Raw genomic sequence first — 70,136 nt, 5'->3', positions numbered from 1 at the left:
TTTTTCCTATTATATTCGAACAGTTTTTATCTACGAAATTGTCTCCAATATCAAAAACTTTAACCAAATATTTGCTTACTTTAGCCGATATTCTTCTCTTTTTGAATATGTATTGAATTTTTTATAATTCTCTACATAGTAATTATATATAATGGAAACCGAAGCTAAAAGGAATGGGACATGTTAGAATATTTTTTTCTTAAAATAAAAAAGCTAGTTTTGGAAAATAAACTCATTTACAATATGTGATTATTATATGATTGTATAACAAAAATATTAAGTATCTATATATCAGAATATTTTAATTTGATTATATTACCTAATATTTCATCAAACTAGAATACATAATTTCAAAAGAAATTTTAAACCTCCTCTTCTATCACATAAATATTTTTTATCCATAATAATATTATAACAGTTTCTTTTATAAAAGTGGTGAGTAAGTGCACGTAGAGACATTAGTGTCTATTATCGATTTTTTCCCGTACTCCATTTTTTGCAGTACTCATATTCAAAGTGGTGTGATTTTGCAAAAATATCGAGAAAAATCGGGCCGGACTTTCGGGCCCGGACGGGCTACACCGACCTCTAATAGATATACTCTATTAAGTGAATAAAATTTTAAAAAGAAGACAAACAAGAGGACAAATAAAAAGGAAAAAAATGGAATATGATTTTAAAAAAAACAAGTGACAAGAAATAGAAAAAGAATGGTTAAAAAATGATAAAAAAAATAGAAAAAGAATGATTAAAAAATGATAAAATAAATAGAGAAAATAGAGAAAATAGAGAAAATTGATTAAAAAATTAAAAAATTAAAAATAACAAATATTTTTAGAAAGTTGAAATAAATGACAAAGAAAATGAAGGAAACATAACAAAAGTAAAGATGATAAAAAATAAAATTATTCAAGAAAGGACAAAAAATTAGATACTAAATCTATAATAAGTATTCTACCGATGCTGTTTAGTTTATCAAACTATGATATAACTTTCTGTCTTTTTTTCTTTCTTTTAATAGACTATTATTGTATATATTCATCTCATTTTACAATTTTAAATTAAATATTAAGTTTTATATGTTCACAGGGCTGATCTAATCTTATGCCCCCTTTCTCTCATCTTATAATAAAAAAAAAATTTCTTATATTTTGAAAGCTTCGGATGGACTTTTAACTGGTATATGGATCGGGGCTAATGACAGGGCAAAGGAAGGAACTTTTGTGTGGAACGCTGATAATACTGCTTTGACCTATACCAATTGGGCTCAAAATCAACCTAACAATGAGGCTGAACAAGACTGCGTGGCTATGATAGCTCAAAATTATTTTAGATGGGACGACCTGAACTGCGATAGACCTATGAGATTCGTGTGCGAAAAACCCATCATGATTGAGACTACTCTTTTGTATTAACTATATTACTTTTTTATGCGTGAGATATTATTCACTTGCCTGAATTTGTTATAATGCACTAATTAAAATATGTTTTTATTGTAGTTTTAATAACTTTATAAGCAGTAAAATATAAATCGCATAAAATATTTATTTAAAGAGAACCATATCAAATAAAATAAATATATCACAGTTGCAAAAAAGGCAATTACAGCGAATCACATAAACAGAATAACTACAAGCTTATATAAATGTGGGAAATGATACCCTGACTGATAACCATCAAAAAACATCAATTATTAATTATATAAGTTCATTAAAAATTTATCATAGTTTCCCTGTTAGATATGTTTATCAGTTTGCCAGCCATTAGGTTATTATATATTTTCACTATCTGGCATTGAAAATTTTTATCAAAAGACATGTAAATATAAAAAATGGATGTGAAGAATACCATCTCCAACATGTTAGAAATGTCTAGTAACCGGTCTATTTTTGGATTACCTTTCATTGTTACCACCATAATATTAGGAACTTCGCAAACACAATATAGGATAAAATATATGAGAGCCGATAAATTGCGTGCTAAAATTTTGGAATTTGTTTTATTTACCATGAGTGTGTTTACATTTAGATGTAATTGATTAGATCCTTTTTCTCCATTCTCTATTTCCTCTGGTTTAATAGTGTTTCTGCGCCTAAATATGCTATTTCTTAAACTTGCCCTGTCAATCAGGAAGAGTTTATTATTATTATCAAAGGCACGCGTGTGTGATTTGTTAGCAATTACTTCCGACTTGCTACTGTTTTCTGTTGGGTTGGCGTTCCTGTTGAATGTTATGTTAATCAGTTGAGAATTACCCAGGTTACTGCCTCTTATTTCTCGGGCCCTTAAAAATTTGAATATGTAGAAGGTAATCCCAAATCCGTAATACAATATAAAGAAACCAGGAAGAACCGATATTAAAAGAATCCTCATCCAATCATATTTTTCTACCCAAGAATTACTGAACACCCTTTTTGAGTAATACAATTTTATCCATTTTCTCAAATTATAGGATCTATTGTAATATAAATGATTGTCCACTTTCTTATTATAATTTGTTTGATTCATTGTTCCATAACAAAACAGTACATTGTACCAATAATAGCTCGAAAAACATAATACATTAGAAAAGATTGTAAAAAAGTAAGGCAAGTTCTTTAGCAATTTATAATGCGAATTCGGGCTTTGGCTTGACACAGTTTCAATATGGGTAAAAGGACTATGAAGACTCATGAATCTATCCCAAAGCAAGAGACAAAGAATCAAAATAGATGCTCCAAAAAAACCATTTATAAATATCAAGCTATAATAAGAATTAAATGTAATCCAGCTTATCCTGGTAGTGTATTGATTTGAGGCAATAAATTTTCTTAAATCTCCACCCACTCTGCAAAAATAAAAAATACACGTTATAAGATTTAACCAGGCTATCCATTGCAAATAATAATAATACAGATGATTTGTTGTTCGGCTTCTTTTCCTTATAAGAGAAAGTACCCAAAGCCCTGCCATATTCCCAATTATCCCGGATACTAAAAGTAACGGATTCACAATCATATTTATAACAGATGATGTCCTCCCTACAAATCCTTTATTGTCTCGTGTTTCACATAACGGAAGTGATATATTATTGAAGTAGCTGGATATATTATTGAAGTAGCTGGATATATTATAGCTGGACATATTAGAGTTGGACATATTGAAGAGATGGATATATTGAGAGGATTTGGACATATTTTTTTCTTGAACTTTCTGTTTTGTAATATTTTAAAATTAAATTTACTTTGATAATATTATAAGTTATGATTTCAATGAAATTTATTTCAAAACATCTAAATCAGAGATAATGTTAAAATATCTTTTTTCAATAAATAAAACTAAAAAAGATATAAAATATTTATTTGATATAAAATAGGAAACCGGGGAAAAATCAAAAATCAATTTTATTTATTTAAGTATAGTCTAATGAGAAAAATGTTTTATTATGTTATTAATAATAATATAATAATTACACAATTAAAATTAATTATTAGAAAAGGTTTTAATTTAATTTTGTTTATCATTTTTAAAAAGTATTTGGATATGTCATAGAGTTTAGAAAATTATAGGGGGCATTACCAAACCACGGAATAGAGAAAAGCGCGTAACATGCAAAAAATATGCAAATTTTAGAAAGTACGCAAAATTGACAGAAAATGAAAAGAAATTGATATTTGAGTATTTTGCCGAGATGGGAACCCGGCAAAAATTATAGCCGGGTCCAGTTCGGATTTGGTTAAGGTAAAAAAATTAAATGGGTTCGGTTTGGGTTCAGTTTAGGGGATATTTTTGAACCTAGATTTGATTCTGGGTTAAGCTCGGGTTTAGTAATTTTTGAATTGATAAAAAAAATTCTATATTTAAATCACAATTAAAAAACTTTAATTTAGTATAAAAGATAAGATTTTATTTTATTTATAGGCAAAATATATTTAAAATATAAGGCATCGTCATGCATCAATTTTTAAAATTTTATTTAGACGTATTAGTATAATATTCCAAGAGTTGTCACTCATCCATATGCGGTGAAAGAATGAATTTCAAATGTGAAAGATCTTTCAAGGCTAACCATTAAATATATTCATATGAAAATATGATAAATTAACTTAGGTTGCAGAAATAGCAAATATGATTATGGATAAAATATATAATCAGAGCGCTGCATCTTAGCAGACTCCCAAAAATGAAAAATATTTTCCTTCTTATCTAATCTTTTAAAATGGCCAAATTCATTAATTATCGTCCAATACTTTTCTCTGCCATCGTTGGCACTTTTTTAAGTATTTTCTCCTGCCTTTCTTTAAGTTGCAATTTTTCTAAATCATCTTGTTCAAAATCTTCATCCGAACTTTTACTCAGATAAAATGGACGTGGATATGGGTTTAATCCTACTCTATAAATTAACAAGATTGTATTATTTAAGGATTTGTACAGTTTATATTTAAATAAATTGAAAATATTAAAAAATCTCAATTATTAATATTTTATTTGCAATTTTACAAAAATCTTAAATGATATTAAACAATATTCACTGAATTTGGTTGAACTCGGGTTCGAAAAAATTCCCGGGTCGGTTCGGGGTTTTGGAAATTTTATAAACGGGTTTCAGGTTGTGGGGCAGAAATTTTTTTCAAAAACCCTGGTTTTCTTTACCAAGTTAGGTTCGAATCCCTGGTTTTGACTTAATTTTATTTAACTTTTTATTAATTTCTTTAAAATTTAAATCAAATTCTTTTTCTATTTTTTATTTTACTCACTTTTTGAAAACTCTTATTCGATTTTCTTCCCTTTTACCACTTTTTTTACTTTTTCGATTTTCTTTCATGTAAAATATATTTTTAGATTTTTCCATTTTTCATAATTTTTGAGAATTCGATTTTTTTCTCTTTTACCTCATTTTTTAGCTTTTCAATTTTCTTTCAAATCATCTAGATATTTGAATACCTTTTTTTCTTATCTTAAATTTTTTAATTCATTTTTTTAGGTTTTCTTTATTTTACTCATATTTTTAGAAATTTTATTCGATTTCTTTTCCTTTTAACTAATTTTTTGAATTTTTTTAATTTTCAAGATGGATAAAAAATAAAATAAAGCTTGCCAAAGGAGTAAAAATAAAAAAAATAGAAAAGCTCAAATTGATATTTAAAAAAAAACTAATAAAAAGTCCTTAAATTGATATATTAGAATGAATTAAATAATATAAAATCAAGTTGCCTACTTTTCTTAAATTTTTCGTATTTTTTGGGTCATTTTAGGAACTTTTCTTTTATTTTACGATCTTATTTGCGTTATTTTCCATCATTTTGCGGACTTTTCTCTAATTTTCTTTGTCATTTTGCATAGTTGATTAGTGCCAAAATCAAGGTTTATACTTCATTGTCTTGAGATTTTAGTAAATTACAAAATAAGCCATTTATAGCGCGTTTTATAATTTTGAAAGATCTGATTTTACCGGGATCGTATTCCAGTATGTACAAAGTATAGTAAAGTTACTTTGTAAATTTCAGACAATTACAATAAATTTTTATTTTATCATTTATATAATAAATCTATATATAAAATAAGAATAAAGTAAAGATTCATGGCAAAATTGTGTGAAATTCACAGGGTAGGTAAACTCTATGGATGCTGGAATGCGATCCCGATAAAATAATATCTTTCTAAATTAAAATAAAACTCGCGTTATAAATGATTTGATATTTATATTTTAAAGTTATGTTATGTCTAACATCTACAGATATTTACAACATGGTTAGGTATTTGACCGGTCAAATACAATTCGGTCAAATTTGTTTTTCAATTTTTTTAAAAAACGATTTCAATTTACAAAATAAGATATACTATATAAACTATATCAAAATAAAATATTTAAAAAAAAATAAAAATTTTATTATAAAATATGTTTAACAAAACGTATCAATCTTCATGAGAATCATTCGAAACAATCAAACTCTTCTAATTAAACTGTATAATCATTTTTTTATATATTTTTATTATAAGTTTGTTATAATTTATTTTTCCTCAATAAAGGCTGTTTGGTAACCCAAACATTCTTTAACTATTCTCTAAAGTCAAAGTAAGATTGGGTACAAGTTGCTTATTAAAAAGTCGTAATTGATGTAAGGTTATTGGGTTTGTAGAAGCCCCAGAATTCTTATGAGGTCCCTAATTTTTCTAAAGTAAAATTTTAAAAAAATCTTGCAAGTTTTCGAATTTAATTTTGTGCACGACCGCTTACAGTTTATCTAGTACTTAGAGACAGAGGGGCAATTTGTCTCCAATTTTTAGAAGGGTAAACAATATTTATTTAAAGATTAATCTGATTAAATAAATTCTCAATTATTTATAGATTTTTATATCGATTTTTATAACAATTTTTAATAATTAATTAAATTTTAAATATTCAATTCATTGATAACATTTTAGTACAGTTTGAATTTATAATTTTTATATTACTGTTAGTATAATACTAGTTGATTATCACTAACAAATGTTTATTCGGTATTTCTTGTCTATATCATAAAGACTGAAAGAGATTTAATTAGAATTTTGCTGGGAGGTTAAAATGGTAGCTCATTAGAAGATTTTTATTTATTATTATCATAGGGTTGTTATACCATGGCCACGATTTGAAGGGTAGGGGTAGCTAGAGGGAAGGGGGTCTGTCTTCAGTAAATTTTTGTCATGTAAATGCTGCTAGTACTGATTAGAAATTGTTGGATAATAAGTATATTTTCCGTTGCAAGTACATTGCTTATATATGCTCTATCTCTTCAAAATTCTACCTTCAACCTAATCGAGGCGGGGGGATGGCAACGTCTTTTGGCGGCTAATGAAGGTTTAAAAAGTTTCCGGTCTGGGTCTAGAATAGGATCACAGTCTCCTCTACAGGGTATAAAAACCACCTAAAGAGGTTGATGTCAGGAATGGTATCCTATTGTAAAAAGCCTTGCTCCAAGATCCCTAATGATTACAACTAAGCATGGGTCTCCTCGTCCTCCTTCGAGAAAAAAAGAATGGGAAACCTGGTGGAACCACGATTCGCGGAAACGAAACATATAACGGCCATAAACGACCTGATAGTAAATAGAGAAACCTGCTGGATTAAGAGTTACAGGAATGAAGGGATGATAGCGGGGAGAGTGGGAGTAATAATGGATGTACTGCATAGAAGGCATATAGATGTTGGTTGCATACGAGAAACCAGATGGAAAGGTTATGCCGCAAGAATTAGCAGGACAAATGAAAAGTATAAATTATTCTTGCAAGTAAGTAATGATGATATTGCTGGTGTTGGGGTATTTGTTGCTGAGAAATGGGTGGACAAAGTAATCGAAGTTAGGAGACTAGATAACCAGATAATGATTATCAATATAATCTTTGGTAGAAGGTTATGCAATATTATCACGGCATATGTCCCTTAGGTTGAAAGAATTTAAGAAGAGAAAGATACATTTTGGGACAGTCTGTAGGTGACATTGAGACTAGCAAATGAAGAGGGGATTATCCTGGCCTGTGATCTGAATGAACATGTGGGAGCGAATAGTGAGGGTTATGAGGAAGTACGTGGAGGTTATTGTTATAGCACGAGAAATCCAGAAGGGGAGAGAATTTTGGATTTTGGTGATGCTATGGATATGATTGTTTGTAATACCATGTTTAAGAAGGAATCAAAAAAGCTGGTTACTTACAAGTTGGTTAGCGCTAAAATTGCTGTGGACTATTTGTTAGCAGGGTGAAGAGCATATTAAAAAATGTGAAAGGAGGTAGAAATAGAGGTCTCATTTTTAAAGGCGCCACGATCACTAAATAAAAGTTTGCGCCAAGGCTGAAGGTTCAAAAATTGAGGAGAGTGCTGGACAGCAATTTAATATGACATTGACAATAAGAGAGGAGCAGGTGGCAGAAGCATTTGGGGTAAATAACAAGTGGGAAACCATGGGACAACTGATAAAGTATGTGGAAGGACAAAAGGGTCATCTAGACATAAGGAGACGGGGTGGTGGAATCTAGAGATAACAAAAGCTGACCTGAAACCGAAATATTTCAAAAAATAGTATAATAGTAAAGAAAATTGTGATAACGATATTTACAATGTGGCGAAGAGAAATTCCAAGAAGTTAATAGGGAAAGTGCAAGAATAACATAAGCAGGAGTTTGATAAAGACGTGGAATGCGCGGAAGGAATGGGAAATGTGGTCTGGATGGCAAAAAAACTGTGGTAGGTGTTATATGTCTGAAAAATATGGAAGAAAAATGGTGATTGATAGTAATGGTATTAACTTTTGAACGAAGAGAAAATGGGATAATGAAGTTAGTTGTGCAAAAGTAAAAGGTCCAGGGTGCAAATTGACAAGGACAAAATTAAGATAATATTGAAAAAGATAAAAAAGGAAAAACAGCGAGTATTCCAGTATACAAAGAGAAAGGTTGCGGATAGAGGTATTAAACTCCTAGAACATGCTATTAAGTTATTTGAGAGTGTTAGAGAAGCGGATATGGGAGCAAAAGAAAATTGATGGAATTCAGTTTGATTTTACACCAGGGAAAGGCACGACAGATGCAATTTTTGTGGTGAGACAAATACAGGAGAAGTATCTTGCAAAGGAAAAAAACTGCGTTATGCGTTTATTGATTTGGAGAAGGCGTTTGCAGCTGAAGGTTACTAGATGGGCTTGAGAAAATTAGGTGTGGAAGAATTGTTGGTTATATCATTGATAGCAATATATGCGGGAGCACAACTGCAAGTGCTGGACTATTTGTCTGATTATCTTTGCACTCATATTTTCTCACCATTCATCTAAGAGAAACTTGAAAATTAAACAGTCCTTTGCGAGGTTTGAACCCGTCACTTCCATTTACCAGGCATAGCAAAAATCAACCCCCTGAAATATATTTTCAGATGATATTGTACTACTTGCTGAAACGGATGAAATGAAAAAAAAACTAACGAGTTGGATAGATATCGAAGAAAAGCATGGAATGTCAACGAAAAGGAAACCCGAATATAAGGTAATAGGTGGAGATGGAACTGTTTACATTGACTGGCATAAATGAATGGCATGTATCGGCAATTGAAAGCTATAAATATTTGGGCTCCACTTTACAAAGCAATGGTGGGAAATCAAAATAAATCAAGGTTATTTGAGGTGATTTGAGGTGGAGAAATTTATCCAGAAGTGATAGGATAATTCCACAGAAATGAAAGGAAAAAATACAGTTCCATAGTACAGTCAACTATCCAATACATAAGCAAAGAATTGGAAGATGGAAGTTTACAGAAAATGGTTATGATAGCTGGGGAATCCTGATGGAAAAACCGAAATATAAATATACTATGAAGGTAGTACCAATTTAAACAAAAATCATGGTGAACCAAAGGGCGGACTGGCGAAGTTGCGGCCTTGTGGGCAAATGTTTACTAGCTGCCTCATTTTTATGGGTCTCCAATGCCTCCAATTAATCGCATCCTATATTTGCCCTTAGCATATTATTTAGTTTTAAATTTGCTAGATTTTCTTTCACTTCAAAATTTACATAGATGTTTGGAAAAAATAGATTAGTGTAAGCAGTTGTGTGCAGAGTTAAGCAAAAATTTACATAACGTTGTGTTATACAACATATCTCCAATTTAAAAAAATAACGAAGAACTTTTGTAACCGTTATATTTGTTTGTGAACTTAAAATAACGTTTATTTCTCGTTACTTTTTAAACATTTTTTCACTATTTTTTAAACAAAAATAATTTTTTTAATATAAAAATGTATTAAATGTTAAAATGCAATGTCTGATTGTATTGGCTAACAACAAGGGAATCCAATAGAACTGTAATAGGATTTCTTTATTTTAAAATCGTTTCATAGCGGTATTTTGTTATATATCGTTTATATTTTTTTATACAATGGCAGCCATTAAAAAAGTTTCAGCCTAGAAAGAAAATGATGGTATTTTGGTAAAAACGAATTTTGATGATAAATTGCGAAAACACATTATTTAAAGTTTCATTTAAAAAAAACATTATACATTATATTAATTTACAAGAACCAATGAAAATGATTTTTTTTATTTCCATAGTTGTATTCAGAGACCTGTAGCGGAACCATTTGCATATCCTAGTTCCAGGTCGGATTTTCTAAAAAAAATATTTAGGCACGGCCCAGCCCTGATTTTTTTCCAAAAATCTTTTTTGGCCCTACCCGGCCCAGGTTTAGTATTTTCAGGCCCGGCCCGGCTCGTAATTTTTAAAAATATATTGTATTTATTTTTAATTTTTATAGCCAATAATGAGGATTTAAAATATTTGGTTTTCAAATATACGTCCGACCCGATGTATTTAAAAAAAAATTTAGGCCTGGCCCAATCCGGGTGTATTAAAAAAATTTTAGGTCTGGTTCGGCCCGGGTATATATACAGAAATTAAAATAGGCCCTAGGTCGGGCCAGGCTTAGGGCCAGACATGCCTGGTTGTAGTCTACTAAATAAATTGAATGAATCCTATTTCTCGATTCATCATGTTGATTAAAGAACCAAAGTTGAGACGAAAATGATGTTTTATTTGAAAGATTATTCCTTTATTAAATGTTATAAAAAGATCATTTTTAATTTTTATTAAATTAGACAATAAAACATTAATAAATTCGTTTAGGTTTCTTATTATACTGCTTTTTATTTTAGACTCTGTATAAAAATGAATCAATAAAATTCTTTATCTCATTTTTCTATTTTCACTTATTCGTATTTTTAATCATGTAACGAATGGCTTATTTGTAACTTTTACATGTTCTAAATAAAGGAACCATAACTGTTAGCTTTTTTTTAAACTGATGACTATAACTGAAGTTGCGAAGCTTCAGTTAAGGTTAGACTGGTAGGGGGTTAGTTTTGCTGGGATCTCGTAAGTGGCATTTAAGTTATTAGAAATAAATTACTCGTAAACTACTTTAAATTTTATTGATCTTAAACAAATATAAAAAGTTTTATACGTCAAAAATATTTAACATTAAAATTTATTCTTCAAAATTATTTTCCAAAAGAAAGTATATCATAATTTAATTAAAGAAAAGTATATCTTTATTCGAAAATTATATTTTAAACTAAAATAAAAAGTATATCCTTAAAGTATAAAAATTTGTCCCTTTTATAGGAAAAATAAAACGCGTAATTATAAATTACAATAAAATTGGCGCAAAGTGAAAAAATAAACGTTTTTGCAAAAAGGAGTTGTGTTAGTTTTATCTTACATAATTAGAGATAAAACCTACCCACTATACTTTCCGGAACTCTAATTATACCTCTGGATGCAGGGCGATCTCCCGGACCTTGTTATCTAACTTATATTACCTGAACACCTTACTAAGGACTCCAAATGTAAGAAGAACTCCTAAGTACAAAAATCATGTTTTACTTTAAATAACTCAAAACAAAAGAAAAACTTTATTTAATTTTTATGTATTTAAGACAAAACAAAAGAAGGGTAAAAAAAGAAAAACTTTATTTAATTTTTATGTATTGAAGACAAAACAAAAGAAGAGTAAAAAAGGAAACAATTTTTAATTGAAGTTTATTCAAGGCTAAAGGATAGCAAACTAATTTAAAATAAAATGCCATATTTTAACAGTAACTTAGCCTTTATATTTCATAACGGTAGTCGTTGACTTTTATTAAGTAACATGCCCAACTCTGGTTATGTGCATATCATAGCATCAAATAATCTCATAGATACATATTAAGAACTAATAACACATGGATGGTTTCAGTCGAATACAACGTTCCATTGTAATGTGAATTCTCCAGATATAATTATGGAAATTTTACTTAATTTAAATTATCATATCGTTTATTTAAATTTAAATTATCATATCGCTTATTTAAATTTAAAAGTATCGCTTGATGGCGATGCTCTATGATTAAATTTTACCTATATTTCTTTTTCTTATTTCCATTCTTATAACAATAATTAAACATTAATTTTTACAATAATCAATGAATGATTATTTTACAATTTATTTTTCAATGTAAAGTGTTGTGATGATTTAATGAAACATATTGACGATTGAATTAAAACCCATCCATATAAAAGTATTTTGTTTGCAAAAATAATTAAAATATAGACAAAACATTATTAAAAATTATTTTATTCCTCCTTGTGTTATTTTAATTAGTGAAGGTCAACGATCCGGTCCTATCGGTCTTAGACCGGGACCGGACTGATTGTCGGACCGATCTTTTTGTTGAGGACCGTGGTCCAGACCGGTCTTTTATTAATATTTAAGTTTACTTTACTATTATTCAATTAATATAATTTTTTTGTATATTTTATTTTATGATATTTTTCAAGAGGAGTTATTTTAGATTTTGTTAATTTTTTTTTACAATATGAAAACCATAAGTTTGTCCAAGAAACATTTTACTTATAGTCCTAATAAAAAACATAGAATATGTGTTCACTGTAATACCAAATTTAACATATCGTCAGCAACAAGTAATAAAATAATTGTTTATAATTTTTTAAGCAATAAATTAATCAAAATAAGCAGTATTATTATTAAAATATTTTGGTTATTATTTATATATCTATTTTTTCTTAAGAAACTGTCTTAATAATTAATTGTCAAAATAATTTAACCTTATTCTTAATAAAATAATTAGGTACCTTAAGCAGACATTTGATAAAACATAAAATTTATACTTCTAATAATGAAAATATCTCAAAAACACAATCTACTCTTAATTAAAATATGCCCTCCACAAGTACAAAATCACTTTCTTCAATACCATTGGATAAATTCCAAACAGATCATGAACCAACTCATTATAAAATGGGTAATAATAGACTCTCTGCCAATGAAGACTTTTGAAAGTTCAGGTCTTCATAATTTAATCAGATATTTAAACTCAACTGCTACAATTTGGTCAAAAAACAAAGTTAAAAATTTTTATACAGCTAATTTTGAGAAACTAAGAAATTCTCTAAAAGATAATTTAAATAAAAATAATTATTTAATAAGCTTTACCACAGATATGTGGAGCAATATATAAAATTTCATTTATAGCCATTACTGCACATTATAATATTTTACTTGATATAAATCATATCCCATTTCCTCATACTTCTGAAGAAATATCCTTAGCTATAAAAGAAGCAATTGATGTATATCAATTGGAGGAGAATATACTGGCCTGTACTATAATGCCAATATATTTTACTTGATATAAATCATATCCCATTTCCTCATACTTCTGAAGAAATATCCTTAGCTATAAAAGAAGCAATTGATGTATATCAATTGGAGGAGAATATACTGGCCTGTACTATAATGCCAATAACATCCTAAAAAGCATGGATATTTTGCAGAATATTTATAAGGAACATTTAAAGGCTTTAGATGCTGTGCCCATATTCTAAACCTAATATCTCAGGAAGGTTTATCATATATTACAACTATCCTAGAAAAGTGTAGAGACATAGCCTTTTCTATAAATAAATTACCCAAAATAAATCAAGCATATGTACAAATATGTGAAAATAAGGGTAATTTAAAATCCCTACTGATATCCCTATTAGATGGAATAGCTCCTATTTAATGATGAATACAATTTATGAGGTATTTACATTTTTATCCAATTATTTTTAAAAAATATTTAATTTTTAGAACATGGATGCTATAGAAGAAGTACTTTTACAAACAATTTAAAGGGGTTTTCTTTACTGAGTGTGAAAAAGAAGACCTTAAAGAGGCTGTAGATCTAAGGCCCTTCTATAAAACCACACTTGATTTATCAGGATCCAAATATCCTACAGTTGGGATTTCCATGTTATATATGGAGAATATAAATAATGAAATTTTAAATAATATAAAAAAGGATAATAACAATACAAGAAAAGAAATTCTTAATAACATGCTGGTTAAAATGCAGAAATATCTCAAAGAATTATTTTGCTATGAATCATATGTCTCAACATTATTGGATCCGAGATTAAAACAAGTTTACATGCCTAATACTCTTAATAGAATTGAGTATATGACCAAATTTTCAAAATATTTAAGGAAAATAGAAAATAAAAAAAATACAGGAATAACGGATTCTCAGGTATATTTTTAATATTTATTTATTAAATCCTAATTTTCAAACATTTGTGGCAGGAGGAAATCAATGAATTTAGTTTTTTAGAAAGAATTTTCTCCCAAAAAAGAAATTCAGAAGGGGATTATATATCGGCAGAAATCATTGAAGAAAATATATCAGAACTTCACACCTATTTGAATGAACCTCTTGTTTCATTAAAGGATGACATATTAGTATGGTGGAAAGCCAATAGTGAAAGGTATTTTATATTTTTTAAATAGTCAATATAGTTTATTATATAGATTTCCAGTCCTCTCATTAGCAGCTAGAAGTTTTTTAGCAATTCAAGCAACATCTGTCCCCTGTGAACAAATATTTTCGAAAGCAGGAGATCTTGTCACTAAAAAAAGGAATAGGCTTTCAAACAAAACAATACAAGCTTTGTTGTGTACGGGCTCTTGGTTAAAGAATGGAATAGATCTACCGCCTCCATTAAGTCCCTCTTCTAATTCCTTCCAAGGAAGTTCTACAAACAAAGACATTAGCATTTATTTAAATTAAATATTTGTATTAATTATTCATAATTAATTTTATTTTGTTTATATAATACTCTTATATTTAATAAAATGATAAAAGAAATTAAATTAAGTTAAAAAAATGTTTTTTAAACAAATAAAAAGACCGGTCCCAGTGGTCCGGTCCGGTCCGAGGGTATCAGTCCAGTCCGGACCAAAGACCGGACCGTGACCTTCACTAATTTTAATTATTATTGCAAATAAAATATTTTTTATATGGATGGGTTTTAATTTAATCGTCAACATGTTTCATTAAATCATCACAAACTGTAATAATAATAATCATAATAGCTCTTTCAGAGTTAATACATCTGTTAAATTATTTATATTATGAGAATAGAACACGCCCACCCTTGTCCGGTCAAGAGTCTTTATATTAAAAAAAATGGTACAACATAATGTATATGTGTTGCATAGTTTACAATAATATGTAAATTTTTCATTTAGATTCTAATGTTCATAATGCCAAGGTTTGTTGGTTACTGTAATCCCTTAATATTCAGGCAATAGTTGATTCCCAGGCTCTGATTGAACATCCTTGTTTAAATATATAAGTAATCATAAGATCCTACAGTTTGAGGCAGTAGCTTGTTTTCAAACGGGTATGTTGAACATCATTGTCCAAATAAATCAACAGTGACCCATAGGGTGATTAATTAATTTTAGACCGAATTTTTCATGTCTTCTGATAAGAAATTCCGATTATATTATCGTAAATCATATTGGATAACTTTACTCCGGGAATAAGAAATAAGAAATTCGACTTTCTGTCCATAGGAGGAGGCCATTTGATCCGTCTAACAAATAAGAATAAAGAAATGCGACCTTTTTTGTCGATAGGAGGACGCCGTTTTATTCGTCTTATTTATGCATACGATCGAATCTACCATGATAAATTATATTTTTTGAAATTATATAGCATATTTTTGAAAACAAAATTATATAATCGAATCATTTCCATAATTTAATTTATTCCAAATTTTATTTTTTCTATTATAATCTTTATTTTTTTTTGGATAATATAGCAATATCGCGTCATCCCTCTGAAAAACAATTTCGAATAATTTGACGAATATTTTCCATGATTACTTTAATAATAATACCCAAATAATATATTGGCACTTGAAAGCCTCCTCCCAATAAAACAAATATCGAATAGATTTTCTATGAAATTTATTTCCTTCCAAAAAAATTATATTTAATAATATTCTAAATTTTTGAATATTTATTATTTTATTTTGATAATATATTAATTCCCAATTTTCGAATATTTATTATTTTATTTTACCTTTATAATATAGTAATTCCCGATAATATATTTGCCTAATAGCAGCCTCTTCTCCGTCCTTTAGATCGTGAAGGAAGTATACTGCACCTTGAACAGTGATCATTTCGTAGCATTAATAATATAATGATAATAAAATTGAGAATTTTTACATCATCCCAAAATAATCTATGATTAAATTTTAATTATATTTTTTTCTCCTTATTTATATTCTTATAACATAAAATAAAGTAAACATAAATTTTACAATAATCAATGATTCTTTTTTTAATTTTCAATGTAATAATAATAAAAATCGCCCTTTCGAAATTAATACATCTGTTAGGAGAAATTATTTACATTATGAGAATACAACAGATGGATTTATTATTATATTATTAATCAACATTTTTTAAAATTTATACTGGAAATTATTACGCTACTATTTATATCATAATATGTAGGTGGAATAATTAGTGTATTTTTAAAATTTATACTGGAAATTATTACATTATAAGAGAATTAAGTGTTAAATTAAGTGTTAGGTACTGTATTTTAAAATTTATACTGGAAATTATTACATTATAAGAGAATTAAGTGTTAGGTACTTGGCTTAGAATTGATATAATTCAAACTTGGCTTATTGATGAATTAAAATTCATAAAAATCAAGATATAAATTAATTCCTTGTGTTAATTAAATAGATATATAACTAGCTAAACAGTAGATAAATTATACTAGGTAGAGTTTGAACAATAAATTAGTACAAACAATTTTTTATTTATTTCTTATATATAAATAAAATATTAATATATTTTACAAATTTATACTGGGAATTTCACATTATATTATATTATATGATGTTACGTGTTAGATACTTGGCTTATTGAAGATTTTAAAATTCAAACCTAGCATATTGAAGGATAAAAATTCTAACAAAAAAGATATAAGTTAAACTCTTATGCTAATTAAATAGATATATAATAGTAGATAATTTATACTAATTTAGTAATATTTTATTTATTTCTTACATATAAATAAAGTAATAAATTGCATTCTATTTTGTTATCTGGTAAATAACCGATAAGAACAAGATTTATTAAATAATAATAAACATAATAAGAGAGTAAACTAGATATTATAAAGTGAGAAACAAATTAAACATATAATAAGAGAGTAATCTAGATATTATAAGCGAGAAATAAATTAAACATAAATTGAAGTAATATATAACTTTATTGCTTTTTCATTGTATACTGGTAATAAATTCATACTAAATAATTTTTGGGTAATAACTGTTTAAGGTAATCACTATGTTAACTCTTTAGATAATACGATGATCATATTAAACACTTTGATAATCTCTATTTTAAACTTAATAAATAACATTTGTTTTCTTTTAACAAAAAACACTTTGATAATCTTTATTTAAACTTTTTAAATAACATTGTTTTTTTACAAAAATTCATACTAAGTAATTTTTTAGGTAATCACTATTTAAGGTAATCACTATGTTAACTCTTTGGATAATACGATGATAAGGTAATCACTATGTTATCTCTTTGAATAATAAGATGATTTATTAAACGCTTTGATAATCTCAAACTTTTTAAATAACATTTGTTTTTTTCTTTTCTTTTAACAAAATAAATCAAATGTTAGTTTTATTTTATGTATATTTTATATTTTAACAAAATAAATCGGAAATAATTTTATTCTTATTCTATTTATTTTATATATATTATTATTTTCTTTAATTTTATCTTCGATTAATTTAAATACTATTAATTTATATATTATTAAGTAACGTCAAACTTTTAAATTACAATTATTCCTAGATTTTTATATTTTATTCTTTATTTATTTTTTTATTTTATTTATTTTATATATATTATTATTTTCTTTAATTTTACCTTCTGTTAATTTATATACTATTATAACTTTTAAATTTAATATTCCTAGTATTTCGTTAAAATTCTCGAAACTTTTCTCAAAAGATTAATTACTTTTATCAATTCTTATATATACAACAGATTTACAAGTTTTTTTCTCTCGTATGATTTATGATTTTCTTCTATTATTACTCTCTTTTAGTGCTGTTGAAACTTGTCTCAAATTTGATATTATATCGTGAAATATTAATATCTAAAACTGACATTAATAGAAGAAATAGGGAAAAATCTTGGAAATATTACATTGTTGTAGCTGTCGGAAATTATTTGATAATTTAAATTTTTTTTTCTCTATAGTGAAATTTTGATAAAAAATCTATTATATTTACAAGTTTTTTCTCTCGTATGATTTATGATTTTAATTCTATTATTACTCACTTTTAGTGCTGTTGAAACCTGTCTCAAATTTGATATTATATCGTTGTAATACTAATATCTAAAACTGATATTAATAGACGAAATAGGGAAAATTCTTGGAAATATTATATCGTTGTAGCTGTCGGAAATTGTTATGATAATTCAAATTCCATTTTTTTATAGAGAAATCTTGATAAAAAATCTATATAATTGTAGTAATAAGCTATCAAAAAAAATTGCCTATTTTTTTTGTCGAAATCGAGTTTTATAAATCGTTAAATAAATTGTCAGAAAAACTTTATTTTATATAGTGTAATTTTGATAACATATATTGTCCGATATCTTGTTTTATAAATCGTTAAATAAATTTTTAATCTAGTAATATAAATCATTGCTCTAATTTTTTAATTACTAACATTACAATGAACAATTTTTCTGGTTCTCTAAGAATTATATCCCTAAATGCTAGATCCCTAAATAATAATAAATTTGCCCAACTAAGAATAATATTAGACACCCTAGCGGTCGACATTGCTTGTATACAAGAAACACATTGGATTTATACTTGTAAAATTAATTGCAAAGGTTACCTACTCTTTAATTCGGGCGAAACTGAAAAAAACTGGTGTGGAGTATGTATATTGATCAAAAAGAATCTATCGGGCTACATCTCAAAATTCGACGGCGTAAATAGTAGGGTATGTAGCATAAAAGTAAATACGAGATGTAAAACCTTAAATATTGTAAATATCTATATACCAGTGAACTATACTGAAAAACAACTATTCTTCATTTTTCTTGACGAATATCTAAATAAATTTCCGAAGCGCGAAAACTTACTAATTGCTGGGGATTTTAATGTGAAAGTAGGAAAAATCGATATAAAGAATCATATTTCCCTTGGTTCAGGAACACTAAATATTAAATCCGATATTGGAGGAAAACTACTATTAAAACTCTGTCATAAGTTAGATCTTCGTATAGCTAATACTTTCTTCGAACATTCGGATAAAAGAGAGATATACACATATTTTAGCCCAACATACAATACTTGGTCTCAAATAGACTATTTTATTTGTAATAGGTCGACTATGAGCTGGATAAAAAATATTAAAGTTCATTATCAGGTTTTATTTAACTCTGACCATAAAATTATAGATTGCTCTATGGTAATAGACCCGAAGATATGGCATATGAGGAAGAAAAGAAACGGAAAGTCACTTTCGAAACGTCCCAAATTAGATATCGAGGCTTTAAATGATCACAATATCAAAACTGAATATATAGAACAAATCAGAAATAATTCTCATAAATTTATCAATCATACTAACAACTTATCCTCGGACACACTATGGGAAAATACCCGTGACATTTTCAACAATGCGGCATCAAATTCCTTACCAGCCAAGATGAATTATCCGGACTGGATCTCAATAGAATCAAAAAATCTTATTTCAAATCTAGTGGGGAGTGGTCATTATAGGAGAAACAGAGCCATGTATATCCTAAACGATATTAGTCATAAACTCAGAAGAGATAAGAGGAAATTCCTTGAGGATTGTGCCACTGAGATAAGTAATTCGTTCAGTGCAAATGATTCATATAAAGCTTTTAAATTATTGAAATCCTTCACTTCCTTCAAAAAAGAGCAATTTTTTAAACTTAGTCACAACGCAAAAGAAATCACAGATCCAGAGATACAAATGGAAATATGGGTTTCACATTACTCTAAAATATTTAATAGCAACGAACCCTCCCCTACATCAAATAATTGCAACGAACCCTCCTCTACATCAAATAACCAAATAGTAATATCTCCCATTGATCAATGTCCATCTACCTCAAGTTTCTGGCCTCCAAATCCGCTAAACCGTGGACTTCCCCAATTCCTTCCCGCTCAAAATTCTTATATCTCAAATCTTTTATCTAATTCTACATACAACTCAAATTTAGAATCTCCCATTGTCCAAAATGCATCTTCCTCAAACTCCTGGCCTCCTCAGCAGAACCCTACTAAATGGCCTTCGGATCTATGCCCTCAAAACTCCTCTTCTTATGATCTCTTGCCATCTAAATTATTACATTTACCAAACCAAAGTGAGTCTTCCATTCATCATGGTCCATCCACTTCGTACCTCTGGTCCCCACAATTATTTCTCCCTCAAGATAATACCCATAATACTACATCTTTATCTACACATTCTTCCCCCTCTACCTTATTCCAAAATACAGATAGAATCATAGATCCTGTTAAGAGTGAAATAATAAATATAATAAAGAAACTAAAAAATCACAAGGCGTGTGGTCAAGATAATATTCGTAGTGAATATTTAAAAACGGACCCTATATTATCCGCCGATATACTATTCCCTATCATATCGAGAGTATGGAAGGAAGGGATATGCCCTAGTGATTGGCTATCAGCTATACTAATTAATTTTCCAAAAACTAAGTACCCTAAAACTCTAGAGGATTGGAGAGGAATCTCACTAAATTCTATAGTTTATAAGATTTTCACTAACTTAATCCTAAATCGACTCAAACCTTTTATAGAACGAGATTATGTGGATTCAATAGTTTCATTTAGAAAGGGACATAATGCTCTTGAAGCTATTCTCAACCTAAAGATACAAATGGAGAAATCTATAATACGAAAAAGGCAATTAATAATTATTGCTCTTGATTTTAAGAAAGCTTTTGATACGATTAATCATGATAGGTTATGGATAGCATTAGAAGAAGTTAATACTCCAACTTCATTGGTGAAAATATTAAAAAATATCTATAACGATTACTCGATACAAATTATCCATGCGGGTCATAAATCAACAAAAATACCAGTTAAGATAGGTTTGAAACAGGGATGTGTCCTTTCTCCTCTTCTTTTTAATTTTATTACAAACTATATCATAAAAAGAGTGACTAAACAATGTTTAGCTCAGATTCCCATCGTGAAATTTAATATTCTTGCTTTTGCCGATGATATTTGTATTATAGGAGATTCTATATCACACCTCCAATTGCTAGTGGACATGATGACCCAAGTTGCTGACCTTTTTGGTTTAAAAATAAATATTGATAAAACAAAGTTGATGACATCAATATTCTCCCCTACAAACATAAATCTAACGATACAAGGGGAAAAAATAGCAGAAGTTCAACAATTAAAATATCTAGGAGTGATACTAGATAGAAAAGGAAATACAAAGCTAGACCTAATAGTTAAAATAAATAAAGGCAGACAGAAATATAGATCCTTTATGAAAATATGGAGTTCGAATCAATTATCAATTCCGTTAAAGATTCGATTATTTAAAACTTTAATATTCCCCTCCCTAATCTATGGTATAAAAACTTGGAAAGATACCAAACAAGAAAGTAAAAAGATGCAAGCGTTCATTAACAAATGTCTTCGATATATTACTAAAACTTTCTACCCGTATAATACTTCAAATCATAATCTTTGGTCCAGATGTGACATTCTCCCTATATATAGACTATGTGAATATAGGAAAATCGAAATATTAGGGCACATTCTCAGACAAGCCCCAAACAACCTAGTATATCAAGCCCTTTTTATTACCCCTTTAGAAGAATTATCTCTCAAACCTTTCCTATCCTACAAAAATAGTTGGTTTGGTAGAATAATTCGATCATTATCGGACATAGATCTATCTTGGGAATTCATAAAACGTGCTTCGTTAGATAGGAAAACTTACAAAATCGTTTTAAGACTTATTTACGAACACTTGACGAATAACTGCTGAGAATGTAACAAGTAAAGATGATGATTAAATTAAATTAAATTTGGTTTATTATTTAAATATATAATTCCATATATTACTTTGATATAACAATGAAAGTTGAGTAAGTAAAGTTATGTTATTACTAAAAAATACAATTTCTTATATTGCTTTGATATATATCTAAGAGTTGAAGTAATTGAATAGGGCTATAGTAAATGAAGGCAGATTAAATTAGTGCACATTGTAAGATAATTTCTAATAGATTACATTACATTATGAGATTTAAGGTCAAATAGATTAAATAGATAGATATTTTAAACTAAATAATTATAAAAATTAAATATAATTATATTTTCTAACTAAATAATTGGGAACAAATTGTAAGTAAACTAAATAAATTTAATAATCATAATAATAATAAAAATTAAGACTAACTATAAAAAAATAATGTTAGATAATTAACTAATGACTAATAATTTGTATTGGATGATACAGTACTACTATTTTTTTCCTTTTAAATATGCTCATAATCTTATTCACAATGCTATTATTATTATTATTGGATTGGGTGAGTTCCACTCCTCTTAATAATTATATCTGGGTTACAAGGTTTGTTGGTATCCTTGAGGAAAAAAATCGGCATAATTATTATGGAGGATAGGGCCTCTATAGTAATTCACGTTCGCTCATTTTGGGCAGGTCCATGACCAACGTGCTAGATAAGATAAGAGATTAGGCTCCTCACAATCTCAAATTATATCATCAGACATCAGTATTTACATTGTCTGACTATTAAATCTTTGTAAATACGGGGAAATGAAGACAATTCATGCCGTAATTTGTTACCGAATACATTTTTCTAATTGTGAAGCTTTCTTCAAGGTTTTTCAGAAATACTTTAGGTATTTTTTTCATCACAATTCTTCGGATACAAATATTGCACATTCGGTGTAAGCTCTTTATTCATTAAAAATCCTTCGGTCAACTATTTATAATTTGATCAATTGTAAGACACCTGCTTTAAAAATATAGATATTAATCGGATTTTCGGGCGTTCATCGCTATATATCTTCCTTGTTAGTCTAGTTTTTTATTTCATTATCCAGATGTTATATGGCAGCTTTAAATCAGAAATATTTTCATTTAAATTTGTAGCCATTTTTATGGCTTTATTTTGAATGAAGGTTTCGATCCTTTTCCAAGCTAATAAACTTTCTAAATTTCTAGTTTAAAGATGTGAGAGCCGATCCATTATTTCAAAAAAGCCAAGCAGATTTAACGTTTTAAATTAAATTCTCAGTCAACGATTACCTATCTATAAGGTTGGTTTTTGCCTTATAGAGATCGGGATTAGCTACTACTGTGTACTATATATTTGCAAATGTTGCTCCCTATCTCCCTTTTTTAATATTAAATTCCTAATTTTATTTAGAACAAACTTATTAACGGTTGTCTTTGATGTAAAATTTTACCCTTTCTTTTTGATTTATGGGAATTTTCAGCTTTTCTTTTCAATGTTGACTCCTGAAAATAGCATTTTATCATTATCAAGGAAATTCCCATGATTTAGATTTCATTTTCAAGATTGGTGTTTCATTGTTGCCTAATTCTTTGGTAAAATAGTTTTAACTTAAAAACTTTATCATCTCAAATATTTGTTTTATTTACATGGATATTATTGCGAATCTCTCCATTCTTTTAATTCATTATTTTAAAGCTAATTCAACTATTTCTATTAATAAAATATAAAATAATGTATAAAAATGTAAATTAATCAAAATTTGACTTTCAAACGACGCCTTTTTTGAGAAAATAAAAAAATCTATATAATAGCATCTAAATGATGATCGTCAAGAAATGTATTAATCTATTCTAAATGCTAAAAAAGGAAATTTGATAATTTTTAATATATAAAATATGAATAAGAGAAAAATCATAAATCATATGATTAAAAAATAATATATATATTACATTTTTTTTCTGATCTGCCTCTTTTTTTCATTTTTTTTACTGATCGCCATTTTCTTACGGTTTCGTGGGCAAAATGCCCATTTGGCCTTATGGCCAGTCCGCCCTTGGAACAGACTAGGTAGTTCGGACAACAATATAAAAACTATTTAGGAGACAAGGTTAAGAGTATAAAAGTGATGGGTAAACGAAAGAAAGGAAAACCAAAACTCCAATGGGTCATAAAGTTAAAGCCAATATCGGAAAACATAAATTCGATAAAATGGATTTTACGAATATAAAATGGAATGAGATAAGGAGCTTATATCCGAATAGGTGGAAAAATTTTTAAATGAAGGTAAAAATAATATTAATTTTTGTTCTATTAGGCCTATTAGGCACAATTATATATTATTTTAACGCAGTAAAAATATCAATGTAGTATAATTATGTTAATTTCATTTAAGAATTTTATAAGAAAAATAGCAAGGGGATCAATACTTCCCTTGCTTTTATGGCCGCTTTATCATTGATTTCGGCCTTTTATTAGATATCTGCAAAAGTAAACCCGGCCCGAAGCCTAATATCTTTTAAGAAAATTCGGGCCGGGTTGGGCCTTAAATTTTTTTTTAAATATATCTAAATTTATCAATTTTTTGTTGAATTTTTCATGTAAAATAAAAATATGTGATTTTATGCCATATAACATATATCGTTTATTTTGAGTAATTAAGAATTAATTTATATATTTAAATAAATCGGGCCGGGCCGGGCAAAACTTTATAAAAAAATTTCGGGCCGGGCCTGAAAAATTAGGCCAGATGCAGATCACTACTCCCTAACACATAATATTTAATAGCTTATATTCCATTTTTTTTATTTACGCATATACTTTAGGATTTTTAAAAAAAACATTTTGTATTTTCATCATTGTTTTTTTTTATTTTATTTTAAATAATGGGAAATTTAAATATTTATTGAAATATAGATTATAACAATTTTCGAGTTATATTGCAACTAATTTTTTAATACAAATAACGATTTTAAAATCGTACCTTATATGTTCACCTTGGTATTAAAATTAGAATCGATCCGTGTGTCGTGATTATATTAATGTTCATAGTGACTCGGGCCCTACTCCCTCGTTCGAAAGTATTTATTTCAACGATACCTGAGCTAACTAGCGTCCAAAATGGGAAACCACGTTAGACTTTACTATCGTCTTGTTTGGATCAAACCGTAGGACGCAACACTAGACTAAACACAAAGGTTCATATATAGGAAATCATGAGTATGATTATCTTTAGTTTGCTTACCTTCTAATATTGATATTTAAACTAATGGAGTAATATAAATCATCATTACAAATGAGCATACTGACAATTAATATTCATTTTATTAATATGCAATCATTTACGAATTTCGATAATTGCTATAAATATAATTTTAGAAAGTTTTGCGTTATCTTATATAAATAAAATCTTGAATATAATAAATTAATTTAGGGGCGATCATTCTCCTTATTTTTATATAAAGAAAGTTAAATATATTAATAATTTATATTTATAATAGTATATAAATGTTAAATAAGATATATTATGGTTAAAAGATTACAATATATTATATTCAAGTATTTTTATATATTATTGAACCGAACAAAAAAAAGAAAAATTTTGAAAACAAAGAGCTTTGATGAAAATACAGTGAAAATGTGAGATCATTAATAACGTAAATTTATTTTTGCGAGTTAAATACGAATTTATTAAAATAAATAGTTTGAGGGTTTGAAAAAAAAACATTATCGCTTGCTTCTCATTTTTATGATTCTAAATTTCTATTTTTTGACAGCTAAGTAACATTAATTTTTTTACAGTTATAAATAAATATAAAAGATGTTAAAAAATTAATATAAAAATATATTGGATATAAATATAAAAATGTTTTACATGGAATAGAGTTGGGGTGTCGAGTAAAAAGAGCAAAATTCAAATAATTTAAAATAGAAGATTATTTAAGGTCTTAAGAAGAAAATAAATATAATAAAATATTGTAGTAATATTCTCGCACTTTGAATTTTTAAAAAATGGGAAATATATTATATTATAATAAACTCATTTGTTTAGTTTCTTAATGCATTGTGTGAATGGGGACATAATTAAATAATTATAAATATTTAAGTTGATTAATTTGACGATATAACCCCTGATGGTTTGAGACAAAAGTGTAGAAATCAAAATATAATATAAATATATATTTAAGTTAAAAATTTTAATAAAATTGTTAAAAACATGAATAATTTTTTAATTTTATTTATATGCTAAATTTAATGTATGGTTTGTTAATAACAATAAAATGTGAATGTTATAATTTAGAATGATCACTTTCTTGACGATATACACGCCTTGAGTATGGCTTTTATGATTAATTATTTTGAAAGTTTATTGAGTTCAAAGGCAACACACTACAAATTTTTAATTTAGTTTTTAGTATTGAGGTAGATAACCACTTTCCTCTTGAACTGAAGATTCTTCATTAGAACATGATTCGTCACTCTCTGATAAATGGTCAAAATCATCTAATATAAAAAAATGTTAATTATAACAATTATAATATATTTTATTATAAAAATGCATTCAGTAACGTCGTTAGGAAATTCAAGCCTCCTGAACAATTTGGCAAACCCTCCAAATTGATTTTTTAAAATTCTAGATGGGATTTCCTTTTTTTAAATTTTCTTAACCGTGATTATACCTTAAAATTGAAAAGGCTGAGGCTCCTAAATACAATAAAATTAATATTGCATAAAAATATATAAATTATTTATAAAAAAAATACTACCCTCTCTCCCAAATAAAAATACAAGATAAAGTTGAAACCCGAATTATTTTCAGAACTGAATCCAGAACTTGTAGAAGAAAAGGCTTCTTCCTTGAAACCACCATCCTTTTCCCTTGAAATTTCTTTCATCACAACATCCTTACATACATCATCCATTTCTATACGATTTTTAACAATTGATGGGGATTTATCGGAGTTCGAAAATTCTATCGATCTCATAGACATCAAAGAACTTATGTTGGAATTGCAAGACAGTGAACTCGACTCGCTATCGGTACGATATTTTTTGTTAGGAACTCTGCTGGTTAATAGACTGACCATATTGGTTTTGGTGAATCCGATCGTGTTATTGCTTTTAGCATTGATGTTGACAATGGATAAAGAGGTCTTATCGTTATCTATATTTCTGCCAATATTGATACTCTGAAAGGGTCGGGGCAAGTTATAAGCGAAAAATTCGGTTTTATCATTTGGCTTAGATTCGGCTGAAATTATAAGGGAAGATGGAAGAGATGTAGCCTGGTTATTAGTACTATTAGAAGTCCTTTCGAGAATGAGATTTGCTAAATTTTGTCGTAATCGCCGTTGTTCAGAAAAGAGTTTTTCTTTGCGCCTGGACAAGGATTTGGCGTTTTCTTCTAGATTCTGTAAATTTAATTTTTTTTAAAAAATATAATTATATCTGTCGGAAGGGGATTCAGAATCTCTAAGCTTTAAATCATTTACTAAGGGCTATTTTTACATTTGAAAAATTTATTTTGACGGAAGTGGAATATATGTAAGTTACCACATGGTCAATTTCAGACCATTTTGCTATTAATTCTTGAATTTTTCTTAATTTATATTATTTTTTAAATAAATTCAGAAATATATAAAGGTCAATGACTAAATCGCTGATATTACAGGCAAGCTGGAATACAATTCCAGTAAAATCAGATTTTTCAAATTAAAATTCGCCCTAAGTAAATTATTTAAAGCTGAGATTTATAAATATTTAAAAATATTAAAGCATTAAATGATAAACTAGAGTTAAATTTAAAGCTGTCCTTTACTTTTATATGAAGTTTGGCTTTATTAAGAAGGCCTAAAGTTGTGTGACGATAGGTATTTGCATCTAAGGGTACCAACTCTTTCAACCCATTCAAACAGTTCCTTAGGTAAGCTCTTCTATATTTATTTTAAATTATAAAATAGTTTTAAATAGTGTTTAAATGATGTAAATATATTTAAGAAAATGGGTTGAGTCTTATTTAGTAATTACCTGCATTTTTCTAACTCGTTGTGAGATGACCTGTTAAATTTTGTTTATAATAAAATGAATATAAATTAGTTTTATTTAAAAGTATAAATGAGGTTCAACTTATTAAAAATGAATAAAAAAATATTGAGGTTATATTTTTAGTAATTATGAACTTCTTTACATATTATGATCAATTTTAAAGAATAATCAGAATGCTCAATAAACAAATAATATGGATATTTATATAACAATTCAGATTTTACGGTAAATTGGACATTTTGCATATGATAAATTTTAAATTATTTATAAGACATATGCCGCACTAATTTTTTAATTATATTTGTAGGATTAAGTCATAAAAATGGTAGTTTTTTAATTTTTAACAAATCCAACTATCAATTTAACATTCATGGTTTTAAAAGATTTAAGAAATTATTTTAAAAATATGGACATACATGCCATTTATGCACGCGTTTTAAAATAATTGATAGGATGTCGAATTTTAATATTGATGGTGAACTTAAATGACCGGGATACATTTTTATATTAGATGTGGTAATATTTATATATAAGTATGAGGAGTATGTATTAAATTATATAAAACCAAAGAGCAGGTGTAAATAAATTGAATGATTAAACTGATAATAATCTTTCTTTGTCTGTTAAAAATTTGAGTTCAATAATAGTTATTGACGAAATATGATTGCTAAAATTTTATAAATGGAAATTTTTTACTATATTAAACTGAGTAGGGAAGATCGGGGTTTAGAGCGCGAACCTTAAAGGCGGTCATAAAATTAAAAATAATTGTTAATATTTTTAAAAAAATCTGCCAATTTTGTAACTCTTAGTTCTATACTAGAATTCAATTTTTTTTAACATGACGTCTTACCTAATAGTAAAAACATTTATCTTCAAAGGTTAAGATGAAGGATTCTACAAGAAAATCGGAAAATTATAAGACCTGGAAGAAAATAAATATTTGATATATGTTTATAAAATAATTAGATAAAAAAAATTTAAAGTTTAGCCGAGATATAAGTCTGAATAAATTTTGTCCTAGTCCTACCCGCCTTTTAATGAGCATTTAAAATAATGCCTGGAGTAGTTTAGGTCAGATCAAACAGATCGGTGCAGGGCTCTAGTTAAACATATATTGTGATTTTAAAAAATTTTTATGTTGTCTGACATAAAACTATGTAGTATATTTTTCCTGTAAAAAAACAAGCCTAAATTATTCAAATTTTTGCTTCTCAGCTACAAGTTTCGATTCTGAATAATATTATGGTAAAAAAAATACAAAATATGAACTATGTACATAAACAAGTTTTAGTTGCATTATAAATTTCAACAGTCATGTTGTTTGTAATATAGTTTTTATTTGTATTAGTATTATATTAAATAAGGAAAATAAAATTTCGATTAATTGTATTAAAAAATGATTAAGGAAGATATAATTATAAAAAAATTGTAATACATTTCATTCAAAAAAAACATCATCAAAGTTGATAATAGCGAGTACTGCTCAGTTTTTTATGCACCCCGTGTTTTTATATCAGATAGCCGCATTTACATTTTCATCGTAGTCGTTAATTAAAAGGTTCAATTGGTGTAAACAATAAAGAACGTTTATCTAGAAGGTGTATAATATGTATTTTATTTAATTAGGTATAATTATCATTTTGATTTTTGAAGTGATAACATATGATTTTTATAATTATATATGATTTTATGAATTGTCATAAAATGAAGAATCTATTATTACCTTATAGGAAAAGGGATAACAAGATGAATATGATCGAAACATACTAGTTATGTCCCTGAATATTACATTTATGCAAATGAATAGAAATTGAATTCCTGATTACAGTAATCGAATGCTAAAAATAATTGTGGAAATTTTGTAGTGGGTATGCCTTTCACATGATGAAATGTTCTGATCGAATAAAATAGATTCATTCCTTTTATCCGAAAAACAATGTCTCAACAAAATTTAGAAATATGAAACAGAGAATTGCTGATAAATCTAAAGGTATTGACATGAAAACCCTAATTACGCTCAAAAATGACTTGATAAATCAAGTAATCCCTATTAAGATTTATGGTGGAAAGGGAAGAAGATGCAGAAGTTACTCCACTGATAATTAGATTTATTTTCAAAGCTTTTCAAATTTATACTCTTTTCATGCTTTAAAATTTTTCATAAATTCTATTGTTGCAATTCAATTCGCGTAATAATTTGATTCTGAAGATTTTAGTGCATCTTTAATTTCCACTTTGGCATGTCAAGATTTTATATTGAGTAGATTTTTCGGCTAAAAATTTGACTTAAGTCGTGGTTAAGCCGACTCAGCTGAGTCGTTTAACACTAGTTACCACAGCTGATTTATAAGTTTTGGTTTTTTATTATAATTAATATTACTCAAATACAAAACTCACTTTTCTTAACGTGTCCATTCTACTGGTCTCTAATCGCGGAACTTTGAGAGGTGTTTAGTCATTAATCGACTATTGATGCCTACAAAGGGAAATTTTAGCGTGTTTCGCAAATCATTGATCGAATAGTGTTTGAGATATGCAGGGCCGGTCCAAAACCTGGTCCTTAAATAGTATGATTTTGGATATAAGAGTAAATCCGAACCAGATATTTTAATATAAATTAATCAGTAGACAAATTGAATGATGATTTAATTTATTAGCTCATAGTATTTTTCCCTTTAGAATCATCTATTAAATACCAATAATTATTTACAATGACCAAATATTAAAAACCCGGATCAGGGCTATTGATAAAAATTTTAAAAATCTAAACCGTTTCAGTGTAGCGTGAAATAAAGATATTTAAATATTATCTCAGGTAAATTAAATCCTCGGAAAATAATTACGCCCCTCCCCTATAGATAACCAGCCCATCAGTAAAATCAACCAGTAGCCTTAGTTCAGCGAAGCAGTTAAATTGTCCTTTCAATTTTATTGATGTTTATTAATCCAAGTTAAGGTTGGTTTTCAAGGTTAATGGAAAGGACTATCGATGCGCACGATTTTTATGTAAGATTCTACAAAATGTAACCTGAGTTTCCCCGGTGGAGCCCATTTTATCTGAATCTAACCGCTTGGACGCTAAAAGGGGTAAAAAAATAATTTGAACAGAATATATTTTTGGGCCGAGTCAGGCAATTTGTGAATTTTAAAATATTTGTTAAACTTCATAAAAAAATATTGGTCGAAGCCCGGCTAATTCGGCCGGCCAAACTGTAAAATATTTACAGGCCAGAATTTCATTATCAACGAACATAATCTAAATTGATTTTAAATAATATAAATATAATCATAGGAGTGCAGTATTGGAAGTGTTCCCGGCAAAATGTTTGGACAAAATTTTATCCATTGATATATTTCGAACTATTAATAATTTCAACTCAAAAAAAACCCGAAAGTCTTTATAAGTAATTGAATAGTTAAGGGTTAAAGATATTTCTGCACGTCTTCATATTTTTATTGAGATAAATAAATACAACAAATAGTACTAAGAGTCACATAATATAATAACTAAAAATAATTGATAATTCAATTAAATAAAATGTATATAAAATTTGTATGTTGGTGAATATATCCTCTTTTCTCCAAAAACAAGCATAAAGGATATTTAATAAAATCAATCAGGTCGTATAAAGTATATTTAATCGTCATTTGCCCCTTTGATTATTCAAGACATTTTTAAAAAAGCATGTTGTAAATGAAATTTATGGATAATGATTTTCAATTCTAATAAAGCCAAAAAAATATTTAACGAACCTTCTTTAAAAATTTTGAGCATTTCTTTTACTGCTCAATTAACTCCCTTATGTTAACATTTTGAAGGATTAAGACAAATTCTTTTTGATTGTTGAGAGCTGACACTGCTATAAAAATAATTTAATTGATATGGTATGTTTAATAATGGAAATGGATTATTACTTTATTATTTAAAATAAATAAATAAAATTTTGAAGGTTATATAATAGATTTCAAAATTTATTTTTTTTAAAAAAAAATTGAAAATTTATACAAAAAATAGGACACACGCCAGTGAAATTATAACTTATAAATAAATAACTGCGTGTCGAAAAAACATTTAAATGGGGAAAAAATAGATTAAATATTAAAATAAAATTGGTTTGGTTGAATATTATTATTTATTTTATGTTTTTAGTAGGCTTAGGATAATTATATTGTATGTTAGCATACTATCAGTGTTTTTTTCAACTTTAGATCATTTTTCGAGTCCGTTTTTTAAATTTTAAATAGTTTTGTTGGAAATATATTCCAACAAGTGTTGAAAACTTACTCTGCAATTTTTCGAAAATTAATAATTTTTGAACTTAATATAATTTATTAGTTTCTCCATAGATTTTTTATATAAATTTTAAATAGTAAAATTACAGGCAAAATTGTGATTAGAGGCCTACAAATGGTAAAATTTCTAGACCCGGCCAGGTGGGAATTTAATTTTCAACTAAGGTAACCCGGCCCGGTTTCAAACTTCTTTTAAATAAAGGCCTAAATCAAGATATATGTTGAACACCAAAATAAACAACTATTATAATCTTGGGGAGTGGTTGAATTAAAAACAAATACTTTATGGATTATCACTTCATATCAAAATTCATAAAATATATATAGAAAAAATCAGACTTTATCCCCAGCCCATAATGGGCATTGCGGATCTTTAGGATATGTATTCCAGATATGATAGAAAAAAATGATAAAAAAATATACTGACTGAAAAAACACATTGACGCTAACGTTAAGGGATTAAAAAATATTGGTATCGGGCAACCTGTGCAATATTTTTTGCAGCGAACCGGAGAATTTGTGCAAAATATGACCCTAAATTTTAATAAAATAATAAAATTTTTCTAGAGAACCTTGACAATTTTCATTATTGGGAATGCCAAAAATTCCTTATTCCGAGATCCATCACATTACAAATCAAATATTGTTATTTATTTTTTTCATTGCATGTCGAGAAATTAGAGTACTGCAAGGTGGCTCAGGATAGTCCCAACATCGTCAATAAGCCGGATATATGTATATTATATTTCTTTCCTATTCTTATTCATTTTACAAATTTTATAATTATAATAAAATTATCAGAGCTATTATTGCTGAATTCTTTCTCATATTAATGCATAACATTAAAATAGAAAATAAAGATACATTTCCTAATACCTCGTGTTCGGGCCAAAAAATAATAGAAGGTCGATAACTGAAAAATATAATTATTTATATAGAATAATATAGGAGGGCTGATCAATGCCAAATATCTTAGAGAAAGGCATTGAGCCTCAATTGTATATCATATATAAATTTTCCCAAGCATCTGAACAAGGACCCATCTTAACCGGTATTATTTAAAAAACCCACGTCGGCCCTGAACATTAAAAAAATTATTACTTAAACCTCTAAAAGGTTTGTAAATGAAGGGGTATGAACTTTACGATATCCTAATTGTTTTAAAGATTATTAATAATTTTGATTGTGTCAAATACGTATATTAAAAAAGAAAAGTTATTTATAATTTTAAAGATAAACAGTTAGTTTGAATATAAAGTTTGTAGGGAAAATTGAAATGTTTAAATTGTAAAGGTAGTCGAAAGATTTAAATTAAAGCAAATTAAATGATAATTATATGAAATAATTATTGATTATACTTCGAATTTTACAGTTGGTGCCGAATATGTTCTATGGACCTTAAACTTCAATCTTACTAACTCAGGAAAGAAATTCTAAAAAAGGGGGAGAGATTTGTGAAATGATTATAGACCTTAAGACAAAGAATAAGATAAATCAAGATAAAGAAGCAATTGCATCAATATCCAAGCACATGGTCGTAGAAGAAACGGAAGAGCAAATTTTAGTAGATTAGAAGTAACACATGGTTGAAAGAGTATAGAATTAGTCGCTTTAGTTACAAGAGATAGTTATAGCTAAAAGGAATTCGTCACAAGAGATTGCTATCAGTACTAGAGATCGTTATAGCAAAAAAATCTGTTACAAGAGATCGTTATCTTTACAAGAAGTCTTTAAGATACAAGTAGTTATAGTAAGATCTTTATTAAAAGAAATGTTATCTTTACAAGATAGTGTTATTGTTATATGGCACCGTTAGTATCGTTACAAGAGGTCAGTATCGTTGAGAGCGTTATAGTTATAAGAAATCTTTATCGTAGACATTATAAAACAAAAAAGTATTTAGGAGTTGCCTTTGCAAAAGATTGGGATAACTCAATGTCTTAGAATCAGCCATCACGTATAGCCAGCTATCCTGTGTTGGCAGTTCAGAATGGATTTAGGCGATTTAAGGGAATGGGTGTCAAATATGTGTATTGAAAAAGAAAAGTAATTTATTATTTTAAAGAAACAGTTAATAATATAAAATTTGTAAGAATAATTGAAATGTTTGTAAAGGTAGTTGAAAAGGTTTAAAAGTATAAATAGTGAGATCGAAAATGTAATAATTCAAGAAAAGGGGAAAGTTTTATAATTTTTATTTTATATTTTGATTTATATTTTTACATTTCAGTTTTATTTATGTTATTTTAGAATGATTTTGATCAACTATATTATTTTAATAAATTAATTTGCCATCTTCAATCCATGTTCACAATAATCACACGACTTGTTCTAAACAGATTGATCAGTATCCGTAGCATTTTTTATATATTGATATTTGGCGGAGCCAGATACCCAAGTTAGCACGTAGAAGTGATCTCAACTATAAAATTTATTCTTCCGTTTTAGTCCTTTATAGCTTAAGTTTGATTGAAGAGAATCTTGAAAATATTTTGATTGTGCGAGGGCTTAATAGTATTTCAGTGAATAAATACTGTAAAATAAAGAAGCTAATGAAATAAATTAATTTGGATTTGTAATATTGAAGGAAAAAAAAAGACCCTCTGGTATCAATGAAAATCAATTTATTACTACTTTAATCGACAATTTGTAAAATAGGTTATGAATACTAATTCCAATAATTCTAGTCATTAAAAATACTATTAGATTATACAATTTCTCTTTTCAGCTATCTTAATCTGATATGAAATATTTAAAACATATTAACTGGCTGGCAGACCCTCACATTTGTTATGGGGAAAGGCCAATATTAAAAGACTTTCTTCCAACTATGTGAATCTCGCAATAAATGGGGAAACTATTTTAATAATGAAAGTAATAAATGCAGTATCCTGATTAATTTGTCTGCAAGTCTTATGATAAAGCATATTTCCAGTTTAATGATGATAAATGAAGGGGTCACCTTTCAATCAGTGGAATTCTACTCCATATATAAAAAGTAACTGACAAGTAACAGGCCTACAAACGATAACCAATCCCGCAAATTTTAGAACTGCTACACTGACTGTTTATTATATAACAAATATATTGGTGGCCATTTCACAATTTTAACATATAAAAAAATTCTGTTGTTACTAATTTAGTAATTGTATTCATTATGTAATTTTTTTATATAAGGAATAATATTATAAAATAAACAATTTTATTTTCTATTCAATTAAAGGGTAGATAGTATTATTTTATTTTGCTCCCTTTATTATTATAATAATAATAAGGGATAAGGAAAAGTTATTTATAACAAAAAAGAATATTATAAATAAAAAATAAATAGATGGAAAATTAGAACAAAAATTTTTTTTTAAGTTATTGTTCTTTCGTTATTATATTCCTTAAGGAATTGGGATTCTTTTATATTATATTTTATTTTTTTTAATAAAATTCATTTTTTGTGTCATCATATTCTAGTTTTAATTCAGGTTTATTTAAGTTTAATATGGCCTGATTTTCCGCTTCTGGCAAGTATAGATTTTTTAAAAAGTTATGGGAGAATATGGGTTTTTAGTAAAGAAAAAAATTTTAAAAATGGGGAAATTACGGGTGGGCCCGGTTCGTAAAATATTTTACACATTGTGCCAAGATTTTGAACCGAATTCGAAGCAGCAAAATGGGTTCAGAAAACATTTTTGTCTGAAACCGAGTAAATTTTGACGAAATTCGGATTAGGTTAGGGTTAATATTAATTTTATAAAATTTAAGCTCTTTTTATTAAAAATTACATAATAATAAAAAAATTTAATTTATATAACGAAAGTTGAAAAATGTTCTGTTCTTATTGTGCGATTAAATAAATTTTTTACTAAATTAGAACTGTGTGTCGATAAGACCTATCGACGATGTAAATCGGCGTATAAACATTTTTTTAAAATATAATAATAAATATATTATTAATTTTAAATCGCTAATTAAAATCTTCAAATTTGCCGGACATAGGAAACGTCCCCAGCGATAAAAACGTCATTCACTGGGTGTGCTAATTGCTAGGACAAAGATTTTTTTTGGCTAGCATGGAAAGTTTCGGAAATTCTATTCTCTTTTCTCTCCAAAAATTTAAAATATCCATATCCTGAACCCAAAGCCCGGGTATAGGAGCCGGACCATATTTTAATTATTTTAAAAATGCCGGCCGGGTCTAAATTTATTTAAAAAAATACCTGGACCGAATCGAATATTTTAAATTGCCATTATTATCTAAATATTAAAAATGAATAATATATTTTTAAAAAATCCGGGCCGGGCCTAAAAATATAAAACCCGGGCAGGGAAAAAGATTTTCAAATTCCGGGCCGAGTTGTGCACATGGTGTCTCTGCAGGTCTCTGACTAATACCATAAAACTTGTAAAAAATTTGATTTAGATAATTTTATTTTTAAATTTAAAACAAATTTTGTATTGAAATCCATAGATTTTTTATATCATAAATTTAATGTTTGGTATTACATTATTTATGTTTGTTATGTATAAGAGCAAGCTTGTTTTGTTAGCTAGTTTAGTATGATCTCCTTCCTGTCTTCGTCCTATGATGCTTAAAAGCATCAATAAAGTATGTTGATCCAGTTCTGTTTTAAAAAAAGATCGAGCAGGACGGGACTTCGGCAAACACTACCGTGGGTCCTGTTCTATGTTATATAAAGTGGAATCACAATTTGATGTTTATTTGCTAATCTTTCAAATAATTGATATATATGATATTTTCTTTTGTTTTCAATCTCTATATTTATTAATCTAATATTATTATAGTCTATAAGTTTAGATGATTAATAATAAATTCCGACGATGTGCAATTTTGCTCTATTATATATTTTGAACTTTGGGTCTAATAGCGAGCCAACATTTAAATATTTTTTAAAATAAAAAGTAATTTAAATAAATTCAAATATTTATATAATATTACTTGCAGATCGCAAAACAGGAAATCAATAACGCAAGTTTTTTTAAACAGATTTTACTTATGTGAGTGAAATAAAGTCCAACCTATCACTATCATTTGCTATTAAATGTATTTCCACTTCAAAAAGTAATGTCAAATTTAATATGTGTCCTTTTGTAAAGATTTAAATATTCAATTGTATCTATAAATATCAAAAGATTGCTCAAAAGAATTCGCGGGTGTGAAGCTGTATCACCCTGGCCTGTTATATATTCATTTATATGGGAATTTGGAAGAGACGGAGCCGACCCGAAATCCGATGGCAAAAAAATATTTAGATATAGGTCTGGCCTATATCTAAATATCATGGTTGTCAAGTGTTCAAAAATAATAAAGCTATGAAGATTTTACAAAAAAGATTTGAGAATTAGCAAGTATACTTAAAACTCAAAATATTTATTTCACCTTTATTTCAATTTAATATATTTCATCATTAAATTTAAATATTCAGCAATGACAGGTATTTGATGCTTAGCTATTTCTATTCATGAATATGACAAATTTAACAATCCCACCTCCTGATTTTTTAAAATTGATTTCATAATTGTGGTAATATTAAGGCAAAAAGAATAAAAAAATATCATGGGCTGGGCCTATATTTTACTGAAGATGTTAAGACCCACTGATTTTATACATCTCAGTCTCAGTAAGCTAAAAATGTACTCAAAATGAGATAATAAAAAAAATTGGTCTACGAAAAAATTGGTTCCTCGGGTTATGTTATCCATTTTTAAATACCTGCGTATTCTAAAAAATAAATTACATAATTATTTCTTCAAGTAAGATATTTATATATATGAAATTTTTTGTTTATACAATTAGAAAAAAGCGTCATAACATTGAAGAACTTATAAATAAGATTATATATGTAGTAACATTAGGTTTCCAAGTTTTTAATATTGTTTTCAGAAATAAGTCGGCGTCTTGTAAAAAATGATATTTTGTTTTAATTTCATTAGGCGTTTTTGATATGTAATGCCCATAAGATTGAGCATCTTCTGATTGGATTTCCAAATAAGATCCATTGTGTTCCCGTAGTAAAAACCAAGTTTACATGTTTTGGAAAAATCATTTTCGAACTATGCGCATGTTTTGGAATTGATATTTTGGTTGAAATATTTGATTTCTATCGATTAATTCACGGCATACCAACCATTCTTGCCCGGCATGGTCAATTTTATTTAGCCTGGCATGTATGAAGGAAAACTCATAAATTTGCATTATTCAAGATTTCAAAAATTTTTTGGATCATAGGTTAACAGGCCTGAATTTTTTTCTAACAAATAGCCATTTAAAAATAAGAACTATTTGAGTAAATGTTATTTTAAAAAACATTCATATTTTTTGCTTTTGCTTATTTAGATAAAATTTTGGAAATATTTATATTAAATAAAAGTATACTATGCCATGACGGAGTATGGAATGCTAAGAAATCAGAATCTCCCAATTTCCATTTACTAAGGATGTTATTAAATTTGATTTGCTTAAAAATTTATTCCAGCATATATGCTATGCACCAACATTAATTTCAGATAATTTTACCGTGAACTTTTGAACCATTCTTAATTTTTTATTTATTTATATTATAGTTTTTATGTGAACTAAAAAAATTACACAAAAGTTCATGGCAAAAAATTATCTGAAACATAGGGTAACTATAAAGTACATAAATGAGGAGTCCAAATATCAAGGTTCCATCTCCTTACGACATATATAATAAATCTGTCTGGCAATAATCATTATTTTATTTTCTTTATCTTACAAAGCGGAATTTAGCTACAAATAGACATACTACAATTCTAAACCGAAGTATTCAGAAAAGATGAAAAAAATCATTTTCGAATACAAATGAAAGGCCACAAAATGCGCATTTTTTTATTGTTGTCATAAAAAAATTATAAGATTTTCTATTGATATTTAATTGACAATAATAAAATGCCGCAAATTTGATTGATAATTGTGGAATTAAAACATTTTAAGAAAGTTAAACATGTGCAATAAAAATATTTTTGAATTTAAAATATTTCCGTTCGGCAAGTTAAGGGCTGCGATAAAGAATTTAGGAATATTATTTTTATTCGAGGTGAATGTATGGCTAAATTCGGTCGGAAATTTCTTTTGATTTGGTTTATATTCAAAAATATCAATATAATGTGTATAATAAAAATGTGATTTGACCGGAAATGTACTCCTCCAGTATATTTAGAATATTTTGCCTTAAACTTAGAGATTTTTTTAATTTATACAAAAATTATATTCAGTACCAAATTTTAAGTGGGTCCAGCTAAATTAAATTTTCAAATATAAAAATCACATTTTGTAAATGATTTAATATGAATGAGCTTAAAAAATATGATAGAAATTATATGGTTCTTCAAAATTTTAATTGCTGATGTCCAATGCTCTATTAGGCAAGATGAGAGAACTACCCCCATAAACAAATTTTGCAACCCCGCACCTTCCCCACTTACTCAAAAATGAAATAAGTACAAACACTATAATAATTAGACCTCCGCCTCGATAAATTTTTCGATAATTTTAAACGAATATTAATATTGTAACTCTTTTCGAATTATTCAAGCAATAAACGAAAAGAATAATAAAATTTCTAAACGAAATATAGCCAACCGATTATTTTGTTTGAAATTTTCTTATTAAATTTAGGTGTCGGTATTTCCATTACCAAGTCAACAAAAAAACATATTTTATGGGCATATATTTCAAATCAATGACATTTTGCATATTTGTTAAGTATGTTGTGAGGAATAATAAAATAATAACTATTAGTTTCCGGCAATTTTCTGGAAAAGATAAAGTGATTTTTAATTAACGGTGACACCTTTAAATTTTGTAAATATATTTAAATATCTTAATGCAAATTACTAGTATTGTTAAAAGGCTCGATTTGGCCATTTTAAATTAAGATTTTAGCCAAAATAATTTTACAAAAGCCGAGATTTCCTTAATAGATGTCAAAACATCTCTGCCATCTATGGTCCAAATTTCCAAGCTTACGTAAAATTTTGGCTAAAATATTGGTTAGCCGTTTACCAAAAAAATTAAGTCGAATTTTCAAATTATTCAAGTTATAGTGGTAAATAATAAAAAGAATATTATTTATGAAATATAAAAACTGACACTTTTTAATAATACCAGAGTATTTATTCCCAACGTAGATTTAACAATGCCACCAATAACAGAAAATATAGATTCAAAACTTTTCTCGACATTTTTTGAAACCAAATTCAAAATCTCTAGCTCAATTTATAATTTAAGGAAATTGATAGAAATTATTAGTATGAGATCTTTAATATAAGTTTCCTTCCTTTATAATTAAATAAACTCTCATTTTTATATTTTTTCCTTATTTCTTCTTCTTACCTTCTATTCAAACTCAACAAACAATATTTGAATTTGAAAATTGAGGGAAAAGATATTTTAAGTATTTTTATAATCTGAAACGCATTTACCGTAAAAGAAATAAATCATTATTTATATGGTATTATAATTTATTATGCATAAAATTAAAGTTTTATTAAGTATAAGCGATTATGCCATTATAGTGAGTCGCATTTAAAATATAATAAGGTAGTTTTAAAAAAGTGTTCAATACTATCATTGTATTTGCGAAAAAACCTATCTAACTTGATGAGATAAACTAAGAACAATTCTTCGAATGATCTAAAACATATTAAATAAGAAAAAAAGAAAGAAGTTCGGTTCCAATCCGAATATATTCGTTAATCACGGCACATTGTAATTTCCATCTTTAAATTTATCGACTGAAAAAACTAAAAATAATCGGAAGAATAATTTTTAAATGAAAAAAGAAACATAAAGAAAGTTAAGAATTTTTCGAATTTTATGCAAAATAACGTTTTTATAAAACAATAAAAACTTGAATAAAAATTAGTTTAACTTATAAAACTTTACCTATTTTATTATACTTGGATTTTTTTGTTAAGCAATGTAGGTTATCTATCGTAAATAAATATTTTTTTGTTTAAATATACTTACCTCTAAAAAAGGTAAATGTGTACGTATGAATAATCCTCCAAATTACGTCAGGTAATTAATAATTTTATTTTTTAAATTATAAAATATATTTAAATATGGGAGGGTAATAAATTATGACATTGAGATCGCAACATTATTTTTATTAATTCCAATTGTAATTTTTAATTTATTAATTGCCAATGCCCGGAATCAGTTCAATTTCGATCACATGAATATTTATATTCGTTCATTATATGCCTACAGAGTATTTGAATAAAATATCAAATTCTATCGTTTAAGACCATCATATATGGTACTAAGTATATCTACAAAATTGCGAATTGTATGCACTAATCGCTTTTGATTTGTATTTTTGAATCAAATAATTGTTCGTATTCGTACAATCGAATAATTCCATATTTGTATTCATATTCGTAGGAATTATAACATTATTCGATTTGATTAATATTCTATTTAATTTTTAAATTAAATACTTTAAAAATATTTTTGAAAATTAAAAAATGATTTAAAATTTAAAAAAGTGATATATAAATATGGAAAAAATTCCTCAAGAAACATGTCAAATAATTTCAAATATTTACAAATAATTTAATATTTACAAATTATTCCGAATAATATTATATAATTTATACGAGTAATAATAATATTTTAATTATACGAATAATTCGAACAAATAATAGATAAAAATTTATTCGATAGATAATATATTTTCCTTATTCGTATTCGAAAATATGAATCGAATAAAATTGAATAATTCTAATTAGGAAGTGCTAAGGAAAGTTGTTTGAAAAACTAACATGATGGAAAGAAAAACAGAGGAATTAGATTTTTCAATTTTCTAGGATTGTAAAAACAGGGTTTAACATAATTAAGTCAGTTCGGAAAATAAGAGAAAAATTATCATGTGATTTGAAAAAACAAATTATATAATAAATAAAAGTCGTATTAACCTATTTTTCTCATTAAATCATATTGATATGAAATTTTTAAACTAAACAACCTATTTGTAAAAAATGAATTCATCAATTTTTACTAATATTATGTAGTAGTGAGCGATAAAAAGAGGAGAATATTTAATAATCTTCCATGTTATAAGATTTTTATATTTTTGAAGTAGGGTCAAATTATAAACAAATATATGTGGGCAATATATTTGTTTAATTTTGGAATCCAACAAATAATAATCATTAAGCGCACATTATTAGCGAAAAACATTATTCATGATACTTAATTATGTGGCAAAATTTTTTGTTCTTTGGTCTTAGATTACAATGCTGATAAAATCTGGCTCACATCATACATCTCACTTATTATATACTTGCCTTAATAGTCCAGGCGAAGCAAAATATTCTCCAACTGAGATTCGAACAAAGGTCAGATTCAAAAAATTATTCATGTGTAAGCCTAGGATCCCCTCATATTTAGTATGAAGCTTTTAAATATCCATAAAAAATTTGATGTTAAATTATAATATACTAACTCGCTTTTATATATTAAATATTGTAAAAATCGCGATGCCCGCGGTTCGAACCAAACAATATTTGGGCGGACAAATTAATCAAATTATATTTATGGACCACATCGAGGTTATGAAAATGTGATAATTTGGCAAATTTGATTTCCTCCAAAAAAATTAAGAGTTGGACCGAGAACCCCGATAGAAAATTTCTATAGACTGCTTCGGGCCGGGCCAACCTATTGGTCCGTTCGCAATTTTCCAAATTTTGATAAAAAGATGATTAATTTATATAGTTTGTATAGAGCCCTGCAAGATAATCCTTCGAGACCGGAGCACGATTTTAAAAAAATTTTGTTCCAGCCCAAAGTAAATCCAACTTGATTAAAATTTTTTGGAATCTGAGTTTAAATATGATAATATATCTAGGGAAAAATTTTAAAAAATTATGTTATTTTTATTCAAATTCCTATAATGTAACTTGTAACTAGCTGCTCTCAAAAGCAACTTCTAATAACACTGATTTTTATGATACTTTATAAAATTATTTATTATGTTTTGCAAGTTTATTCAACTATTTATAGGGTTGAATAAATTAGTATCAGCTAAAAAATATTATCGGTGCATCTTATTTCTGTATAATTCGCGTTTCTATTTTTAAATATAGAAATTAAATTATACATTTCTAATAGAAAATTTATCACGTATTTTCGTAATATTTTTAGGATATCTAATAAAATCATTGGCAAGTCGGTAAATTGACCGGTCAAATTTAGTCAATTGACCATAAGAGTATTTGACCTGGTCAAATACGGTCAAATACTCTAAAAAAATCAAGTAAAAATAATTTAAAATAAATTTAAAAAAGAGAAAAAAGGTATTAATACATGTTATCACAATGTTGCTTATTTTTTGAGTCCCCAATATCAAGAGAAACTCACTAGTAGTGAATTTAATGAAGTATGTGATTTAATTCAAGAATTCGTCATTTTACAAGATGGTGATGACCTAAATATTTTAAGCGATATAATTAATTTCAGAAGCAAAAACAACATGTTTAATGGCAAATTATGTGGAATGCAGTAATTTCCATAAGAAACAACCAATTCCGACCTCAAGTTAATAGATAAACTTTGCCCACCATGCCCATTAAGAGACCAAGAATTCCTATTTCTACTTCTTCTTTAGAAAGAAATGTCGATTTGGGTTAATGAAAATAGAAATCGATTGAAGATCTCGACATCAGGAAAATTGATTAAAAATATTAAAGTGATAATATTGAATATGAATCAGAAGAAGACTCTGCTACGGAGAGCTAAATGTTAGTTATTAAATGACAATGAATTTAAAAAAAATAATATTATAGATTCATTTTACTATTATATTCAAAATAAAGTTAATATTGACTTAAAAATATCGGTCAATTGACCGAAACGTACTTGACCGGTCAAATGCACAACCCTGAATAATTAACTTGTATCAAAAAAAAATCATAACCCATAAATATTAATTGCAACGTTTTTTATCCGAAATATGGTTAAGATTTATTATAAATGCCTGAGTAATTAATCTCGTGATCTGATTAATTTTTCCTTATTAATTGATTTTTTTAAGGTCATTCCTGCAATTATATTTACTTAGGAAATCATATATAATATTAAACTGAGTTTTGTAAAAAAAAATAATATTTATTATTTTTATAATAATTATAATGCCTCATTTGTAATTGTTGAATTATATTAAAATAAAAATCGATAAAAAAAAATTTTTTAAAGCAGATTATAAGAAAATTAATTTTTTCCCTTAAATTAATAGGACATAAATAAGATGATCTAAATATTAAGTTTTATTTATAATGAATTAAATAATTATAATGACTGCCTGTACCCCCTAAATAATCTTTCCCTAAACAGGAGATTAATTATGAATAAAACAAATGCCATTTTCGATTACCAGACAAGCTTTCCTTTTAAACCAACTTTGGTTTTAAACTCGGACCCTTATATATTTTATTAATATCAAAATATGGTAATTGGGTAGCTATTGAGCTATGTTTAAAATATAAGCAAACCTTAACATTTTATCTCGATAGCCTTTTAATCCTAACATTGTTAAAGTTAAGTTCAGAAAAATATTGGCCCTGCCATGGATCAAACAAATTAAAATATTATATGTGAAAACTTTATGATGGCTCAATAGCTACCCATTTATAATTAGAAATAGGACCGGTGTAACGTGTGAAAGTGATTACCGTGAGATTTTGAAATCTCACACCAACAAAATCTCACAGCTAATACCGTGTGAAAGTGATTTCATGAGATTTTGATTTTTATCGCTTCAAATACATTGGGGGCCATTTAAATAATCAAAATTTCATGGATTTTTTTAAAATCTTGCATCACGAATTTCAATAAGCTTAATAGCTTGAATTTTCTCAAATTTAAAACATCAGATTTGAACGAAGCTGTCAAATTGGAAATATTTCTATATAATACAATTTTATAATTCTTGAAAAGGATATTTGCCCCGTTAGCGCCAAAATAAAACTCCATTTTGATTATTTTAAAACTCCATATTGATTATATTAAATCCAAGCAAATTTGACCATTTAAGAAGTAAAAATTTTATCAAAGGTAAGAATAATAATAAAATTTAATCTTTAATATATATTTTTAGATTCTGACAGTAAAACTCCATATTTCCTGCATTATGAAGTAAGTTTTTAACAAAATATTTTTTATTTAAAAATTATTTTAGCAATAATTTAAAAGATATATATGAATTCTTAAAATGTTCCAAACTTCGAATGAATGTTAATAAGTCAAACTTTATTAGGAAATGCAATGCCTTCAAAATTATTGACAAAAATTTGTATTACACTATAAGTGAAAGTAAATTTTAGATGTTAATAGAAATAATATAATATCTTTTAAAAGTAGGAATAGTAATATTTTTATTAATAATTAGGGTTTTCATTTTCTTTGTTGGCATTATCTATATAATGTACAAAAATTTTCAAAAAACATATTTAAGCCATGGATTTTATTTATTTTTTGTCCATCACATAATATTATTTTATATATATTTAATGATATATTATTTTAGAAAAAAGAAAGGTTTTATGGACTAAAGATAAACAAAATAATATAATTAAAAGAATACATGAGAGGTGTATCTACAGTCCCAGGAATAGCTATGGGAGGGCATCTGGGGATTAATAAAACTAACCAGATAAAAAATGTGCAATATTATCTTATTTAATTTTTTACAGCTTTTATTGGTTAGGCAGCAATAAAGACATTAGGGAGTTTATCAAATCCTGTGAGGTTTGCAAAAATCAAGCAGTCGTTTTGATAAAACTTCAAATGTATTGCACAATATAAAAGTGGTTCCAAAATCTTGGTATCTGGCATTGATCTAATCCAGATACCTGAATCCAAAGAAAATTAAAAATATATTTTATGTGCCATTTGTTATTTCTCCAAATATTTAATGGCTATTCCTATTAAGGATAAAACAGCCAAATCCGTTGTTAAAGCCTTATATATCATTGTCAATACGCACCAATGTTATGAATTAATAAAATTAAAAATAACTTATTTGAATTTTATCAATCTAATGATGCATATTTTCTTAAAATTTAATTAAACTAAAATATATATTTATTAAAGATTCAGATTAATGATCAAGGTAGGGAATTCTGTAACAATGTTTGTACAGAATTCCATAAATATTGTGGGATTGTTCAGCGAATAACCTCAGCCTACCACCCACAAGCAAATGGTTTGGTTGAGCGAGTTAACAGAACAATCCAGAACCGAATAGCAAAATCGGTTTTGGATATCCCAATTGACTGTCCAGATGCTTTAGTAGGGGTATGTGGCACCTACAATTCTTGTATACACTCTTCCACGGGATTTTCACTCTATGAACTGATGTATGGTCAGAAACCTCGACGTCCTCTTACAGTAAAAATAATTTTTACTATTATATTTTTAATTATTATTTAGTTACAAAACAAAATTGAGGAAATATTTGCCTTACCAGAGGTTATGGCAAAAATTACTATAGATGAATGTTTAAAAGAAGAGTTTGTAAATATGGCTCATCTCAAGAAAATAACGAAGCTGGCTATACAAAATATTGATATAGCACAGCTCAAACAAAAAAAGCAACATGAAAAAAGAACAAATGGTTTAAAATCTTTTGCTATAGGACAAAAGGTTCTTGCATGGACCATAAAAGGTCTGATAGGAAAGGGGGGAAAATGTTAAACCCCTGGATAGGCCCATATTTGATCAATAAAATGATAAGGGTAATTATATTATATTATATAAATTATTATTTATTGTATATCAAGGTGTATATGAATTGATAACATCAAATAATGTCATATTGAAAACTAAATATAATCTCTCAAATTTAAAAGAATTTATTGTACGAAACAATGAAAATGGTAATGATTTTTTAAAAATCTTTTTATGAAGTTAAAAATTTTTAGATACAAAAATTAATAACATTATAATTATTTTAAAATGTTTTATTTTAAATAATGCATTGCCATTAGATATTGGTTCCTAAAATGGTCTTGATGATGAAAATTACCCACACGATACGGAGTTTGTCGATCCAAAGTCACCTATAGGTATTGTATTTCAGATATATATTATAATTATTTTAAAATGCTTATATTTTAAATAATGCATTGCCTTTAGATATTGGTTCCCAAAATAGTCTTGATGAAAATAACCCAAACAATGTGGAGTTTGTCGATCCAAAGTCCCCTATAGATAGGTATTGTATTTTGGATATATATATTTGATTTATTTTTTAATTTTTTTATGTATACAGAATTGGATGATGATATTTTGATAATAAATAAATTAGAAAGTATCCCTAGATATTTTTTTCCTACAACAAAGGCATGGAAAAAATATCATGCTAAAATATATGGTCTAAAGCCTCCCAAACATTGTCGGGGTATAGAATATGGGAAACAACTTGGTGAACCCACCATCCTGGTGACAATTGAAAGTGATGGGAATTGTTTTTATAGGTAAAACATTAATATAAAATTTCATTTTATTCTACTTTATATAATTTAGGACGATTAGTGTAGAGATCACTCGGGTTCAAAATTCCCATACTATTCTCAGGCAATGGTTAGCACAATTTATGCTAACCTTTGAGATGGAAAAGGTAATCGAGAATTATATTTGCGATACGAACAAAAAAATAGGCGTAAAAGCTTATGTGTTAAATAATGTTATGACAGGACGGACATGGGCTTCTGACACAGGTCATGGCCACAATGTTAAATACACCCATTTTTACATATATAAAATATAATAATAATTTTATATTGGCCCGATATGACCCTTTTTATATTCGCGACAATATTAAAATATTTAATAATAATTTTATTTATATAAAAAATGGAGGATACCATTTTGAAAATGTTTTAGATTGCAATCATATATTCACCATCATTATTTAATATATTTTTATTAAAATTTTTTAATTTTTAAAAAATATATATTTTTTATTCTTTATAATTTATATTCCGCCTGATATATTTTTTTATGAAAGTTGTTTATAAATATAATTCAATACATTCATTCTGATATGCAACATTCGATAATAATTATATGTATAAATATTTATATCAATAAAGTTCTTCGTTTATTTTTTTTTCTTTCATTGATGCCAAATGAAGTTTATTTTAATATTGGTGACCCAATTCAGTATAAACATTATGTTAAACCATTTAGGCTAATAATTTATCTTACTTATTCTTTGCAATGTTTACAGAGGGTGGATACTGATATTTAGAGGGTTGGTTAGAAAAGGCGGTTTGTATCTAGTAAATTTTCTGTAACAGAAACTTTGTCAATAAATTAATGTCTATCGAGAAGATGTTCCTTGTATAAGAAATCTGAGGAGGAACTGGATAATCATGGGATCGGAGTATTTGGTTTTGAACCTACTAAAAACTTGTTTTACAATATATTTTACAAATTTCAGTTGTGTAATTTAGCATGTTAGTAAGGATCTTTTCCTTATTACTAAACTTTTTTCCAAATTGGCAAGGTGACACTCGTAATTATTGATTTAGGCCTATCAATAATCTGAACTAGAGGCCTGCAATGGTAAGTTTTTTCACCAGCCCGTCCATACTTTGAATGAGTGTTCGGGTTTTTAAAATATTTTCAAAAATGGGTGGGCCTTGCCGGTAGAACTTTTGATATTTTTCAGGCGAAATTTATTTAAAATAATAGTTTATTTCATAATATTGCATATTATATATGTTTAATTAAAAATACATTAAAATAAATAAAGAGCTAAACTAGCAATTAAAATAATTTTGAACATTAGGCGATGAAATGCAGACTAAAAATATAAAATACAAACTATAGATGTGCGGCATGGGCTTTTTAGATATTATACCGAGTTTTATTAAGATAAATAAAAAAAGCAAAACAATTTTTTTTAAAAAGACATGTACATGGATTTGAACCTGCATTTTGAGGGTAGGTAATATTACTCTTACCAACAAAATTACCCACAACACATATATTACTTCATTTTATTAGTATGTAAAATTATAAATAATCTACTATTTATTAATTTATATATATTAAAAAGAGAAATTATATTATATTGTTAACTTCAATGATGTTAAAATAAAGATGAGCTCCAGAAATGAAACAATATATATCTTGCAAAGCGTTATTAAAATATTATTCTAAAAAATAGATTATAATTAAACAGTGAGGTGTTATATCATTATTGTCTCTATATTATATTTTATATCCTTAACTTTAATGATGTTCCTTGATTTTACATCTCTCATTATTCGACTTAATAATCTTAAAAAAATAAAGATGAGCTCTATGAAAAAATATATATCTTGCAAAGCGTTATTAAAATATTATTCTAAAACATAGATTATAATTATACCATTATTATATCTAATTATATTAATAATATTTAAATTCATGTCATAAATTTTTACTTTAGATTTATCGCTTCAAAAACATTGGGGGCCATTTAAATCAAAATCTCACAACCCATCCGTAGGATTTTGACTGCGAGAGATTTCGAAATCTCATAGATCACTTTCACACGTTACACCGGGTCCGCTGTGTAGTTTTTAAACCGAGATGGGACAAAAACTGTTTATATTTCTATCGATACTTTAAAAAGGCATCAACAAAAGAATAACAAAAAAATTTGTCAATAATTTATTATTGTTTAATTTAGTCACTATAGTAAAAGAAAAAAAATGCTTTCAAAATTTCATATTTGTAACCGTAAAATAAATTATGTTTGATTTTGAATGAACCATCATAATTATGAAATATTAAAGGGATTTGATGAATAAATAGGGAAAATTTTGAAAAATAAAATGCTAGAGTTCTATCACATTCACAAGCATAATATTAAAATAAAACGTGCACTAAGTCAAGATCGAATCAAGGATATTTGAATTCATAACTGTATCAACGATTTTTGCCGAGAGGAGAGGGACTTTTGGTATAACATTTATTGGAATGTTTTATTGAAAGCTTTTGGCCAGATTGATTATATTTTTTATTAGCATAAAATGATATTTATGAAAACTGGTAAATTTGTTAAGGAGATTCAAATTTCCTCTCCATCAATATAATCTATATATATAGTTATATTATGATAAATAATCATTTATTATCTAAGTGATGAAATTAAAAATAGTGTATAATATGTTGGATAGGATTTATTAGTGTAAAGAAAAAATTTTTAAGCTAATAAAAACCAGAGATTCCAGGATTTTGTCTACAGTATTTATTTAGTGAATTATGGTTATAATTAATATTTAGAATTATTTTAAAAAGGGCATAGAAAAATGGGGCCTAAAGCTCTAAATTATTTTAAAAAATGGGGCCTAAAGTCCTCTAAAAATTTAAAGGGATAATTCACCCAAAAATCTCTCTAATCTTCAAGTCCTGGTTATTAATTTTAAATCTTGTTATCTATAAATAATTTTAATTTATAAATTAATTTACAAATAATACACATCAATATTTTTAGTTCATAAAAATTATTATTCTATATGTAATCTATATACTTAACAGAGTAGAGCTTTGAAAATAGTGATGATATTAAGGAGTCATTTTGTTTTTATATGGCCAAGCTCAGACATATTCTATCATGGGGTCTAATTTGTTATTATATAGAAATTACTTGGCAATGAAAATTTTTTAATAACATAACCACATTTAATGAATATACTAAGAATATTTATGTAGGATATTTCCCTTAATTTAAACAAGAAATGAATTGAATTTAAAGCTTATAAATTGATAAAAAATTTAGGGGAAGGCCATAAAAATAAATCTTTATTATAAAATATTCTTATGGCTTATAGATATATAGATATCAATGTTTTAATTTAAAATAATCTTTTTTATTATAAATTTATAGTAAAATTTCATATAAATTTAAAAGAATTTTGGTTGGTTTCATAAGGAGATTTTGACCCTCTATAAATAGATAATAGAACTATGATTAGAAAAAATCTATTAAATTTATAATAGATTTAATTTAAGGTAATTAAAAACATAGTTTATTTTATTACAAGTTAAATTATTCTTGATAATTTCTCAAAAAATATCATGTATAATAAAGTTTGTGCATGCTACTCAAAATATTAACAGTTACCGCAAGATCCCCCTAAGTCAATGACCTGTGACAAATTTTGCAACACTAGAACTTTTATAAATGTATATAAGTGGTTTCAACAAGGTAAATACTTTATAGCAAGGAGGTATACACTTAACACAATTTCATCAAAGTACCTCAGAGGAGCTCCTCAGAGGAAAAAAGGGTATATAAAATTAATTAAATCTAGATCATGAAGATCATCAAATCCTTGTTTTAAAAATAATTTAAAATTTTGTCCATGGAAGAAACCATTCTTCAAAATTTTTATATTGAACATATTATATTCATGTTTACACTGTCTTCCTCTAAATTTTAAAATAAAATTTTCTTATTTAGCTCTTTTATTCCTCTATTTGTATATTTTTTAAAAACTATAAATTTTTTGCATAAAAAAAAAAATTATTTATACTTTTGAATAGTCACAATTTTTATTTATATTTTAATGATTAATTCTTAATTTAGTGCAATAAAGGCAACTTTATATTATTTTTGATATGTAATTAAAGGAGAAGGGGAGGTCATCTTTTACAATGGCTGTATGGATTATTAGGTTGTCCCTCCTGGATAGAAGCCCTGATGATAGCCCTAATAAAATTAATCTAGAAAGTTCTTTTGTTTTTAATTAACAAAAACTAGTTAAAATTTACATCATTGGTATTAATAATTGTAATATATCTTTAAGAAAAGATATAGTAAGATGAAATTTCTTTAATTTATAAGTTTAAATCAATATTTACCTCTTGCCTGGAAATTTTTTTGAGCTTTTCTTATGAGACAGATGAGCTGGATCTTGGTATCTAAGTGAGGCATAACCATGTTCTGCTTCTTAAAATTAAAATCACATTAACACTTGTGAACAGATTTAGAAAGATAGAAATTTTATAACAAGATTGATTTTACCTTTTTCTCTCTTCTCAATGTATTCTGCTGCTTCTAAAAGTAGTTCAAGGCTCATGAGTTATTTTTTGTTGAATATTGGAATTTGGATATTTCGACTAGGTTTAATTTTGAGGCTGAAAGAATTTCCCAATGTTTTGGGTGATGCAGAGTATTTTATCTATACGATATCGGCAAGTTTTAAAATAATTATCTCTATGAACATAATTTAATCATTAAATAAAGGTCACTTTCGAATTAATATTATTTGTTTTTGAGTATATTAAGATTTCTTAACAAAAATAAGAATGTTTGTTTTTATTTTAAATGTGCTTTTTTCTTTATTATGAAAGCGTTTTATTTTTTGAAAACCAAAATTAATTAGAGATTAATAAATAATAAACGAGTTTTACTACACTATATAAATTTTACTAAATATTTTTAAACATGCTTGTTATTTTTTTGCTTTTCAAAATTATGATTTATAATTTTTTTAAACTAACTACATCATATTAGCTTTATTTTCTTTAAAAAAAATTTTGATCTTTTTTATAACAAATTTAGAGGTAAAAAAATAATGATTTTAATTTTGGAAAAATAATAATTCATTTTCATTGGAATATCAATACAAATAAAGTAAACAACGCGTGTTTTTCATATTATTTATTATTATAAAAAATATATATAAATAAATATTATTTCTTTTAAACATCATTATTTTTTAAAGCTATAATAATCATAAATTGACATTCGCGTGACATAAATAATATTTAAATAAATGGTATCATGATTTTTTTAATTTTTTTTATATTGGCAAAATTTTGTAAATAGAAATGATAAAAAAAAACAAAATAATGTTTATAAAAAGTTTCTTATAAAATTGTTTTCTTAAAAAGTGAATTATGTATTATTCAAGAGGCTAGTAAAAAAAACCACATGGCTTTTTATGTTCAAAAAGATTATACAATTTATCATGTGTTTTTTACGTGGTTTGCTAATGTAGTTTTCTTATAAAACAAATTTATTTTATAATAATTAAAATTATGATGACACTACAACATGTATGTTTTTTTAATTTACATTTATTTAAACATGTTACCAAATGATGATGCAATTTCCGTAAAATGAGAAACTATGTTTTCATAACATTTACTAAAAAATAATTGATTGTTTAAAAACTAAAAAGTAGTAAACATTTTGAAGATGGCAAATATATTTCATTTATAATATTTATTAGGTCTTCGCGTTTAACCTACCAAAGGTTAGGAGGGTCTGGCCTTTAATTAGGAGGTAAGAGTCAGCATTCGGTGAGAGGAGGTTAAATACCTCCCAGCAAAGTAGCATATGTTGAATTTTAACATATATTTTAAAACCCGGTACCAACTATTAAGTGTTTTTATAAATATTATTTCTACCTACTTATATCACCCTTTATAAACAATCATTTTCAATAAGACCTTTGAGGGTATAGAAAATTTTTTTGGAGGCTCGAGCCCCTGCGCCTCTCTCCCCCAATGATGCTACTGCTTTAAGATGATGTAGAAAATAAAAACAAAGATATAGATGACGCATAAACAAAGATACATTCTTTTTTTTTATTTGTTATTTTTGAAATAGATAACCAATTTTTATAAAAACCTTTAATATGCATTATTGTTATTAATATGTTATAGGCAAGTTTAAAAAGGATAATGAGTAAATATTCCTAAAACCACCTAATATTCGGAGTGATGCTTATTTTATTTTTCATGTTCTAGTTCAAATATTATTATTTTTATATTTATAAATTTATTTCAAGTTCGTATTTTTAGAACTGTTAGTGCCATGTGTCTTAATTATTAATTCATATATAAGATACAAATTAAATGTACGAATCCCTTATCGTTAGTAACCTGCTCTGCAAGTTAGCAGCTAAGGGTATTCCTTATAAAAAATAATATTATGGTTATAATTGCAGATTATAATTTAAAGGATGTAAAGATTTGACAAAAATTATGAAGTTATTTTTTACACCTACTTTTTTATGGTTAACTTAAAATAATTCCTATTCAATGAAATGTTTACTATTATATTTATTAGCGTGGCTTGGCTCCTAGATTCGATACGACATGTGAAAAATTGTAAAGTGAATTGATAAGCCATTTTTTGTTTTCTACAAAAATCGGCAATCAATTTATTATCCAATGTTTTATTTATTTATTGAAAATTAATAAATCCAAGGCTAGTGCAAGGGCGATTGTGTTTAAAATTAAATATTAAATTTATATATTTTTTTGTATAAAGCACATGATACAATTCACGTGAAATTAAAATGAAACCTTTGATAATGATAATGAATGACCAATTATAATATTTTCAAGGAAACATATATATTTTGCCAAAATTTAATGCAATCACTATTTATTTTATATATTTTAGGGAAGGGACGGGATCAAGAATAATAGAGTAGTATATGTCTAGGATAGAGTAGTTATTATTTGGTGGGCTCTTTCAACTCGATTTTTCTTTGTTAACCAAGAGCAACAAACCAATAACAAAAAATAGCCAACGGAAAAAAAGTTAATTAAAAAGGTATTTTCTAAAGAGAAAATAGAATAAATAGTCTAATAAAATAACTTCAGAAAATGATATTTTCTGGCCAAACTTCATAAATTATAGCTTAATATTCAGTATATAAAAAAATTATAAAACCAAAATCGAATAAAAATGAACTAAAAATTAGAACAGAGCAAAACTAAATTCACTTTTAAACAAACGTGTGAAATTGGGGTTTTATAGGCTTCGAACCCCAGTTAGAAGATGATTAAAAAATAACAATATATTTGAAAGAATTATTTCATAATATAGTAGTTTTTTATAAGGATTAGACGATGGTATTTTTAAAATATTAATTCGGGGTAGGAAAAACTTTTTATTGTGAAGGTATCCAGTGTTATTTATTGGGCTAAAAATCGGCAAATTGTCCTCAATTCTAAGGCGTGTGTTCCCTGATGAACCACTTGGTTTTCCTAATCCTACCTTCTCTAGGTTGAGTTCTATATAACTAATATCTCAGTTTTTTTTGTGATTGTTTCAAATCTGACTTGGAGTGATAGCCCTACTTACCCTCTTTTATTTTTATCTCAGAAAACAAAATTTAAGAGTAAAAAACAGTCTAAATGAAAATTTTGTAGCCTTTGTAATGCATACTAATGCAACAGTTACACATTACAATACCCTTTGAAGTTGGTATAAATCAGTGATGTTTTATTAGCAATGTGTTGAACCAACCCGAACTACGAAACCGAAATAAATTTTCTTTACCGAACCGTTATAAGAAAATCTCAAACAATATAAACCATTATAAATTTTTTAAGTCAGGTCAAACCGGTTCATAACGGTTTTTAAATTTTATTTATGCTAAGTATTATTGATTTTAATGGAATAGATATTTCATTATGTTATTTTTATTTCTTATTAATATTTTATATAATAAAATAAAAAAAATTAACCTTTTATTTTTGTTTTTATTTTTTAACCTTTTTATATCTGCTAACCAAAGAGCTATTCTAGACTCTTTCTACTTCTTATATTTTTTTCTCTCTTTATACCATTCGTGGTCTTTTTTGTTATTTTATATTTTGAACATATTTATTGTATCCTTATATTCATTCATATTTGTTTTTTTTTGATATAATTTTTTGTTAGATTTTTTATTGTTGGTTTTAAATACAAAATTATATAATGTTAGACAAGTAAAGGTCAATTAAAACAAAAATTATCATGTTCAATTTGAAAAATCCAAAACTTATAAAAAACGAAACCTTAAAGAATCGATAGGAATTTTTAAAACGGAACGAACCATATAATTTCGTAAAAAACCTGAATGAAACTAATCCTTTTTAGAATTGTAAACTAAAAACCGGAATAACCGTAATACTTGACACGTTGGCTACTAGCTTTCATCGGGTCTTCGATTATATTACTAAAGTCTTAGGTGGACCATTTTATTTTGAGGGAAGGGGGGGGGGGGTGGTATCTTACTCGATATACATTGTAGATATCTATTTGTTAATGTTTTTTATTTTAGACATCGTGAAGGAGGAAGCCATTGATTTAGAGGGGTATGTTCATAGCAAACTTTAACTTAAATGTAAAATATTTTGGACGTTCTCGAATTAAATGTAGGCGCACTGTTATGTAACGTTTCTCCTTTTTGCATTGTTATATCCCCATAATTCAAAATTAAGACTATATTTATGCTAAAAGTCAGATATAAATTATTATGAAAAGTCAATAAGAGGTTTTTAGAAATTGTAAATATTTTTTAAAAAAGAGTAATTTGAATTTAATTTTTTTAGATTCCCATATGTTCGATTTTAGAAATTATGTCTGATTTGCTACTTTATTATTATGGCTATTTGACTAACCCTTTACTGCATTTTGTGACACATAGATTACAATTAGCAATTTTATATTTGTCTTAACTTAGGTCTTATGTCTATTTACTTTTAAAGTTATGATGGAATTAAAGAGTAGCATTTCCTCTATATAAAGAAATTAATTTATCATTTTTAGATATACATTTCATTGGCGAGTATTCAAAGACAACTGATTTTCAAATTCAAGATAATTTCTGATTTTCAGCTCCATTATTAATGTCAGAGATGTCAAACAATATATTCAGATTGTGCAACTTATAAGTTGTACAATATATTGGATCTGAAAATTTTCCCGCGAATTATTTTTGGATAATTAGGCCGCTGAGTTGATTGAATCAAAATCCACAATCGATTTATTATAAGAAAAATGTTGATTTAAAAAGGGATTTTTTTTCACTTGTACCTCTAAAATATTTAAAAATTTATGGCATATCGACATAGTAGGCGATAATAATGTTTTAACCAACATTCTAACTATGCCTAACATATTTTTATTATAAAATCGGACCCTGCACATCTAGCCAAGATGCAAAAAATCAACTTTGCATAGGTGTAAAATATATAAAATGCTAAAAATATTATTTATCTTCCCATGCCTATAAAAACAATAAAAAGGTATTACATTTCATATCATAATAAATTATAAAATTGTAACATCATTTACATGATGTCTCGTGTTTCAGTTAATTACGGCCTAAAAATATTTTTTTAGATAATTTCTTATACTCGTCAGAAGAAGTCCCTGAAAATTTTTCTGGCCAAAAAAAAGCATAAAAAAGCATGCAATAAAGGGTTATAAGTTATTCTATTCCAGTATGGAATATTATATATTTTTTTATTACATTGTATATAATATACATTATGGTATAAAGAACAATTAGATTATTTTTAAAAACACCATATTCTTTTACAATTGATAAGTAAATGCACTACTCAAGATGGTATAATTATAAATTACATATAACGTAATAATATGATTCTTATATCATATAACTTCGAGGTTTTTCTAATTGTAAAACAAAAATTTAAATTTTTAGTATAAATAATAGTTAAATTTGTATTGAAAGAAATTTTCTCATAATTAATTGCAATTAAATTAATTTTTTTTAAAATTATTATCATACAAATTTTTGAATAAAATAAATATTACATTAGTCAATTATTCAATCCAAATTAATATAAATAATAATTGCTATTAAATAATTTTATTTGCAAATAAATTAAAAAATGGAAATATTTTTCGTCAAATCTGCGTATTTGGAGAAGGCTCACCTATATTTAGCCCAATATAAAATTTTTAACGGTGCAATGTATATTATCCGATCTATAATCAAATGACACTATATATATTCTTTAATTGAGAAATGTTAATTCAGATGGTAGGGACTTGGTCTGTTTAAATTGTTTAACCCAAATCCTCCTTTTCATATTTTAGGTCTAGTTTACACATACTATATATATAATCCATTTTAGGAATAATAAATTAACACATTACTATTAGCAAAGGGAGACCGGTATTATAATAAACCTGTGTTTATGTTATAGTGAGCGTCGGCATTATTTCGAAAATACTAAACTCTAAATATTTATCAAAAATGTAAAATTATATACTACACTAAATCAAATGATCGCCATAAGTTTAATTTCATAACCAGTATATTTCAATATAAAGTGAAGTGTCATATACAGAGATTAATGCTATAAAATCTTAATTTATAAATCTTATAGGAGTAAAGATGCCCTATATATATATTAAGGGTAAAATCAATAAATTATATAACTATTTATTAGATATTAAAATTTTAATAATGGTTAATACTATACAAAATTATGAATAAAATTGATCGCCACTGTTGAATTTTCATATATAATATTTTCGTCGGCTATTATTTTATACTTAAGATTTTATTTGATGTTATATTTTATTAAATATTGTAAGCATATCCAATTCCTTTAAATAATAAAATTCAAATCCTCACATTTCTTAAAGATGAGATTCTCATATGAAAATTTCTGAAATATTGGTTATTAAACTTGTAACTGTTAATGAGTATTAAAAATGATAGTGTATTTTTAGTTTTACTCAACTCAATAAACAATACAAAAGCTATCTATAAATAATAGATATAAAGATAATAGAGCTATCAAATTTTTTTCTACAAACTAGTTTATTTTTAGGACTTCTTATAAATAAATAAAGTTCTCTTTTAAACATATCTGACCCCAATTAGAGCAAACATTCTCCTACCGAACGAATTTCTTTTTTAATCATACCTTAGATCATTTGCTTAAAACATAAAATTACAGGTGCAGTTTATAGTTCATCATAGGAAATCGAAGCTTTCAAATTTAGTAATTTTTTCAAAAGAAATCTCTTTTAAAATTATTATTTTACGTTTTTGTCGCGTTTTATGAATTTTATTATTTCACGCATTTTCGCGTTTTTATGAATATTCTATTTTCTAATTTTCACTAAAAGAAAAAACATACATTTCATTCACGCGATAAAATTTATTTATAAGGGGACGCATTTTTTTATATTAATTTTTGTTTTTAAAGAATATTATTTTTTGAATATAATTTCTAATCTTTTTTTCCTCCCCTTATCTGATTTATTTTTAATATATAACTGATATAAAGGTCGCAGAAAAATATTTAAAAAATTTAATTAAATATTCCGCTTCGCCTGATATTAAACAATTTTTTTATTCATTATTATAAATAGAAATAAACGTTATTTTTGGCGGTCTAAATAATATTTTATTTTTTTAAAAGAATTTGTGGGGGAAAATTTTTATCATAAAAACTATTTGGCAAAAAAATTGATGCAGATAATACTATATGAGCCAGACGCATAGCCATTGATTTTATTTGGGGAGAGGAAATTATTAAAGCATTTAATAAAATTTTAAGACATCTAGGAATTATTACTTAATTATTATATATCTAAAATTTAATACTATACTTGTAATTTTCATGGTGTCAACTAACAGTATCATTTTTCTATCATCTTAATGTAATACCATTTTTATCTATAAGTTTTTCCATCATCTTAATGATACAATTTCTTGCGTTGGTTACTGGGATAACCCCAGAACAACATAATCAACGTTTGGGAGAAGTTTCCAGGCGAATTTGTGATAAAGGTCTAAGGGCCAGTAAAGGAAAAAGTGTTCTTGTTCTTGGGGAAAGAGAGTACCTTCAAGTGATAAAATTGGAATAAAATATCCCGTTGGGAGATTTATATGGGCCCGTTTGTTTGACAACAAAGGGAAGAAATGGGAAAAAGGTCGTATAGTAGAAAACCTTGGTTCAAAATTAAATGAAATTTCGCTAATAACTGGAGTTTGATCGACATAATGACCACGTAAGGTTAGGAGAAAATTTTTATCCATCAATTTTCCTATCATCTTAATGTATTAGAATTTAAGGAGACAAAGATAATATTACCGAATGTTAAACTTTTTTCTTTCCACCCGTCCTATCCGGCCCCACCAATTCCCGTTCGGAGTTAGTTTTAGATTGAGATTTAATTTCGGAAAAGCCAATTTTCCTCCCCCTTGCCTGCTTTAAACCCAGGATCATCCTTCTTGGAGATTTGCGCATTATTACACATATTATAAAATATCAGCAAGATTTTTCTTATGTTTGAGCGAAATATTTTTATTGAGTTAATTTTATTCTAATCTTTTTGGATAATTTTTTGAGTCCAATAAGGCGCCTTCTTCTGAAATACTCTTTAAGATCATCCTGCAATTTCACTAAATGTACTAATAAGCTCCTCCTCCATAAAACCATTGACTGTTTAACGTGTAAAATATTTTAAAAAATATTTATTTTTTAGAAAAATCACTTTGTTGTTTTTCAAAAAAATCTTGCATAGCTGTCTGATACATCATTAAAAACATAACTTATCTCCCATCAATTTTATTAGGCTTTAGGCCTGTTTTTTGCTTTTTAAAATAATTTAGGTTTTCAGAGCTATAATTATAAATTTTTTCTTATGGAAACACTTGCATGAATTTGTATATATTTGATCGGATTAAAATGGAAATTGCATATTTTAATCATTTTTTGTTATTTTTATGAGAAATTAATTAGGAAAAATATAAATAGTTAATGAATAAATTAGGTAATATTGGTAATAATTAGTGTAATATTACGGTTATTTATGTAATATATTTTTTTATAATGGCTAAAAACGCAAAATCTACAATATTTTGATGGGGAGGGTAAAAATTTCGTAAGAAAGGGCGGAGTCACCAAATTCCCCTACCCACCCCGTAGTGGAACCGTCTTTAAAGGTTCCAGCAAAGGGTTCAGGGTGGAAAAATTAAAAAGGTTACGATTAAGCTGCTTAAATTTTAAATGGTTCCGTTTAGGTTACGGTTAGAAAATTATAAAGGTTATTTCGGATTTTGAATTTTGAATATTCATATCAAAGCTTTAAGAATGAAATAATAGAATGACATGCATAACGCGATTAAAGTTATTGAAAAAAAATGTTATTTCAATTAGAGATCTGCAAAGTTAGGCCCGGTCTGTACCCAGCCCAAGTCCGGCCCGATTTAAAATAATTTAATTCGGGCCGGGCCGGGCCTAATATTTTTTAAAAATTTGGGCCGGGTCGGATCGGACCCTGGAAATTTTTTTAAATATATCTAAATTTATCAATTTTATATTGAATTTTTTATGTAAAATAAAAATTTTTGATTTTATTTATTGAAATTAAACGCCATATAACATATGTCTTTTATTTTGAGTAATTATAAAAATTAATTTCTATATTTAAATAAATTATTTCGGATTCCGGGTCGGCAAATCTTTTTAAAAAAAATCGGGTTCGGGCCGGCAAAACTTTTTTAAAAAAAATTTCGGGCTGGCCGGGCTTGAAAAATTATGCCCGATGCAGATCACTAATTTCAATATTATAACAAAGTATAATAAATATTTAAAATTTTTGTAAAAGACTAAAAACATACCAGAGTGTTAGATCGTTAATACTAAAGGATAGCAAGACAAAAATAGAAAATTTCAAAATGAATTCTAAAAATTTATATTTTTCGAAAGTTTGCACATTTAAAATCTATAGACTGCTTACTAGTTAAATTTATTCCGAATGGTTTCTTTATTTTAGACTAATAGATGAATGAATATATAATATATTTAAATGTTCAATTTTTCAAAAACTGAACACTCATGTTCTTAGCCTAGGTAATATATATTCTAAATTTAAAAGTCCACAATATTTAAGTAAATAAGATTTGACATTTTATTAATTGTAATGTACATTTTAGTTAACATATGTGAATAAATTATGAAATTTTATATTTAAATGAAAATTAATTTATTAAGTTTACCTTTTAGATATTATCTAAATATAATCAAGCAACAAAAAATAATATTTCATAAAATTAATTTAAATAAATGGCATTATAACTTACAAAAATTAAAGAGGAAAATATTACTTACAAGTACATGGATAATTATATAAAGCAAAAAGGGTTTATACCGGAAAAAAAATTATATAGGTTGTTCGCATCTTTTAGCTATTGGCAGAAAAGTTCAGGCATAATGGTTTGGTTCTCCGGAACCTTACTTGCCCTTTTCTGAAAAATGTCAATTTTCGTCATATTTTAAAAATTATTAACTTTTTTTTAAAATTAATATTCTTTAGACGCTGACATTGTGTATTCATATTTGGGAAAAAACATAGGATTTGGGGATAATTTTTATTAGTTTAAAATGATATTTGTTAAGGGGGATGATTTTCCTATCTTCTTAACTACCCCTAAGTCTTGAGATAAGCCTAAAATATAAACCACCAAAAAATAAAATTTCCACTAATATACGGTTTAGCGTTTTTCATAAGAATTTTATTTTATAAATAACACTGCTCACAAATTGCCCGACAATTATGTGATTGTACTGAATAGAAAATCAGTATATATTTTTACAAATTTGGCAAAAATAGTTTAGCAAACCTTCTTCTTTTTTAAAAACAAAAGGAATGCGTGGTATATGACAATTAAAATTTTTAACTAATGTAGCAGAAAATTATCATGGTTGAACAAATATTTTAAAAAAATACATCGTGCAAAATGTCATAATGAATTATTCAAAAATTCTGCTTTAGATTACTAGTTCGAGATTAAAAGAAAAATGAGAAAATCAAATTCTTTTGTGTATAAAAATATTTGGTATTGAAAATGGAAAATTGATTTTTTTTGTCTTCAGAAAAAAAAAATTTTTATATAAATTTTATTATATTTTTTATTTTTTTCATATTATTACTATTCAATAAATAGAAAATGAAAAAAAATTCAAGGTTGATTTTTAGAAAAAATTATTTATAAAAATATATAAAACTAAAATTATAAATAAATTTTTTAAAATAAAACTCACATCACGAGTAATAGATAATAGTAGTAGTAGAGCTGTATTCCCCAATTCCCTATTATATTACGAAATATAAATTTGAAAAATTTAACCAAATATCTAATGAACAATAAAGGATATAGGCATAGCGAAAGAAGATGGCGTTGGAATCCCCCTCCACCCCCTCCCCTCGAGAAATTTATTTATTTTCTTAAATATCATTTTAAGTTAATAAAAATTTCACCCATTCCTTTTTCCCCAAAAGGTATATACAATGTATCGCTATAAAGAAAAAGTAAAAGTTTATAATTTTTTAAAATAATGACTGATTAAAAATCTTTAGTGGCAATATGATAGAAAAAAAATAGTAAAAAAATCAAAATTATTTTTAAAAATATAACTGCCTGCAGTAAGTGGACTTTAATACCGCCAATAAAATTTATAGGGAAATTCCCACCTGTGCTCCCCATCAAGTAGTATATTTAGTAAAATATAATATTTAAAAAAATACTTATTTAAAGAAATCAACAATATATACCTTGTCTTAAAAAAAGAATACGTTTATGGTTAAAATTTTATTTTTTAAGGCTAAACCGAACCGAACAAAATTTTTACTTGAAATTTGAAAAAGTTTTTAATTCAATATTTAGGTAAATTTATATCGTTTTCCTTCATAAAAAATAATTGCTGGCCGGGTGAGACAACTTGTACAAAATATTTTTTACAGGCCGAGCCGAGTAGAAAAATTATAGGCAGGTTTGAATAACTCGATAGAAATTGTCCACTGGCCGGTTTAGGACGTGCTGACCTCTTATTCTAATATTTAAAAAAAGTGACATTTCATAGTAAATAAAAAATATCCTTTTATTGAGATAGGGAAAATAACATTTTAAATTAGAATCTATAATGCTTTACTTTGATAAAATAATGGTAAGGATTTACTTTATTTTAGAAATGATTGTACTGCCAATATTTAAAATTTTTAATAAGAAAAATAAATATTGGCATAAAAATTTATAATTAAAAATTTTAAAAAATCAAATTTAATTTTCAAGGCAATAATATCATATTTTAAAAGAGAAATACTTATTGTTTATCGATTTTTGTAAAAATTTGGATATTTCTATAAACAATATTTAAATAAATAATTCATAATATTCATTCACTCATTCTTTTTTTATCGTACCTTTTCTTTTTCCTTCTTCTATTCCGCGATGTTCTTTGAGTAATCGTTCTATTTGGTCACATAGTATTCTTTTTTTGAAACAATTACCTTTTTCTAAAACTTTTCCAAAACTAAACAGAAAACATCGAGACACTATTTTTTTAAAAATAAGCTACTATATCTCTGAAATGGGGTTACACATTTATAGTTGAAAATTTTTTAGGCCGATCCGAGTTTTTATATATTTGTAGACCCTATCCTAATATATTTTTTTTCAATTTTAATTATTTAACGACGGTCCGACTCGGGTTTTTAAATTTCGTTATTTTAAATAATTTTGGATATATTTTCTAAATTGTTTCAGAAGGAAATTGAAGTTGAAAATTCCAACTTATTAATTGCTATAATCTAATTATTTTTAATCGGTTCGGGTTTTTTTTAAAATTATTTTTAAGACGAGGCCAGATTTATTTTTTAAGCCTGCATAGATTCTAAAATATACCATGTTAAGGGTACGGTTCCAGGCCATCTCTGAGTTATATTAAGAATGAGTTACAAATTGATGATAATTTTGGGTTAATAACTTGTTCCCTAACAAAGAGGGTTAAACTTCCATTTCGTCTTTTTTCTCAGGGAAACGCATCTTCATATGCCATAAATGTTTCGGGCAAGATAGATACATCCCGCGTCCAGATTCTTACTTAGGAGGGAATGCGTGTCCGGCTATCCCGTCAGCTTTTTCTTCTAAATAATTTTACTTTTATATTAACAAATGGGTAGAGTTGTCAGTTTAACATTTTCAAAATATGATAGAGTTTATCAGTATATTTTAATAGGGTTGTGCCCCCCTCCTTCTTGCGGGTAAGGTTCTCTACCCCCTTTCACTTAACTGTCATTTTCAATTTTTTTTTAAATAAAATTATTTAACATATAAATATACCATCATTCTTTGTAATTGTTATTATCTAAATAAAAATAAATGTAAACGATTGATGCAATATATAGCAGTGCAGGTCCAGCCCTAAGCCCGGCAAATATCTTAAATCATTTTTATTAGGTATAAAAATTAAAAATAAATATAATATATTTTTAAAAACATCCGAGCCGGGCCTGAAAATATAAAACCTGAGCCGGGCCGAAAAATATTTTTGGAAAAAAAAATTCGGGCGTGCAAATAGTACTTCTGCAGGTCTTTGATATTTAGAGAGGTCAGGTGACCGATAGAAGTTTTATGGATTTGTGAAATAAATGCGTTCGGCCCATTTTTGTAACATTTTATTAAATTTTATACATTGGAAATTTATTTATCCTTAATTTAAATTAATAATAATATAAACCACTCGAGGTTATGGATGACAATGTCATAGGAAAATAATTTGATCTATCATATATTAAATTTTATCGAAATTTATCCATACAATTAATGAGGTCTACTATCTATATTCAAGTCAATGTGATTGAAATGGATTTATTTGTAAATGATTTCAAAAAGATATTAAATAATCTGTCATCTTGTAATATGATCACATCTTCTATTTATTTTAAATGATATAATAATTCAAAGTATATTACAATTATATTTAAGTGCATAAATCAATCATTATTAAAATTTCATAGGGCAAGGCGTGACCCTAGACGACAGGTTATAACATCATTAAAATAAAAACCTGACCCTTAACCCGAAAAATATTCATGGTATATTCTTTCTATTCTTCCTTTTTTCCTTTGAATATCACAATTATAAAATGAGTTAAAAAATAAGGAATGTTTGAAACAAATCAGGAGATGGTAAATATTTCATTTTCATATCATATTTTGTAATAAATAGAATAAAATAGATAATAATAATTAAATTATAAGTATTGTATTGCTGAATATTTAAATTTAGGGCATAATATTAAAAGGGAACAAAATTATATGTAAAGTTTTTAAATCATTTTCCCAGTTTTTAAATTGTTTTTCACAGTTTTCAAATAATTTTCAAATTATTTTCACAGTTTTTTTAAATTATTTTCCGTTTTTTAAATAAATTCTCAGTTTTACAGCTTTTACATCCTGTAAAATCTAACATATACTAAGGGCTAGAAGCCCGAAATAGAGGGAAGCAGCTAATAAGTTTCTGTTATTTTTTATCTAACTACGCGGTTCAGACTAAGGCCTGATACCAAACTTGTGGACCGCATTGGTGGTTAGCTAAGGGCTATGCAACAAAGATAAGCGCGAGTGTTTATATTAGATGAGGAGAATTACTGATTTTAATAGACACCAAACCCACTACATTCGGTAAAATCTAATATAAACTGAAAATATTATTTGAATATGAAAACATGAATTAATAACTGAACAAAAAACTGTGAAAATAATTATTATAAAACTGTGAGGACATTTTACAAACTGGACAAATTGATATTAATAAAACTATGAAATCAATTATTAGTGAACTAATATTAAAACTGTGAATTTCGATTATTCTACTATGAATAAGGAATTAAGTTTGAGATAAATTTCCTAGCTTTCGGGCCACAGGCCGTGCCTAGACTTAGAAAAATTTTTTTGGGCTTCGGACAGACTCTGGCCGAAAAATTGATCTTGAGGTCTTTGATGGTATTAATTCATCAATATAATTTTTATAATAAACATTATTTTCCTAAACATTTATCGTCAATTATTTTAGGGATTTAATTCCACTTCGATCAACTTTATAGTAAAACGATTTAATATTAAAAAACTACAACCATCATTATAAATAAGATAATACAATACATAAAAATTATATTTAAAATTAATTGGTAGGGATTAATCTAAAGGGGTTAAGGTAACCCAAAGTATAAGATTTTGGCGCTTGTTAAATTTTAGCCAATAGCACAGCTAGTTAGAATCCTATAAATAAAATTTATATGGGTATTCATATAATGTTAAAAATTAGGGAGATATTTTTAAATCTTGCACCGGAAAAACGGTTATCGCTCCCGATTTTGGGTGTTCACCACCCTCCCCCCATATAAATGCAAATTTTTTTCCTCTAGAAATAAATTATTTACTAAGATTGATAAACTATTATTCAGCTAATGTAAATAATGCTGAAATTGTTCATATATTTTAAAAATCCATAATCCACATTGAAATTACAGAATTTCAGTCAAATAGCTTTGAAAATTAATCAGTATATTTAAAAAATCTGGCCTAGTAGAAATAATGAAATATTCATTTTAGCAAACTATGAATATTGGATATTTAAATCTCAAATTTAATGTGTTACCATCATTGTGCTAATCAGATATATTTATATAACTTTCTGAAATTTATAAGGTAAGTATTTTACATATGCTGGAATATATTTCCGACAAAATCAAATAAGTCAAATTTAAAAAACATATTAAATATATTATTTAAAGTTGGAAAATAACAAAAATCTTTTTTAAATTTGAAGATCTAATTTGCCGAAAATTTATTTCTATATATGTAAAATACAGATCATATAAATTACAAACAATTTATTTATAAACTTTTGAGTCATTCTTTATACATATAATACACACCAAAATATTAATATTTTCTAAAATGGATCATTATGAAATAAAAATACTACATGATTCTATAATTTAAAAGCGTTAAATCTGTTTTGAAGATTGTAAATATCGAGTTTTTCTAATAGTTTCGCATATTATTTGCATATTATTAAAAATCAGTTCCGAACTGGAAAGTTTAATCAGATTGTTAAGTTAAGTGTTCATTCAAAAATATTTTCTTACTATTTATCATACTTGTTTCGAAATGAAAAGAGAAATCATATTTTTTAATATATATGTGGTATTAGAGTATATGATGTAGTATATATCTATATAAGCTTTAATATTTATATAAATTCAATGCCACCCTAATTAGGATTAATTTAGATAAGGGAAACATTCGTAAATAATTTTATTAATTAGTCCTACTATCGGTTTAAAATCGAAATTAAACTCGTTACAAATAGAGATTTATATTATGTATATAAATATATAAATCCATCCAATATTGCTAGTTAAAATTGATTGTTCTAAAACATTTAATATAGATAACAACATTTATTTTATTACTTTGCTTTATTTTATTACTTTGCATCAAATTTAAAAATAGTGTATATATTTTTTATATTGTATTATAAAAAAACGGTATTATAGATAAAATATTAGATACTAAAATTGATTAAATTGACTTTGACGGCAATATAAATAAAATTTAATAGTTTACGTTATAAAATATTCCCATTAAGTGGCGCCAATAATCGAATGTTAAGTAATTTCCAGAACAAAAGGAGTATAATGAGTAATTAAAATGTATCCTATTTAATAGCTAAGAAATAAAACTGAAATGCTAGGAAAAAACTCCCATAAATGCTCAACTTAACGCCCTGAAAATATACTGAATTCTAAGATACTTTTTAAGGCTCCTCAGATAATACTGAATTTAGAGATCTGCAAAAGTAGGCCCGGCCCGAACTCTGCCCAGCCCGGCCCGATCGGGCTTTGGGCCGGGTCGGGTCTAATATTTTTTAAGAAAATTCGGGCCGGTCTTAAATTTTTTTAAAATATCTAAATTTATCCATTTTATGTTGAATTTTTTATGTAAAATAAAAATAGGTGATTTTATTTATAGAAAATAAACGCCATATAACATATATCGTTTATTTTGAGTAATTATAAGAATTAATTTCTATATTTAAATAAATTCCGGCCGGGCCGGGCAAAACTTAATAAAAAAAATTTCAGGCCGGGCCGGGCTTGAAAAATTAGGCCCGATGCAGATCACAAACTGAATTGCCCAAAAAATATATAAATGCTCAGATATAAAACAGAAACATTTAAATTGAAAAATAAATCTCTCAGAATAATATACGAAACGCTTAGAACTAGTCATTTAATTACTAAGAAATATTTTTTCTTGGTAGTATTGATTTTAAGAATTTGTATATATTATAAATTTTTCAAAAAATAATACCGGCCTTTCATGTTTTCCTCAAAAAAAATTACCTGTAATAAGGACTCATCGGGAATTCTGTCTGGATAAAATTAATAAAAACGAATTTAAATACGGGGCACTAAGTAGGTGTACCAATATGGGATTGATATTTATATTGCTGAGGCTAGTGGGAGAGACTGAATATCTATGGAACTAATAATAAATAAATAAATATATAATTATTAATAATTTCTAATACTAATTTACTACTTTTACTCTTTATTCAACTTCTATCAAATCCAAAATAATAATCAAAATATCGTCTGTATATTATAATTATTTTTCTTGGCTATTTATATATTTTTTGCTAGCCATTAAAAACCCTTTTTCATAAAAATTCAAAATTATAAATTTGCATGGCGAATAAAAATTAATAATAATAATGCTAACTAAAATTATAATTTAATATACGAAATATAAATTTGCATGGCGAACAAAATTAATCGTAATAATAATAATTAAAATTATAATCTAATATTTGAAATATAAATTTGAATAGAGAACCAAATTAATAATAATAATGATGTTAACTAAACTTCTAATATTCAAAACCTAAAAGATTAAGTACAAACTATAACAGTAGGTACAATTAACTTAGAACACATTGAATTTTAGGCCGATCAGAAAAATAGTGTAAAAACGAGGCCGATCAGGAAAAAACGAATATATTAATTCTTTTATATAAGTTATTTTTAATTATATTTCCTTTTTTGGCATTTAGAATATTATATCATTTCAATTCATAATTATCATTTAGATATTTCTAGTTTTGTAGTTCGTTTTTTTGGAAAAAGGTGATGAACGGCGTTCCTTTTTTTTGACGAACTTTGAA

The 70,136-nt window shown here is 26.5% G+C and overlaps 3 protein-coding genes and 1 long non-coding RNA gene across 5 annotated transcripts in view; 3 read left to right on the top strand and 1 right to left on the bottom strand.

Moving 5' to 3' along the window:
* LOC135926797 (neurocan core protein-like) overlaps positions 1-1,415 on the top strand; it is a 2,630-nt gene extending 1,215 nt beyond the window's left edge. Inside the window, exon 2 of the mRNA XM_065462728.1 lies at positions 1,159-1,415. Within this exon, the coding sequence (XP_065318800.1) occupies positions 1,159-1,415 (257 nt within the window). The remainder of the gene's footprint in view (positions 1-1,158) is intronic.
* A 5,580-nt stretch (positions 1,416-6,995) lies between these two features.
* LOC135926796 (uncharacterized) lies at positions 6,996-7,403 on the top strand. The gene has a single exon (XM_065462727.1). It carries the CDS (start codon positions 6,996-6,998, stop codon positions 7,401-7,403), a length of 408 nt encoding a protein of 135 aa, XP_065318799.1.
* A 17,938-nt stretch (positions 7,404-25,341) lies between these two features.
* On the bottom strand, positions 25,342-52,735 carry LOC135926039 (uncharacterized). Of its 2 annotated transcripts, none has more exons than XM_065461693.1 (6): positions 52,364-52,735; positions 52,201-52,285; positions 27,987-28,016; positions 27,778-27,892; positions 26,764-27,370; positions 25,342-26,462 (listed from the first exon to the last, which is right to left on the bottom strand). In XM_065461693.1, exons 1-6 carry the CDS (start codon positions 52,416-52,418, stop codon positions 26,371-26,373), a joined length of 984 nt encoding a protein of 327 aa, XP_065317765.1. In that variant the 5' UTR covers positions 52,419-52,735; the 3' UTR covers positions 25,342-26,370. The 2 variants fall into 2 exon arrangements, with proteins under 2 accessions (XP_065317765.1, XP_065317764.1); XM_065461692.1 differs by having other exon boundaries at positions 25,345-26,462; positions 52,201-52,288; positions 52,364-52,727.
* LOC135926040 (uncharacterized) lies at positions 47,120-48,122 on the top strand. Its single transcript, XR_010571775.1, has 5 exons — positions 47,120-47,216; positions 47,328-47,405; positions 47,476-47,554; positions 47,612-47,816; positions 47,866-48,122. It is a non-coding gene; the product is annotated as an uncharacterized LOC135926040 (long non-coding RNA).
* Positions 52,736-70,136: the final 17,401 nt, after the last annotated feature.

The sequence above is a fragment of the Gordionus sp. m RMFG-2023 genome, chromosome 3 (genome assembly GCF_954871325.1).
Source record: "Gordionus sp. m RMFG-2023 chromosome 3, tfGorSpeb1-WG-v2, whole genome shotgun sequence".
NCBI classification, from domain to species: domain Eukaryota; kingdom Metazoa; phylum Nematomorpha; class Gordioida; order Chordodea; family Parachordodidae; genus Gordionus; species Gordionus sp. m RMFG-2023.
The sequence above is the reverse complement of the archived record's forward strand: the minus strand, read 5'-3'. Positions and strand labels throughout refer to the sequence as shown.

What these genes read in the sequence shown, in the direction of transcription:
- LOC135926796 (XM_065462727.1), top strand. Translation starts at nt 6,996, where the DNA reads ATGGGAAACCTGGTGGAACCACGATTCGCGGAAACGAAACATATAACG.
- LOC135926039 (XM_065461692.1), bottom strand. Translation starts at nt 52,418, where the DNA reads ATGAGCCTTGAACTACTTTTAGAAGCAGCAGAATACATTGAGAAGAGA. An exon ending in CATTGAGAAGAGAGAAAAAG is followed by an intron (nt 52,289 to 52,363) that starts GTAAAATCAATC and finishes TTTAATTTTAAG; the next exon opens with AAGCAGAACATGGTTATGCC. An exon ending in AACGAGTTAGAAAAATGCAG is followed by an intron (nt 27,893 to 27,986) that starts GTAATTACTAAA and finishes AAATAAATATAG; the next exon opens with AAGAGCTTACCTAAGGAACT.